Genomic DNA, 72089 nt, shown 5'->3' on the forward strand with positions numbered 1-72089 from the left:
AGTGTAATGTCTTGTTTATTTAGCATGTTTTTAACACAATGTCCAACAGATTTCTTTCCGGTGATTAGCTAGTTATACTATGTTGCCATTATGACAGCGTATCTGTGACGAAGAGTCACTTACCCTTCCAGTGATGACGACACTGTTTTTAGCCGACGATCTCCAAAGCTGGATGTGCGTCACGAAGTGAGCCTCCATTTGTACCCCTCCACGCTCTTGTATGCTTTCAGTAATTCTCCGGAGTAGAACGAAGGAAAGTTAATGAGGTAGTTATACCCGGATACTGCAGGCCAGGAACACTGTCCGCAACGGCTGTTTCAGTGCTCGAAGAAATGACACCTGGGGCATGAAAAGGGTCCGTTGTATCAAATCTGTCGAGTTTTGCCTCGAACTGGTCAATTTCTATCTCTTTAAAGCGCGCAGTAAACTCTGACGGCCTGAGGTGAGCGCTGACTCCATTCGTTTAAACTCAAGAGTGTTCCTGCCAATATGGCGGCGTCAACAAAAAAAGTGACGTGACGTCCGGAGCGCTGGACCGTACGTCAACGTCGCCGCCATATTGGAGGAGGAAGCTCTGTCCCGCGAACCAATACGAGTCAATGGAGTGAACTTTATTAAGCGTCTTCTACAAAGTGCTATAAGTTAAAGCCTCTCATTTACACTTTTACACACGAACATATATATTCAGGAAACAAAAAACAACGTCTGTAACATTAACTACTCAGAATGTTACACTTGGGAGATTTTGTGACACTCATGATTACTGGTGGTAACAGAACTATGGGAGCAGCAAAGCAAACTATAGTTGTTTTAATAAGGACATCAGACAATAATTGGGCTTTTTTTGTCCACTAACAGCAGGGCACTCTCTTCATCTAACAGCTAACTGTGGCTGTTTGTACTGGTTCCATCACACCTTGCAATATGTCAAACTGGGCCATGGGTGAAATAGCTGCCACTGTCTTGTTTCGGATTTTGAATGAACAACAGGTACAAGTAGCTACTGAGCTCACTTACAGACCACACTGCATTTCCTGTGACTACTTCACAAGACAATGAATTAATTTTGTAAATTAATTTGAAGCTGCGGCAAAATAGATTGTAGCAGCAGTAATGTAACACAAAATGTTTTCCAGAAATTGTCGCCACAGACACCCAGTTATCGATAATGCAAAACTAATATAATACTTTAATCAGTGGGCCATGGGCTCAGGCAAGATTGTGTTACCTCGTGCAGAGATGAAAATACTCATTGCCTCTTTAAATATGTTTATTTCCAGTATGCTAAATTTATGATGATGATAAAAGTCTGATAGCATCTGGCGCTTTTCAGTGTTTTGTCAAATTCCATGCACTCATCTCATGTTTTTTTTCATGTTACAGTAATATAAGAGCTACTGTATACAAATGACTTATCTTATCAGCCCAAAACTAACATTCAAAGCATCCCTGTCATGTGAACATGTTGTACACGTCACTTTGCAAAATTCACTCTGACATGAAGCTTCAACTCTTGCTCTTCACATCAGGTGGCGCGTATGTGCCTATGGAAATTTCCCATGTCAGAATAGTTCTCTCTCTCTCTGTGGCAGGTGTAAATGGTGCAAGTTTCTGTCTTGTTCGACACCCATGCTATTTTGATGTGTTGGCAATTCCTTTGCCAGACCAATAACTCCCTCACACCAACACTACTCTTTCATGCTGCCTGCTTTATTCTCATTCTTGGGGGAATCCTCCCGAGATACATAGTGCGCCTGTTAATTTCCCCAGGGATGCATGCAGGAAACATACACTAGTGATTTTCCAGGGTTGAAACACAGGGAAAACATTAGACCACGATATATCATGACATCTGCAGCTGCCGGGTCAGATAACCAGTTAAATGGGCTCCATAACTTGTCACAAGTCCGTGTTTTGCATTTCTCTTATTTGATTGTCTCTCCCCGTTTTTTTTTTTTTATTTGTTCGCTCTTTTGTTTTGCAGGCTGAGGGTGGAATTATTCTGAGCAGCGTAACATGGAGCAACATGCAGCCAGTCGGCGCAGAGCATAGTAAGAGAGAATCCCAGGAGGCGGCGTGGCCCGGTGGGTTTGGTTTGTACACCCGTCACACACTTCTGAAGGGGTGACGTGCATCACTGCTCCACTGAGGGAGAGCCTCTGCCATGTTTACTGTCATGTTCCAAGGTATGCTACGTGGCTTCAAACACATCAAACACATCTACAGGAATACTGATATTGGGAATGCCATGGGGAGCCACACGAAAGGTACAGACATACTCCTGAAAACACACATGCCCACAACTCACAAACCACGCAAAAATAAATACACTTTTTTTTTTTTTTTTTTTTTAACATTGATAGGGTGTCGAATGAAATTACAATATCTCTAAAAGACCACGCTGCATTGGATAGTATCTAAATTTCCCAATATGCCGTTTTGTCTGTACATTTTTTTCTGTGCAGTTGTTTCCATAGTAACAACGCCAACAGTAGGAAAAAGAAGATATGAAGATGGATTCTTTGTTCATATGATGAGAGCAGGAAACAAAAATAATCCACAGGTCTTTAGTGTTTTCTGCTCAAAGTCAACAATAGTTTCTTTTCAAATTAATTCAAGTGACACGCTGTACGGCACGACAGCAGCCGACACAATGTCAAAAACCTGTTGTATTTCCTGCACGCTAAAGAGGCTTTCGGAGTGCGCCGTCACACAGTTGTGCTTGATTTATGAAGAATAGTCGGGACTGATTTGACTAGCAAAGTGCTCCCCTCCTGGCCTGCTGCGCGTAGTGTTGAAGAAGGCTGAGTTGTTTGCTGTGCCTCTAGGCGTGAGGATGAGGGGGAGCAGCCTGGAGTTCCTGCCTGGCTCAGGGGGAGGTTGGACTGGATTAGACGGCTGACAGCTGGGCCACATCTCTGGAGGCGCAGGGCGGAGAGGCCCCCTGTCTGCCTGCCTCTGCACCAAGTGTCAATTTGAGCATGAAGGAAGGATGGAGCGAGCCAAAGAGTAAGTAAGTGAGCAAAGTGGGGCCACTGGTAGTCCTGGGTGGATTGACATCAGCTGTGCATGGGCCGTGCACACCGTTAGGCATCAAGAAACACACTGTTTATTTAGTGGGTTTGACTTGGGGGCACAAACGTGCGCACACTCGGACAGACACACCGACACAAGACAAAGTACTCTGACGAGGTTGCGGATCTTGACCTCCCTAGTTTGGGCAGTGATGCTCGAAGTCCTATCACTAGCGCTATCATCATATCAGGAGAAGCATATTAAACACGTTTAGCTGTTTGACTTCAAAATTAAAGCTTTGCTATTAGCCGCGTTCGTCTCATAATCAAAGCGCAATCTTTTTCTTCACGAAATCAAAGCATTTCAATAATGCAGAAATGGCAGTGAAACTAGCTCGCCTCAGGTGGTATCCCGTACAATTATGCGCAATCAAGATTACAAACTACTTCAAAATCAAATGCACTCCTATTTTATTTCTATTTTCAGTGATGGGATATGTAATTAAAGCTGACTTCTCTAAGTGGCTGCATTAGTTTGATAGGCTGACTTTCAACGTTGGCTCCAACTTCCAGAGGAGATTCGTGATAGATTGTTTGATTGTATCATGCACAACAACTGGCATAATTTACTTGAGCGGCGCAGTGTTAATATGAAGAATGTTCCAGTGCCATATGAGAATTTTCTATAATGGGTTTTCTCTAATCCTGAGAGACTGCTTTGTGTATTTCCTGCACTGAGACTTGGCTATCACTGGGACGTGGGATGTGGGCCGGAGTCGACTTTATTAGCCGGTGATGTTCTAATGTGATTTATTTTTATAAATGAGAGTGGGGTGGGAATGCAAGTGGGGGTGGAGGCCAGTATGCAAATGCGGACCCTCATTAAACACCACCACCACACAACATTATCTGCTGCTCCTCGGATTGTTTGCGCGCATTAACGAGGTGCAACCGAGTCTGCCAGCTAATGACAACGTAATGATCAGAGCATTTATGATAAAGCCATCAGAAGGCATGACACTTACACATTTGATGTATTAGGCGGGTCTCTACCACCCATACACTCAGGTGAAGGGTCCTCCTCGCCGTTTTACCCATTTGAGAAACTCAGAGGTGATTACAAATTTGAAATTATAACAGTGACCCTTAGTGGCAGATAAACAACTTATTTTCACTTCGCGGCCAAAAACTTTTTACCTTCAGTTTTAATGAGATTATAAAGCCCCCATTAGCTAATTTACTAAATTTACTAAAATATAATTTAATCTCACTTATAAAGGCAGCTCTGTTGAAATAAAAGGCCATTTCTACTGTGTATTGTAGATTAAATGCTTTTAAATGTGCCTAATTTATTATTTTCATGCTCTATTTTAACTCTGTTTGACAGATATTCAGAGCGTTTCCAATGATTTCAAATTGCACGCTGTGAATTTATTATTTTATGCATTATTTTGTGGCACACGTAGCACACAAAGCGATGCACAAAGCAATCCACAAAGAATGCAATACTCAGCGCAGTTATTTATTTTACTAATACTGTTTAAACTGCTTCGCTCTGTTTCAGGATTCTGCAAAAAAAAATGACCGCGCAAGTCCTCCCAGCAGTTTTATTTTTGGTCCTTCAAACTTTTCTATGAAGTTGGTATCCGGGCTCTCTGGGGATCGCCACGAGCCCATTTCTGCGTAAAGATGTTTATCTTTATGGCTTTTCGCGAGAATGAGGAGATTAACCCCATAACTAGCAGACATCTCATAGTTGATCTGAGCATCATTAGTCCACATTAATAACCCATGGAAGTGCAAATGGGCTTTTTTTTTTCTTTTTTTTTTTTTAATCATCTTAATTACATGACATCTGAGCTCTCTATCTAAAGATGACTCTCTTTAGAGATGAGACGGGCTCTGCGACTTCGAGGTGCTTGTTTTTGTCTGCACGTCTGACAAAAAAAAATAATAAAGTGTCGCTAAAGAATGTGCACGTATGCGTGTGCACACACATGCACACAAGCGCCAGCCATCGAAACTAAAAAGGATGCCATTGCCCATTAGAGAGATGGATTGACAGGAGTTGCAGAATAAATCTTAGTGGCAGTGAGTCAGAAACATAAATAGAGCACCTAAGATAGATTTGTCTCTGGTGTTGATGAAGTTACCTTTGGGGGTAGAGCTCTACCTTTTTAGTAATGAGGACAACCGCAAACAGTTTGGTCTCCTAATGAGAAATGATGTTTTTGGAGGTGCCATACAAAAAAAAAAAAAACGCCATAGAATAACGCCTCACTTAAGCATTTTCCACTGTGATCCTCAACAGAAACACCTAAAGTGGGATTCACTAGCGAATGAATCAGCCCCACCTGGTGGCTTTCATGTACATTCCTATAAGGTGGAGGAGCAAAGTGCTGTACATTAACTTCACATGGCACTTGTGCAGTATTGCAGTCTCTTCAGTGCAATGTTTTTTTTTTTGAGCCGTCTTGGGTGGGTGGAATACATGGGATCGGCTACGGAGCGACTTTAGAAAATATCTATTTTTAGCTTAAAGTCTCCATATTTAAACAGATGACAGGTGCAGAAATGTGCCTTTAAATTAAAAAAGGTCTGCTGAGCGCGCACATCATCGTCAAAAATCAAACCCCCCGTTCTGTAACAGCGGCAACGGCTTAAAAAAATAAATAAAATACACAATTAACAGCTGAATTATTCTAATTGGATCAATAAATGATGGTAAAAATCACGGAGGCAGGGGAGGGAAGGAATGCTCCATTACTCATTTTATCATCAAAGTGAGTGCTGTGCTAATTATGCTAGTAGCACCCAGTCAGAGCCCACAAGAGACTGATAACGGAGCACTGCCCAGGGTTACGGTGATTGCACACAGCTACTCCCTCTTTGCCATCTCATTGGACAGGTTGAGCCGCTGGTATTCATGCAGTAATAGGATGCATAATGATGAAGGTGGGGTGTGCAGTGATTTTTTTTCTTATTTTTTTTTTGTTTTGTTTTGTTCTCTTCTTAACCTGAGTTTGAGAGCTGGCATCCCATTAGAGCCCTATTGCTAATCAATGTGAGGCATTATAGGTTGTATAAATCACACTCTGACACCTGCTGTATGGGTCGTTAACAGAGAACTCACCAGGGAGGAATAGACAGAACAAACATGCAGACACACCGGACAGAAATGTCTGAAGCTCGGGCTGAGGCGCTGATACCAGAACGTTGTTATCATGGAGACCAAAAGAGCTCATCGGCTGAAATATTTTGTGCAAAAATGGAGGTTAGGTTTTTTTTGTTTCACATTTAGTAAAGCAAATATTGAGTTAGTTTTCTTACGAAGATAGAGTCTCGCTGCTCTCTAATAATGCTCTGTAATCTAGGCTCAAACGATTATTTGCAATCTGCGGTTACCAAAACAACCGCACACCACCGGAGGTATTTCTCAAATATTAGGAGGCGAGAAGAGAGAGGTTCCTGTGCACATTTTTAATTGAGGATGTAGTTATTTGGCCCGAAAAGGCATGCAGGAAAGTGCACACGCAGGCATTTGTAACCTGAGTGTGGTACAGAGGGGGACCATCTGAAGACTCGCAGGCCCTTTGATGTCTTCTGAATACGGGCATAATGCATGTGTAATTAATAAGCCATTTGCATATGATGAACTAGGGCACTTAGTCAATGTTCTCGGGATACAAATACCTGAGGAAAACAATAACAACGGAGAACATTAAAAAAAGGGAGTCTACGCAAAAAAAGACAAATCTATGGCCCGCTTCGGATTAGAAATACATTAGCAGCTAATTATGTCCTAATTGCCAATATTTTAGCAGGTGTTTGTACTTAACCAGTGGTAATGCCCTCCTGGAACAAGCTCATCAGGGTTATTCTCAGGTGAATCTCCGCAGTCCTGAGCGATTACGGTACGACAAGACGGACTCTCGGTCAAAAACATGGATGATAATGACGCTCCTGTATAGGACAAAAACACGTCCAGAATAATATTAGTAAGAATGTCAATAATAAAAACTGAATCATAAGAAGAAACTGAGGATGAAGGAAACCAGTCGTTCCGCACCATGTAACCGTGACAATTATACACAGTCACCAGTGCTGGGATGTTGGTGCTGAGAGCAGCTCAAAAAGGAGTATTAATTTTTTCGGCCAAATATTTTCAAAGCAATCAAAGACTCCGGGAGGTGGAATTCTCTTACCTAATCAAACAGCAAATGTAACCCAGCGCTTGATTAAATATTGAGCTTAGGAGTTTCACATATCTTTTTTCATCGGCCTGCTGGCATTTGGCAGCGAGGGAGCATCAAACTCCTATAAGTCCCTGGAGTTGGTCCACTCTGGAAAAGTGCTGAGGCAGCGGATCAAACTGCAGAAACGCCATCGAGGGAAAGGAAGTAAACCGCGAGCATTAATCAGCGGAGAGCCGTCCTCACAACTGACGTTGCGGGCCTTGATGGCATCCAGATGAGTGATGCTGCGGAAAGGGAAGAGGAGTCTGCTGAGTCACAGAATTACCGTGTTATTAGTGTTGCATGATGGGTTATCTGGAAAAGGACACTTTTAGGACTTGTTGCAATTCTCGCTGGAGATAATTAAAATGTGACAGAAAAACACAACTATGAATAATAACATTGGTTATGGCTGAGTTCCACTTAGCTACTCCAGTTTCAGGGTCTTGGTATTTTTGCTCACTGTTGCTCTGTCATGGCGTACTGGGGCACCTGAGCATTTTAATAATATTTACAGACATTCTGTAGTTGGCCCCCACATCAAGGAGTGTCATTGCTATGGGGTGGGGGCACCTGGTCTGGTGTAGGTGGGTGGTACATGTCTAAGTAACATCCACACGAACGCCAGGTCCAAACATTTCAAAGCATATTTTGACCCTCGTCCAGATTTCAAACATTGAAGGCACAACGTAATATTCCACCTCTATTCTGGTTGTGACCGTAGTCCTAAATTAAACCAGGTCATGTAAAGAGCAACTTCTGTAGATATATAAAGACACGTGGGATATGCTTCTATTACGCTGCTGTCTTTAGTGCATTTGGAATACATGTCTTACTTTCTTTATGGCAGTTTGCAGCACAAGCCAACTAGTCAACAGCTTGCAAGACATGCATGGACAAATGATAAAAAAGCAACACTTTTATGGTTACAAGGAGAAACATGTCTACTTTAAAGCGCTGTAAAACTTGGCTATCAACAAGTGTTTGGATATGTGCAAATATCATGAGCTATATATCATAAACTGGCTGCAGAAATATTAGTGGAATATGCATTCATATTAGATATTGTCTTTTTAGCAATAAGGGCAAAAACTGGAAGATATAAACTCACAATGAGCTGCAGAGACAGGATCTCCACCTTCTCAGAGAGGTAAGCAACACTGTGGCATATCTGTAAAATAACTGCCCTGTAGGGTTTTTGCTGTGGTATTGACCTGCACTTGCTGTTACCACCAACGACCACAGGTGTCGCCAAATCAACCAACACTGAAATCTTAAGGGTCATAATGTCATCAGTAAGGAGTTTTTCCAAATATGACAAGTTCAGTTGCCTGCTGTGCAAATGTCGTGTGTTGTGTTTGTGTGTTTGATCACACAGATTCGCCCTGCACACTATTTGTTCAACTTGCTCCTCGTGATAATACAGATTTAAGCTAAAGATTCAAGCTAATGATCATACATTATAGGTCACGTACCTCTTGCTTTCACGCGTCTGAAATTCCATTGAATTTTGACAGTCCCTGACTCGCTACCCAGTTTTACATCAAATGTCTGCTCAACTTTTCCCTCCGTATTATTTTGTCCTGCTCCTCACACTTACCATTGTATTGTTCGACCTTGAGTGAGATGCTGTCAGGCGCTTTTTAGAACATAAGCGTTGCAGTTTCCCATAATCCACTGGGAGTGTTGAGGTGAGAGCTGTGGCCCAGTAGCACTCTGAGTGGCTGGCAGCGGATCAAAAGCAAACGAGGTTCCTGAGCTCATTCCAATTATAACAGCACACACTATCAACTACAAATACAAACAGCACATAAGTGATAGCGCTGGTGGCCTGGAGGACTGCTGCCAGAGAGCAGGCAGCATGCTAATCAGGATACCTCTTGCCATGGGCTATTTAGGGAATAGCCTCTCATCCCACCAATTCCCCATGCCTTAGCCAGGGAAACGAAAGAGAAGAAGGGGAGTGAATTCCCCGAGTGCACAATCCAAGGACAAAATATTAGAAAATGGATCTTTATCTTTGCTCTTGGCCAATATCCATATTAATTACTAAAAAAGGAAAAACAATGCATATGTACTGAATAAAATATAAAGAGATTTGTCAAATACATGCAGCTACAAATTATGACCCACCTTCTATAATTTCCTTTTTCATATTATGTTAATTCATTCAATTGGCAAAAGAAAGCAAATCCTGAAAAATATACCGTGAAAATTTCACATATCACACAAAGTCACTGGTTTGCGTGGAAGTTGGTATCACGCAGCCTGCCCTATGGTTTAACCTTTGCAAACAGAGAACGTGGCAAAACAAGATCCTCAGTCATTTACACATGACTTCACACTGTTAATCGCAATTAGTCTGATTATTCATAACAACATCTTCCCGAGCATCGCATTGTAGCCGGCCAATCCTGGAAAGTGATTTATATCCGGTCGACTGTCATGGGGGAAGGAAGTGAGATGTTTCGGAGTGGTTCTGCGGTAACGCGCGCACACGCACGCCCCCACCGCTCGCACGGACAACCCCTCAGAGCTTGGCAACTCTCCAGAGCCATGCAGGGGCGGCGGAGTACAGCGGGAGCCTGAGTGAGAAGCACACATTGTGCACTGCGGGACCCCACCAGCCCCGGCCCGAAGGCACAACTCTCAAGGACATGGAGAACTGGGGCAGAGAACTTCTAAGCTTCCCACTGTTAGGGCAGGCTGAGAGAAAAGGGAAAGTTTCCAAAGAGTGTCTGTCTGTGAGAAAATAGCTGGTGAAATGTGTTGTTAAGGGAGATACGTTGATTTGTCTTGTAATCATGCAAATATTTCTCGGGCAAGAATGGTTCTAGTCAGTGTGTGACATTTGAGTGTGGTCTGGAGGTGAAATAAAACTGCAGAATTTGCACTTGAATCAAATTATGTGTTAAAAACAGGGTCAAGGAGGATGGTGTCCGGAGCGAGTCAGGTTGCAGTTAAGGAAATATTGTTAAACTGACAGTCGGTGGAAGCAGCCTTTATTAATGCTACTGTATGTATGTGCACGTAGATGCACATGACCGTGTTTGCGTTTCTATATCTGCGTATCCTGGCTCTGATCTCCAAGTCAAATATAATTACTGGCTTGTGTGAAACCCCAGCAAGTGATACATTTGAATCAATGGCTCATACAGTATAGCCTCATGGTGCCCATGGAGTGGAGGGAATTGTAATTCTAGGTTTAGCATGCAAATAATAATCTAATCTGAAAATGGGCATTGCAGCCGACTGTTGGACTTAATCAATGTTGTTGGTGTGTATTTCAAATAAAGTGACAAATCAGTTGATGTTTATTCTTTGCTTTAAACTATATAGTAGACAGAGAAATGGTGTATATTCTGTTTTTGTTTAAAATTTGTAGAAAAAAAAAAAAGTCAAAGTCTTCTACACCGCTGGAAGAAGCAGTGGTAGCAACAGCCCTTTCCTTCATTGTCCTTCCAGTCAGGAGCTCAGGTTTACAGTGGGTCAGCCCACCCCCCTCTCTCTACATCAGTGGGAAGGAACCACACTGATCTGAGATGGAGTACCCCCAACCAAACCTTACCACATCGACCCATGCCACCATCCTGGGCCTCTAATGGAAGTCCTGGGCATCCAGACGCCTCCCCCGCTCCAACATGGGCGTCAAGTAGCGCTCTTCTCATCACTGGAAGCAGCAGGCCTCACAGCCCTCCTTTTCTCTCCCTGGGACCGGCTTTTTTGGAACATTGCAGGCAGATGTGTCCAGATGAGCACGTTCTAATTTGCGGGCCCAGGTTAATGCTCCGCCAGAAGCCCCGGAGGATCAATAGCTTTATTTCCCTAAAATGCCGACATGGCGAGAACCAGCTCACGGGGTGCTTTTAATACCGCCACAGTTCCAGTGATGACTGGGTTGTATTGATTGTGCCCATGTGGAACTACGTGCGCCTTCTGGGGAAGGATCTATTTGTGTCACCCTGGGCTGGGATGGGGGCTCCACTGGAGGAGTAGAGAGCTCAGCCAATGGAGGATGCCAAAAACATCAAAACAGCCATGTTTACAGATTACCCAAAGGGAAAGCAAATTACAGCAATTATGCAGGCTGTGGGAATACTGATATCAGCATACCTGCTATTTTACCCAGAGACTACTTTTTTTTTTTTTTTTTGAGGCTACAACACATACAAAACAGCACACTCAATTTGATTTGATGGCTAAACCCTTCAACGAATGATGGGATTTAAACGAAGCATCAAATGCATGCAAAACAATCTCCTTCCAGGGGATCACCCTGTTTGTGGAAGTCAGGTCCAAAAAATCTCTTCACTTGTTTGGAAACTAGATATAAAAGCAAATATCTGTGAAGCGACTATGTATCAGGCGGGAACATGCAATACTGAACACTGCATTTTTTTATTTATTTTTTTTTAACCCAAACAATAGCAATTAATCAGCCTCTGCAAACAGTCTGTAAACAGCGCAAATTGCTTTACAGAAAACTAATTTACCCTCGCAGCATTTATCTCATATATCAGCGTGGAGACAACATACAGTCTTATCCAAATCGCGGGCCTTTGTTTGCAGCTGTCGTGACATATTCATGACTGGGGCCATAATAGTCAGATTCCTGTTATATCCCCCAGGGAGAGCAGAGAGAATGGTGTCACATCCAATTACTGCGGCACACTGTAGAGGTAAATCAAAACTCGTGCCATGAACTCTAACGCGCGCACGCACACACAGACAATCACGCGTTGCATGAGCAAAGCGAGACAACAGTTATATCAACATTGATAGAATATTGGAAAACACATTCTCCCGGTAACTCGGAGGTCATGTATGGATTACACGGGGAAGCGGGATTGGCTGCAGGCTGCGGGCTGCCGGCTGCCGGCTGCCCTCTCCTCAAAACATAAACTGACATACGTTAGATGTCGGGGCGAGCGAGGAACACGTCGCTAACTCGAAGATTTTACAATTATGGATTTGCTCGCCCGCCTCGTGCGGAAATTGAAATTGCAGATGAGGCCCGTGGTGTGGCCCCCCTCCCGACCGGACGAGAAAGCGGCCGGGTCACAGCCAGGTTCACCCCGCGCCGAAGAGATGCTTCTCTGCAGAGCCGGGGAGAATGAGTGCCTTTGTCTTTTCCTTCCACAGTAGTCTTTTGGAGGGCCTGGTGGTTTGGTGGTTGGAGGGTATCTCAGCAGTGCATAGCCCCGTTTCACCCTGGAGCGGTGCAAAGCTCCTGCCCAATAAAACAGGCTGCATCCCCAGGGCCCCTCCCTCAAGCCTCCAGTCAGCGCTTGTTTTTGCACCATTTATTTAGTGTGACACATCTCCAATTAAACTGTGGAGGCTGCTGCATTCCCCCCATAACTACCTCTTATACCTCCCCATAGACTTTCTGTCACACTGAGAGTGCGGGTATGAGAGAGTGAAAAGGAGAGTTAGTGAGAGAGAGAGAGAGAGAGAGAGAAAGAGAGAGAGAGAGAGAGAGATCACATCTTGCCTGCCAGCTATGATCACAATGTCATTTTCTCCTCAGTGGTTAGGAGCCTCCTATGAAAGGTGCCCTGAATTATAATTATCAAAATATTGAACAAGATAATCATCCTCTTAAATGATGCTGCCACTTCACTATTTGCTTTAGCATCACAGAACATGCATGGAGTAATACCGTCCTGTGAGCTTTCCTGATATCTCATTTAGCATTGCACAGCCCAACACTTGGAATTAAGAAGGAATTGCCATGCGGAGTTGGCCGCTGATGGACGGCCACAGATAAATGCCTCCTATCAGAGTTCCTCCACTGCCTTGCTTTAGTTCGTGCATCCATCAATTAAAATTTATGAGGATTAAAAACAGATCTTTCAGAGGAGGTAAGAGTCTCCTTGCCACCTCTTCATCCTCCCACAACGGCCCCAGACACAGTCACAGGAGGAGTGACTTTGTCCGACCCCAGCACCGTCTGCGAGAGCGCAGCTGAGGGCAGCAGCTGCCAGGGAGGACTGGTGGGGGAGCGCCCAAAACGCCAGCTCTGCCAAGCGCAGGGGCCAGGGGGAGCCCCAGTGGCAGCTGGGAAGGGTGGGGCAGCCAGCTGTGGAGCAGCAGGGTGGTGGGGTGACTAGGCGACGCCACCGAAAACCCGAGCGGGGGCATATACGCAAAATGTGCGCGCGTTAAACTTTAAACATAGGCAAAAAGTTGACACTCGCTCCTCTTCTCGGGAGCACTTTCGGCCGCTCGCGTTCGCACGCAAACGCAGCACTCGTCGTGTGCGCCGAGGCAGCCCGAGCAGTCTGCGCCGCGGACCTCTTAACACCAACACCACTCTCCCCGTCACATGGCTCGGCCACACATCTGGTGCGCCATCTGTATCACTCCCCCCCAACGTGACAGGTAGTCCCTCTCCCTCTCTGGAGGAAGCTGAGGGGGAAAGAGGGACACGGAAGGTAATTTTGGGTGTAAATGTGCTCTGGACCTCTCTGGATGCATCTGGACAAAGCAGACATGCTGGTGAGCAGGGCAGGGTCATTATCAGTTGGAAACTAACCACCAGATAGCAGATGAAGACACAACAATTAAATCACACCGTCACATTATGACAGCGACCAATAGTGCTCATCTTGGGTTTATTATGATCGCAGGGATAAATGCACTTTTTTTTTTTTATCATTAATATCCTCTCAGCAGAAGGTCAGACGCCATAAAGCACGCTCACAAATACTTAAAGATTCTTCCAATTTATTATAATGTACAGTTATACATTGCCATGACACAAAAGTGAACACCACTTGAATGGGGTGCAGAATGAAAAATATTAAAACAGCCATATAAACAATACCAGAGGACGCCGGGGCCCTCTTTCTTTATGCCGCTGTACACGTGGGATCAATAAAATATGCACCATAATACAGATATCAAGCCAGTGATATAAAACTGCACAACCAGTCTTTACTGTGAAGTTTAAGGAACCCATTTCAGAACATTATTTTCACATCTTATGTTACATTATTTGACAGTAACAATCTTTTGTTAGTCACACGCACGCACGCACACACAAAACACTATTTGAATGACATCAACTTAGACGTTTATTCAAAGGGGGAGAAGGGTTTCCAGCATCGTCAGCTAACCAACTAACATAGTCGACGAACAAAACAAAGAACTTGTCTGAACTACTTATACCAGCTTTAATCTTTACCGTTCACCCCAATTTGCAGTCAATGGACAAGACTGAGGTTCTTGTAGAGATATATATTTAAAACAGGCTCCAGAGAGCGTTCCCTTACAATGTGCAGCAGCATCTGCTACATATTACCTCATGGCCAATTGCCATTATTCTGTAAGGTATTGTAATGAAAAAAAAAAAATAAAAATCTATTTATGATGCAAATTAGGTATTTTTTCCCCCACCGCCTTAAAAACACAACACAGAACTCACAATCGTTATGTGTTTTCAGACGCTGAACGTTTTCTAATTTCAGATATGCCTTTCGTATTTGTTCGTGCGTGTCAAAACTATTTTCTATTTTTTATTTTTTTTTCTCCATGAAGTATTCACACAGTGTTCATGTCACCGATGTAACAGATCTGATTTAATAGTTACACAATTCAACAACAAAGAAAATGTGCTGGATGAGAGAGTCATTAAAGAGCATTGAAAAAAAAAATAATAACATTGACACATACACATCATGAAATAAACAACACAGCTTTAGTACTAGTTTCCAATGTCTTATACAAAGTTAGCTCGATCTAAAAAGCATAAAATATATTTTTACATCATCACATACATCAAGACATGTACCATGGCCTAGCTGGAAGTTCACCTGGTGCATTATTTCAACTTTGAGTCCACAAACAAATCCCCCCCACTGCTGGCATTATTGCTTCTTATGATCAGGGAGCTGAAGGATACAGAAACAATGCACCGTAGCAGATGGAAACTGTACATTTAAATCATCGGTCATCCAAAATTTTTTTTTTGTTAGCCCGTTTCACAATCCGCAATGCTGAAGGATAAGGCAGTTCCATTTTTAAGGCATTGCTGCTTTGAGACATACTGGACCAGAGGGCGAGTCATGGACTTTGACATCATCATGCCAATGTACATGATAAACTTGAATACATTTTATAGGCATTGACAAAAGCCCAAACAGAGGGGAAAATGTGTCTTTGAATTGTTTTTTTTTTTTGTGTGTGTGTTTTGTGGCCAAGAGAATCTCAGTGAGCTGAAACCATCGTTAAAGTCTGCTTAGCAGTTGACCAGAGGTCAAAGCTCAGACAGATCAGAGCAGAGCTGTGGAGATTGCCGTGACCATCTCTCATTGCTGGTAATTTCCATACTGGCCCTGTGGAGAAAAGAAAGTGACAGACTCGTGTTACCGACCATCGCAGCAACACAAAGTAAAAGCTTAAATCTCAATAAGGTGCAAACAAACATTTGTGGTTTCAACCATATCGTACTGCAAACCATGATTGTATGCCTGCACTGGCTGGTATTGACCAGCAGGTGGCAGCATGGCCTCACAACTTGTGAGCTCTAAATTCTGATACCTCAGGTTTCAGCAGCAGCATGGCTGAGGACGACTACTAAACAGTGGACACTAGTTTCAAGTGAGACAAATTCAGTGTAACAGTAGTGTTTAATGCATTCCTAAACAGGGGTCGAAGTATGTGCTCGGCATCAATGACAAATGCAATTTGGAAGCAATTTGAATTCCAACACATTTACATCTTAAGCATAATGCTCATTACAACCTGTGTTGTAAATTGTAGAGATTAACACCACAGTCAAAGCATATGAGCTTTAGGCTGTCTCACTGCAGACTAAGCATGCTGTGTTTCTGGACCTCGTTACTTACAATTCGACCCCTGGTTAATAACAAAATAAGAGTAAAAATAAAAATAAGAAGAAAAGGAAAAAAAGATGGAAAATATAAAAGACATAAGGGAGACAGAAATAAACAAACAAAAAATAACATAAATGCAAATTAAGGCTAGGTGGTCAAGCGTCTAGATTGGACGTTGAGGTCTTCACAGCAACCATTACCTTTGCGTCTTACAGAGCTAGTCAGGGGTTCAAATCCCTGGGTCTTTATTTCCTCATGTGCCCCTGAATATTCAAAGATAAAAATATCAAAGTGTAGCTGTGGTCCCCACATAAGACCACAGGAAATACAGGGCAACAAATAGATCTCCCTTTAAACACTAGAGCAGTCTGCATCACGTTTAAGGAAGAGTCCTCTTTAAAGCCCTCATATTTCACTGGAATGGCATTCCACATTAGCCAGAATATATAACCACGACTCAGGTTAACAGGTAAAAGACAGTAGTAACACAGATTTAGCCGCCCAATATGATGACAACATGCATAACATACTACCGTTCAGTGTTTACCTTCTAACTTCACGTCACAAAATACACAAATTAGTCTAGTTATAAATGACAATTATGGTTAAACTAGGTCCCATGTATAGACAAGACTGTGTCACTGTTAACTGTTGTGGCTATACTCACCTGGTCATAACCGTAAGGGCGCTGCTGCTGGGCCTGTGGGGGTCCCGGCTGAGGAGGGCGATAGGCCCCATACTGCTGTCCCTGCCCCTGAGGATAGTTTGGATACTGTCCCGGGGCGCTTTGAGAGGGGCCTACAACAAAGAGAGAGAATTTGTTTAAAATGATCTACGTTTGACAGGCTTGATTGAAACTAAGAAGCTTTTGAAAATTATGTTGGACCCTGAATTCAGGTTTACACTCAAACGAAGAAACCCCCGTGTGAAGAAGCCCAAGTTTTGCTCATTATCTGTGCTTCAGACTTGTTTTTCGCGAGAACTTTGGGGAATCCCCGTTAGCTTACCATCACTAGGTGGGCTGCAATAAAAAGCTGATGGATGACAAAAAGAGGATAGCGGATATGTCAGACCCATTTGTTTAGGCTGCCTCCACAACGCCTGACTCGTAATGAATGAGTGAGTGAGGCTGTAGCGGGGCAGCGGTTCCCTAACGCAAGGAGACATCAAGGAGATTCTGTTGGTCTTCATTAGAGGAGCAGGTGTCATTAAAAAAAAAAAAAAAACAAGAAAAAAAAAAAAAATACACACACAAGAGCACAGAAATCACTTCATCAGCCCCCGTACGCTGCTGCTATCTTTGCAGATGCTGTGAAGGACCGAGCAAAGCCTGACTGGGGTTGGAGTCAAATGAGGCCCACGCAGCATCGTTAGGCGCTCATAATGCCTTATGCTGTTGAGCATAACCTTGTGGGGGCCTGAGAGAGCAGGCATGTGTACGTGCCAGATGGATCTCACCTCACAGCCTCTGCCTCTCAGATAGCTCATTACTAACATGAGCTTTGGCTCCGACAGAGGGTGAGAGATGGAAAGTTCCAATGAAAAATGGGATGAGGAAAAAGCCTCGAGAGCTTTAAGAACTATACTTAAACTGCAAACATTTTTAGACGTTCTACACGTTATTAACTCTGGCTAAGTGGTTAAATCTCAAAGCATCCATTTTGATCCAAGTACCCTGATGTTAGAATATAAAGGTCTTTAATAGCCAGTTAATTAAGAAATATTTAGTATTTTCAGTTTATCATGTCTAGTTTTTTCTCTCATGAGCTGCAAACACTGACATGTTTCGATGCATTGCATTAGTTTCAAGCGTTTATTAACGCACTGCTGAAGTATTTATCCAAACTGCGATTATGCGAGAGTTCAAAATTCTTGGCTGGCAGTCTAGACACACAGACTTTCTGCCCAATTTCTGTACACATCAGCCAGAGCCGCACTCCCAGTCCCTCAGATCAGTGTCGTGTCGAACCGAAGCACCGGGAGAGATGTTAATGTGATGCCAGACGCCCACCGCTGATTAAGCGTCTCTTCCACCTAGCTCCAATCCCCTAACCGTTCATTAAGGTGGTCCTCTAATTCCTCGCTCTGGATGACGCCTTGACATGCGCTTGACGGAGTTAAGAGTAGCCACCAAACCCGCGCGGGAGGACTTATTATTCAGCAGTTGGAGAGGAGAGCTGATGGTGCCTCCTACAGGACAAGTAACTCACCGTAACCCTGCTGCTGTGGTGGGTAACCTTGTTGACCTGGGTACTGCTGTTGAGGAGGGTAGCCCTGCTGCTGGGGAGGGCCTTGCTGGTAGGCTTCCTGCTGTTGGCCATACTGGGCATTACCTTCAGGGGATAACAGCAGGGTATGTGAGCAACATGTTGACAACTACAGCAGACACTAACACAATGACTAAAGATCCTTACTAGGCTACTATTTAAGATATCAAGTTGATTAAAGTATAATAGTGTCTGATACTACTTTACTACTGCAGTAAAGCAGTGATAGTTTAGCCTAGTACGGCCGAGTAGTGTCTACATTAGATAAGGTACTCAACTGTTAGTGCAACATCACGATCTACATAAATTAATACATAAATAAACTAATGCCCAAGTTATCACAAGCAACTTGGGCATATAGATTAAAAGGTATTAATATCACTTCTCGGCACAGAAAATGTTCTCAACTTTATAAAACCTAGATAAAATCCTAATTATTTATTCAGGTAATATCTGGCATTTGGAGCCGTGAAGATAATCTCAGCGGGATAACATGAAACAGATATTATAAACAAGGAGTTCAGAGATGCACAGCGCAGGGTCTCGGTGGCAGCAGGTTTTCAACAGGCATGTTTTAAGAATTTGATTTTTTTCGTGTGTTTGAAAGGTCAAAGGAGGTAGTGTCAGTAGAGGGAAAAACATAAAACAAAAAACAAACAAAAAGGTAAATGTTAATTGGACAAAGAAAGAGAAGGGGGTTTTGCATGGTAAACCTGGAGTTAATAATACCATCCACAGCAACATTAAGAAAATCTGGACTGTATCAGCTGTTATATTGAGAGGAGAATGCAACGGTGCCACCTTTCTCAAAAACTTTTATTTTGTTTGTTTGTAAGTTACTAGTGCTGCCGATAGATTATTTACCGTGGGTGCGGAAAATGTGAATATTTACAAATAGCACTCGAAGGGGTTGAGTGGGTGGGTCGCGTTTACAAGGTTGGCTTGGTCCTGACTTCTTGACGGCACCTTTAGGAGCAGGGTGCACCTCTGGCATGCGAAAGTTTCCTCAAAATTCTCCTGCATATCTCGTCTTTGTCAGAGCCCAATTTCAGTTTGATTTACCCAGAAAATAATGAAGAAACTGACATTTTGGGCCTTGTCACAGTCTCTTTACATCATTTGTGTCTTAACACAACTCCTGGGTTCATTGGTTGATGGGTTTTCTCCAAGCGACTGGAGGGTTCGCCTACCTTCTGAGGCTCCCTGTCCTGCGTGACTGTACTGGTCCCCATAGTAGTCTTCCTGCCCTGGGTACTGCTGAGGGGGTCCTACATACACATACACACAACATACACACAAGTAGATTCAAGGTGTTGTTGGATTGGTTGTGTGAGGGGAAGAGTAGAGAGGATGGATCCCTTGCCGCTAGTCCTTGATAGAAAGCTTTCTTTTGCTACCTTGACTAATTTTTATAGAGGCTGGAGGCTTTAGGTTACATCTTTAGTCTTCCAGATGTATGTGAGCTACAGAGGTGGAAATAGAGGAAACTGAGAGGAACAAGAGTGAGAAATGTGGGAGGGTGGGTTACGGAGAAGAAAGACCAACACGCACAACTTGCACACGTTAAGAGACACACTCTGAGGGGTGTACCTTGCTGTGGGGGTCTGTAGGGCGGCATTGGCCTCTGTCCCATGACATGATTGCCTTGGTTGACCTGGCCCATCATTCCCATTGGGGTCTGTTGTCCTTGGTAGTGCTGTGCAGCACCACCAGGAGGCATATTATACTGCTGCGAGGGAGGCTGCTGGTGCATCATTGGGCCTGTGGTACACAGACAAGGAGCTCTCAAACTTGTCCAGAAAAGATAAGCTGTACTGAGCAGTATGTGGCTTTTCACATAAAACAGTAAGATTCAATTCAACCTAACTTAAAAAAACACAAGTAAATAGAATAGAGTTGTTTTACCTTGGGTGGGCTGCATGTTCATGTTTGGACGAGGCCCATAGTTTCCCATGGGCTGGCCCTGGGTCATATTCATTTGGCTCTGAGCTGGCATGCCCTGGGAGGAAGGGACGGTGTGATTGTAACCACCCATGGAGCCATGGCTGCTGGGGGGCATATTCATGGAGCCACTGGGCATGTTTGGGGGCTGGTTGGGGCCTGGACCTGGTCCTTGCATGGGCATATGATTAGGCCCTGGAAAACAGCAGCAGAGAATATTCATGATTATTTGAGAAAAATAAGCACAGTAGGTACATATTAGCAAATCTGAATATCCACCTTGTCCTGTCAGGCATGGATATATGCAATGTACTGCTCTATGAAAAACTACAATATGAGGCTTGATTAAACTCAATGCTTGGGGTATAAAGAGACTTTGGGTTAGTGTAATTAAAAGCTGGAATAACATTAAATCTATTTCCTACTTTTTTGAAGAAGAGAAAATAAATGGACGTAAAACAAGTTGGTATTTGAATGTGATCAGGTCTGGCGTTTGCACTGGGATTAGATCTCCGTCTTTAAAACATAACCTCATTCTGAAGAAAAACATTTCAGCCAGCAAGTAGAAAGGTAACTAACTTTGGTCCCATTTGCCAGCTAAAGTAAGTCAGGTGGTCACACGGTACAATAAGGTCTCTTGATCTGAGATGAGCCCATTTGTCAAATTGTGTCCATAAAGCATTTTCATACCAGATGTTACTGCAAAAACCCATTAATAAGATGAAAGTAAATCACATGTTTAGGCCAGACGTAAACAGGGCATCTGTCTAACAAATTAACTAGTGTTTATTTCGATTTTATTTTTTTATAAATTAAGGATAAACTTCAAAGTCTGGCAACTCTTTTGCAGGGCTGGAACCAGAGAGGTCCTCTAAACGGGCCTCGATCTTACATATGGCAGCCACACTCTAGTTCTGGCAAGGAGCTTTAAAAACTGAAAGAAAAAAAATAAATATGGACCTGCTTCAAAGCAGAGACATATTATTGCAGGTCAGAATGTATACACTCAGTTGAAAGCTCATCAGGTACATGAGTGAAAACACATTCAAATGTAACAGTCCTGCACTAAATTCCCCCTACATGAATGTTATAATGTTCTGTTTATGTTGAAACAGCATCACAATGATCATTTTGGAGCATGACTACACATAGAAGTGTTTCTGTTATTAAGCCCAGTGATTAAACTGGGGGATAGTCAGATTAGAAACACATGTCCATACAACACAGTTCAATAGGACTACAAAGTTGAATCAGCAGCTCTCTCGGTTATTTTAAACAAATACTGAACACTATAACCTTTATGAAGACAATGTCTCTAACATGAGAATACCTTTGTTTTCACTAGTGTAGCTAATGAAGTGTAAAGTTAATGTATATTCCCTATTGTGACAACTGTGGTTGGTACAGCTGAAGTACTGCATGCATCTCAGTGGTTTTCAGACTGAATTTAGAATAGCACACAGGTTAGTTGCTTATCTGATAAAAAATACCACAAAGCACAACTGAGTAGATCAAACAAAAAGAAAACGTAATGCACAAGTAATCTGCCTTATTTTCAGTTGGAGATGATAACCACAATCAAATGCAGAGCCAGTCCAAGACCACCACAGCTGGCAAATAGGTGACATCATCCTTCAGCACAGCGACCTCCCTCACAGTTCTTGTGGTGTTGCTAGGCAACCCAAGTGAGACAGGAACTGAGAGAGAAGGAGAAAATAGAGAAAGACAAGTTGAGGTGTGTGTGTGTGCGTGTGTGTAGGGGATTACTTACCAGGCATCTGTCCATTCATCTGGTTCTGCATATGCGGAGCTGGGGGGCCGCCGCTGACCATACCCTCTGAGGGCATGTTGTGACCATGAGGTGGCTGAGGAGGGGGCCCACTCTGGTTCATTCCACCAGGGCCCATGGGCATGTTTTGAGTGGGTGGCTGTAGGCACACAACACAGACATTTTTTAACAAACCAAAAAAACCCACATCAGTTGTCTTGAAACACATCTGAGCCTGAAACTAACGACAGAAATAAATCAAGGAAAAAGCAGATTTATTATATCAAGCATAACTTTGATGTGACAAAATCAATCAACGATACAGTGCAGTCAATTTGCAGAACGGGCCACGTGATAAAAAACACATAGTCCCATAATGAAGGCACAGAATAAATGGCCCTCACTAAAGAAAATGTTAAAAATATCAGTGATTAAAAAGGAATTTAAGTACTGCATTTAAAACTGACAATATAATACTTAATTTACAATAACTTCAATCAGATCTACACAGTGCTTTTATGTGATATGAATGTGTGACACTTCTCAAAAAAATCAGCGTCAAAGAAATCGAAACATGTAGCCTTCACAAAGTTCAAGAGGACAAAACACAGTCATAGTCCATAAATAGCAACGACAGTAGATCCAAATATAACACTAAGACTTTAAAGGTTAGTTAAGTTTATCTGAACTTAAATTTAGGTACTTGCAAAAGACTGATTAACTTAAAATAAAAATAAAAAATAGTTACATTGTTGAGTAGCTTGGGTGATTTAAGTGACACAAATGTGGACGTACACTTTCCATAACCTTGTTGATATCAATGTTTTTTTTTTTTTTCCAGACTTCAACAATTTCAGTTGAGGACCAAAACATCTGAACACATCTGTGACACATGAATGTAAATAAAATCACATAGGTGTTATGTTGTCCTGATGTTTATGTTCAGAATCCGTAACCAACTTAACCAACTAAAAAAAAAATAAAGTTTCTTTCAGCTGTTTCTGGTGATATACCTAAACCATTTCCAGTCCCTAGTGGCTTGAATTGGACATAATCTAACACAAGAGCTGAACACTAATAGATGAAATGAACATCACCATTGAAAACAATCAGAGAAAGTCATACTCACAGCAGGGAGGAGGGACTGCATGTTCTGGTTGGAGTCTGCTATCGTGGCCAGGTACACTAAATTTCTGTGCAGCATCTGTTGATACCTGCGAGAGGTGGAGAGTCTTCAATACAGGCCCGATGTGAACTTAAAATGATTGTGCTGTCCATAAATGAGGAGACTTCCACAACTTACTGTGAGCACTCTGCCGTTTTGCCTTTACTCTGGAAGTCCATTATACACTGGATCAGCTGGTTGTTTTCATCAAGCAACTGCAAGAGCAAATGCAGATATTTACACCACACGTGTGCTATTTTATTTGTGAAGAAGAGCACACAATTCAAAAATTAGAGACACTGAATCGTTTGGGATGGCTGGTGCTTTGATTGCTGGCAGTTATTCTTTGCTGAAAACAAGGGGGGCGTTTTGTCAAATGCGGGATTCTAGCTAACAAAAGACGCGTCTTGCTAGCTAGCCGTCCTCAGCTAACAAAACCACCAGGCCTCCATTCATCTAAAATACAATTGTACGCTGGTCCGGTAAATCGACTCAAGACTCGCCGCATACACATGGCGTCCTGATTCCAGTGAGGTTCATATTCACCGCGCTCTGACCCTGTAACTCTGTTCCCGATCTACTCACTGTCGGACTTGGTTGGGCACCGCTACATTGATTTTCTCTACGGCTAGCATCGTTAGGTACCATAGCCTCCATTCTGCGACGCGCTCAAAAAGATGAATTACCTTTTGTATTCCAGCGGGTGTTATATCACCCTTCCCTCGCTGCCTGTGAGGTGCAAACGCCACCGACATGGTGATACAATGTAAAATAAAAATGAACTACAGCATAAAAGCCCAAAGTAGCTAACACATTGAACGAATCGGGAGAACTCGGATCAAACAGTTCAGAATACGATGCGATTTCATAATGCTGTGGTCCGTTTTGGGGGGGAGAAGTAGCGCATATAAAGGCACAGTTGAAAGTTATCCTTTATTTTCTAGAGTAGATCAATCGAATATGTTAAAATAAAGGGTATATAAATCTTAATATTTAAACACATGTACGAATATACCGTTAAAAACACCCACATTTGATCAGTTGAATTACAGTTTCACCTATTTTTTCATATAGTGGAACAGTCCAAAGCTAGACCAAAAGGCCATGGGATATGGACCGCTCAACAACAACAAAAAAGGAAATACAGTCGAAGCTTAAATGTATATCTACAAAATTAGCATTTAATAATCTTTAGGCAATACAGCTGGTACATTAATATTTATTTGTCCAAGATGTTTGGGTAAAGTTCGCCTTTATTGTGTCCTTATTTTACAATTGTTTAATATTCGGGTTAATTAAACTTGGCATTGAAATATATATTTTTTATATGGTAGTATTCGAATAAAAAATACAAGCTTAAAGGATAAACTTTCACCGATCTATTGTGTTTTAATAATAACTTTCCTCTTGATGAAGTTACATTTGGTATGACCCAGGTCAGAGGTTATGCGCAGGCGCTGTTTTCAACACACGGAGTAAGCTGCTTGTTGCTAACTAGCTGAATCATCTGTCAGCGGTGTTCTATTTTTCTCCAGATAGTACGTGTCTTGCAGTGCAATGGCGGCAAGATATGATAGAGCCATCACCGTCTTCTCCCCTGATGGTCATCTTTTTCAAGTAGAGTATGCACAAGAAGCTGTAAAGAAAGGTTCCACGGCGGTAAGTCATTAAATGAAACTAATGCTAACGTTAGCAACATGGTTGTGGCTAGGTTGCCAGCATCAGTTAGCTAACTAGCGGCTAGCAGTCCCCGTTATTACCTCTGTGTTTGGCTAATTGTCATTATTTACCACAATTTCTACACTCAAAATTGTGTTGTGATCTTGCGAACTAGTTGCAGTGTTAATGTATAGTCCCAGCTTGTAGTGCAGAAAATGTTAACTTGATATAGACGAAAGGAAGGTAGCATTAGCAAGCATTTTGTCGCTGTGTCACTCTCACAGTACTTTCTGTTTCGATGTGAAACAAATCAGTTAATTCTAGTTTAGAAAATCGATATTGGATTTCTTTTCCCGATTTTAACCCGTAGTGCAAAGTTGATTAATGCTTCGCAAATGCTAACTTAAGTCATTGTAAAGACGTGGAGTAATGTCTATATATAATAATCCACGTTTACTATCCAGCATCACAAGTGTCCTAAACACCACTTCCATTGACTTATTTTAAATTAGTCATATACTCAGTAAACCCACAGCAATTGCAACTGACTTGAGCACAGGTAACTTTTACTGTAGTGGTGTAATTTAGTAGGTGGAGTATGAAGCACATGAAGAGTTTAGGTTCATCGAAACCTTGGTTATCAAGTGAATGAATATGTATAGCCAAGCAGTGGTTATTTGGCTATATACTGTGCAGGATTAATCAGATTGAATTGCCAATTTGTAAACTTGCTGTCTTATCCATACCACAGATTTTGAGATATTTGGGAAATTTTGACCCAGACACTTCTCAGTTAACAAACACAACAAAGTACATGTGCGTTACTTGGTAGTAAGAGTCACACTTATTCAACAGACCCGTAGTCTGTTCAGTCAGTTGATCGAAAATATGTTAAGATAGTTGCTGTTTACTAGTCCGTGCCAAATGCAACTGGAAGTGACATATTCTGTGTTGCCAGTATTCAGAAATTAACTTGAATGTTTTTTACCTGTGCAGGTGGGAATCAGAGGTAAAGACATCGTTGTCCTTGGTGTGGAGAAGAAGTCTGTCGCAAAGCTGCAGGAGGAAAGGACTGTCCGCAAGATCTGTGCTCTGGATGAGCATGTCTGCATGGCATTTGCAGGTACCTCAAATTAAAAACTGTTTTACGTATGTGTTTAGAATGGAATAGCATATCATCTATGTCAGATTTTTAAAGTTGACAATCTCCTGTCACATTTCCGTTGTATAGCCATTTAATGTTTTTCACTCTTTTCAAGGTCTGACAGCAGATGCCCGTATTGTGATAAACAGAGCTCGGGTTGAGTGCCAGAGCCATAGGCTAACAGTTGAGGACCCAGTCACAGTGGAATACATTACACGCTACATAGCTACACTGAAACAGGTATGTAACCTCATTACCAGTCATTTATAGTCGACTAATAATTCACTAAAAGACATATATAAATTGTCACATTCAGTAGGCAGGGGCATTTCCTGCTTTTGGGGCCTATAGTCTGATTACAGGCCATTTAATGTTCAATAGAGATGTAAGATTGCCAAGTCAAAGGTGTATGTTGGTCATATTTGTAGCGCTACACTCAAAGCAATGGGCGCAGACCATTTGGCATTTCTGCGTTAATTGTTGGCTTCGACTACGATGGAACTCCCAGGCTGTATCAGACGGACCCATCAGGAACCTACCACGCCTGGAAGGTCAGTTAGCTTTCTCTTTGTACATTACATGTATACACAATTACCATATCAGTATATAAATGAGTAATAACTGTTTTTTTGAAAATATCAGGCAAACGCAATCGGGCGCAGCGCAAAAACTGTGAGGGAGTTCTTGGAGAAGAATTACACGGATGAAGCCATTGCTGGGGACAATGAGGCGATCAAGCTGGCCATCAAAGCTTTGCTTGAGGTGAGGACACATCAGTCTTTGCAATGACATATTTGACGTTGGACACTTTTTTCCATGAGCTACATATATTAAAACTGAATAATTATGAAAGGTTTTATTTATTTATTTTTTTGCACACATGATTTCAGAAACAGGCCTTGTATTTACATCAGCCAGATAGACCAGTTAATCTTCCATAATGTTTTCATCTGGGTCTAGCTGTGACCGGCTGAACCTTGGATTTGTGCTATTTTTCAAAGAGTCCTTGTGTGAACTACATTTTTATTTTAATTTTTGGGGATAATGAAGGAGTTTAAAAACACCTTGACCTACTTATGGACGTATTCTTACATCCAGCAATATGTGTATGTAATGGCATGCAAATGAATACCTATTAAACTTGCATTCTGTGTAAAGGGTTTGAATCAGACAATCAAATTAATTAAATGTTTCCTTATTTGGTCGAAGCATTTAATGACTTTCTTTGTTTTTTTGCTGTTCACAGGTTGTCCAGTCAGGAGGAAAAAATATTGAACTTGCTGTTATCAGACGAAATCAGCCACTGAAGGTAATTTGTGAGGAAAACGTTGCTTTTGTGTTGTTTTTCAAACATTAGCTAATAGTTGTGTATCTTTTATTTGTTTCTTCAGATTTTGGAATCCAAGGAAATCGAGACCCTGGTGGCTGAGATCGAGAAGGAAAAAGAGGAAGAGGCAGAGAAGAAGAAGCAGAAAAAATCCACTTGAAGCAGTTAACTAAATTTTGTCGTCATTGCACTTGCCTGACCATTGCATATTTGGGTTTAGAGGTGTTGCTTGCTCATTTATTCCACTGTAAAGAGCTGAATTGTAACTTGAGATTGGCTGATGTCGCTCATGCACTGGAGTGATGCTGTACTTCCAGTTATTGAGCTGACTGATGCGTAAACACACTCGTATTGATCTCAAGTTAAGGTTTAGATCTGAGCTTAAATTTTTTTCCCATGGCCCACCACACAGCTCTGATGGCGGTCATTTTCAAATGTTCAATTCAACTGTATGTGACATTCAGAACCATAATGAAACTAGATACTCAATAAAAGTGGATTTGTTCGTATGTTTTCTATAAAACTAGTTTCAACCTTTTTTTTTTATATAGCAAATGGCACTCCTAGATGGGATTTATGTAGAACACTATGACTGCAAGTGGTAGCAGTGACGCTACTATAAACTCTTGACAGGTTTCTTCAGGATGAGTTTATAGGGACTTTAAAGCCGATAAAAGAATGCTCCCTCCCTTATTGATTATTCTACTGCAAAGCAAGTGCTACGATTAAGATAACACGGTTTAAAGCATGACTAGCGGCAGTCAAGTGTGTGTCCATGCAGCGCAGTGTTTTTCATTTATCAGCGTTCCGTCGCCCCGACCTGGAAATGGGGACATAAAAAGGAAGCTGGGATTGCTTTATAAAGTTCTCACCTTTCCCTCAGTCATTTAAAACAAATTAGTGATGAGCGAATGAAGTGTCTAATGGCGGCCCAACGAGACCCTTTTTTATTTTTTTTTATTTTCTGCCTCTGCTATTTCACCCTAAATTCGCTTATCAAGCAACCGCTGCTCTGAATTCTCAACGACACAATTATGGCCGGCGGTGTGGTAGGGCTGCTTAATGGGATCCTGGCCTCAGACCCCAGTGGGAACTTTCAGTGACTTTAATCTGGAGCCCTTTGAAAAGTTGTGCCGTGCTGTGCTGAAGAGCCCCGGGGGTTCCCTCTGACTCTCACCAAAGACATAATGGTGAATGGTAAAGTCCTTCATTTAGAGTCATCTCCCCAAGCCAGGATTTCCTGAGCGGGTGCCCTGGATGCTTTGACTATAGCAATTGCACTTTGTCTTGTTTGTGAGTCTTCACAGGTTGGTGTTTGGGCTCATGTCAGGATCAATAAAGCCTCTGATATTAGTCATTGTACATGATTAAATCCTAGGACTACAGTAATAAGAGCTTTGCATAAGTCTTTCTCAGCCACTTCCATCCAAACGCTAATTGGCTTACGTGTTACAAGTTGGAATTTGATATTACTATGAAACCAAAGGTGAAACCAATCTACTGGGTGACAAAACAAGCTCTAGGTAAACTTCTTTTTTTTTTAAAGTTCATTCCGGGTAATCCTTGAGCTACAGAGGTTATCTGATCCATCTTGTCAATAAAGCAAGAGCAGCTTATTCCGCGTTGCTGTTAAGACTCGTAGTCTTCTGAACTGCTTGTGGGAAGACTTTTCCTTTCTTTTCTTGCCTTTTTTTTTTTTTTTTCTTTTTTCGCTGGCATTGTTGTTGCCCATAATCAGTGGTACGGTGCCTCAGGACAAAGTCCATCTCTCTCATCGCTTGCTGCTGCTCATCATTAATGCAGAAAATAATGGCTTCACCAGAGGTCATTGATGGAGGAAGGAGGCCCGAGGACATGTACTCTCCGAGCAAGAATGCACACTGCTGCGGGGCTGTCGGCAGTGCGCATTGTTTGTATGCACACACACACACACACGAACCTCACAGGCCAGCTGCACATACACATAGCAAACTATATTAATGTGAACAGATATTTATGTATATTTATATATAAAAACATCTCTTTATCTGGCATGCGCATGCTCTTTAGGCGAAGTGTGTCGGAGGTAATATAAAAGCCGGGAAAAAACACTGGATCTTATTTAAGTATTTGGTTGCAGCCAGCATCAGTAGTCTGACCCTTTTCCAGTGATACGCGGTACCATTCTCTCTCTCGCATGATTTCCCAGTCACAGGCAGATTTCCCTTAGAGGATCTATATTTTTGTCATTCTAATGTGCCACCCCCGTGGCTGTATTTCAAAGTATGCCCCTCCTGGGATGTTTAAAATTTGCCAGTGCAAAATGTCCTTAGGTCCAAATAAGGCAACTGCTTCAAGGGTAGAAGCACACAGACATTTGCATCCCTGGAGAACTAAGGTTAGTCCTCTGTAAAGACCGTCTCTCTCTCTTTCCCTCTGCTTCACAACTCACTGTGCCATCGCCTCCTCCGCCAGCAGAGCGCAGTGTTGCATAGAAGCATTTCACATCATATCGCTTACACTTTCCTCTCACTTTTTGTCCTACAGATTGACAGTATGGCTCCTCTAGCTAACATCGAGCAGAATCTACTGGCCGCTGACATGTTTTTTTTTTGTTTTTTTGTCTCTGTACTTTAGCGCACAGCCACAAAGGCTCTCTCTGAACAAGCCGATCCATCGAGGGAGAGTTGTTTTTGCTTAAAATTGTCAGATGAAAAAGCCACATTGCTTGTGTCCTCAAGCGATGGCCAAGCTGTCAAAGTGTGTTGGGTCATAAAAGGCTACGCTCTCAACACTGTCCCTTTTCTACTTGTCACATGTCGACAGTTACACACATACACTATTTGTGTATAGCGGATTAGCCTGCCTCCACTTATGCCCTTTAGTGCTTTGCATCAGTATGAAGTAAAGTTTAGGCACATTGATGCACTGGCTTACATATCCATAAGTAATCCAAATATGTTTTCTTTTAATGTTCTCTTTTAACTTCTAGCTCCAGGGTTATATTTTGAATATCATTGTATTATCTCATATCACACATCTTATCTCCTCTGTCCTTAAATCTCTTTCCTCTCCCTCTCTCCCTCTCTCTCTTTTGCATACATGCACAGCCCACATTGATTTTCAGCTGTTCTTGAATGCACCCTGCGCTCTTATCAGCATCACGCGGGGCAACGCACACAGCTGAGTAACAGATACCGCCATCCTCCTCGTTACCTTTGTGTCCCCTGAAAAGTGGCGTAATACTAACAGTTTGTGTGGAGATACTAAAGGCGCGGTTTCGAGTTACCCCTCAAGAGTCACCTGTCAGTGGTTTTGTCTCGCCGAAGAATACAAGTGCGTCCCCCTCTAATTGAAAGTAGACACCACTGGGCGAGACGGGGGAGAAAGGGGAAGCAGAGAAAGCAGGAGAGACGAGGAGAGCAAAATGAGAGGGGAACGGAGGAGAAAAAAAAGGAGCAGACAGAGCTAAAATAAACAATTCCCGGGATGCTGCGGGCCAAAAGCAAATGGCCCCCGGGCTCCGTGGCCTCTCAGGGCCGTGGCAGAAGCCAGTCACACACATCACATAGCATTACTCGGGATGGGGTTACAGGAAAATGTCAGCCGACGCATAAGGAGGAACCATCGGCCCATAGGATAATTCGATTGCCTGAGGGAGGTGCAATCTTGCATTCCCACGATTCCACTCTTTCCACCCACACCCTCTTTTCATTGTATTTTTGAATCCATTTTTCTCTCTCGGTTACTTAATGTTTTCAATTCTTGTCGTTTCCTCTGGTAGCCACACACGTTTACAAATGTCCTGGGTTATTGTAAATGGAGGCTGCCACTGGGCTCCTGCAGTGGGTTGCAGTTTTCCGTGAAGCCTCCTCCTCCTCTCGCCTCATGGGAATTTTATGGCCCATTGGTTTGTAGTGTGGCCTCTGATATCTTAAATTAACAGCCCGATCTTGGCTGGTCAAAATATTCCCCACCCTTGTCTTCGTGCACGTTGTATCACCGGCATATGTACGAATCACGTCCCTTCCGGTCTTGTTCCTTTGGCAGATGCGGTCCAGACGGAGTAATGTGGAAATACAGACTGACTCACTGCATATTGTGTATATAAAGCAGATGTTCGTCATTTAAAACTCGTATGTTTGACACGGTCTCTGGTTTACAAAACTGTTGTTCCACCTTGTTACTGTACGCCTCTTGGAGAACAGAATTGCCGTGCGTCGGGGAAAGAACGTGCAGCTGCATATTTGCGCGTGCTTCGGATAAAGACAGAGGGAAGGATGGAGAGAGCAAAAGAAAGAGACAGCGAGAGAGTTCAGCGCAGATATCTGAGTGCGTCTGACAGAGAGGACAGCCCTGGAGGCAGGTCCCAGCCCTTCAGCACCGAAAATGACACATGACTGCTTTGACTTTTGTCATCCCCTGTCTCCCTATGCCCCCGAACCCAAGCCTCCAACAAACACAGAGGCTAGCGCAGATACACACACTCAAAGACACACAGTCACACACTGTATACTGCTTAGATTACATTATCTTTATCCCCAGGACATGAGCCCTCCTTGTTGGATGACATTTGGGCTTGTGCAGCACTAAGGTTACCTTTCTTTGCCCCTGAGTTAAAGATGCCTGTCTGCAGCATGCATTTGAAATGAAGGACGGGGAAAAAATCAGATGAGAAAGATTTCCAAAAGCACTTTGATCAGAGGCATCAACAGTCACGCACAAACTTGTTAAGCAGTATGTAAATTTGGGCTGATACTGAATAAAGTTGCCAGAATGGCATGAATCCATTGTGCTGCGATGATCAAAATAAAAGAGGGCTTCATGCGCTGGAGGGCAAGAAAGTCACAGACATGAAGGTTTTTTTTTTTTTCCTTCCTCTTTTTTTTTTCTACAAAGGGGCTGATGGGATGCAGAGAGGAGAGAAGAAGGGGAGGGAAATGAAAGATAGGGGAAAGCCTGGAAGGATCTCAATCTAAATTAGCCGAGTAGAAGGAAGACTGTGCTGAGTGAGACATATAATTAAAACCAACGCGATGAAAACATCAGCACTCGTTCGGTCGCTCGCCAGATGGGTTTCTAAAATTGCTACCAGGGTGATCTAAAGATGATTCAAAGGTAAATCTCACCTATTGTTAAAGCACACCAACCTCCCATTTGTGGGCTTTCTCTCGCCGTGTCTCTTCACGCGCCTGCTCTCTCCCCGTGTCTTCATCCCTCCCTCGTTCCCTTTATTTTTTTTTCTTCTCTCCAACTGACACCCTGAGATGAATAGATGCTGTCACTGAGACTCTTGTAGCCTGTCAGTTTTTAAACAAACAGTTAGCAAAAGGATCACTTTCACAGGAAACCTCCCAGTCTGAGATGAGGTTATCAGCTTTAGGTTGTTGTGTCCTGACTGTATGGGAAGACAAGACACCCCCCGTTGAGTGAAGTAGAGAGTATGACCTCACATGGGGACTGGTTTCATACCTCATCCTACCCTGCATTCAAACTAAGGGCAGCTTCGTGTAATTAAACTCCCAAGATTGTTTAAGCAGCAGCCATAGCACAGGCCAGCATTGTGTCCTCAAAGTTAGATTTATTCTGGCAGCCTGCATCTGCAACCAAATATCTCTGGCAATCAGAGAGGAAGCCTTCTAACTGAGAGCCCCTTTCTCTCTCCCTCCAGTAAATAAGTCCTCCCGACGACAAATGTCCCTGCACTAAAAAGGTCCCTCAAAAAACAAGCCTGACTTTTGTGAGGAAAAAAAAAAAAACCAACAACACACACAAAAAAAAAAAAAAAACCCAGCCCCCTCAGGTGTGTTCCCTCTCACTCCTCTTCTCTGCACCTGCACCGAGTCTCTCAATGCCTCGGTGTGTCTCTCCACACAATGGAGACAGTGCATAGCCTCTGGCGCCTCTCTCCAGCTGAGAGCCACCTCTCTCCAGAGGACAGGAGAGGAAAACTGCCAGCACTAACAACTGATCCTGGCAGATAAAGGAGCAGATAGGCGAACAGAGAGTGCCTTGGACAATACTCGCCTCGCCCTGGTCGTCAGTGCTGCTTCCTTTAGTTCTGAGATAACAACTGTTTCGGAAAAAAACAAAATAAATGCTGCTAACGATCATGAGAATACAAAAATCTGAGTCCTAACCAAACAAAATCTCCGCTCACATCGAGCGTTCATTTGACACAGATGAGGCAAAAAAACCCTCCCTCGTATTGAGTCCATTTCTGACCTAAAATGTATCCGTCACCATCAATTGCATCAGGTCTGCCACGAACACGGGGCTGTTTAGGCCTTTTGTTAATGCGCTGTAATGTAGTAGCGCCAGGCCAGATGACCCAGCACCAGATCAGTGTACCACTCACACTCCTGGGGGCAGCTCACTGGAACAGCAGTTAGGCGAGACAGCCATCGCAGGTCGCCCGGGCCACAGCTGGGGAAGCCCTGGGCCGCGACGTGTTGACCTGATGTGATTAAGTGTACATCCAGCTGCACGGTCGGATAGCACACTGAAATAGCGCTACACCTGAAGATCTGCATACTCCCTTTCTCGCTGCTAATTCCTCCCCCGGTCCTGTGCGTGCGTGTGGTCTATCAGAGCCAAACTCCTGGTATTTGTCCTGAGAAAGACCTTGATAGGAATAGGGTCTGAGCGAGAGTGCTTATTTTATTCTCCTCCATGCTGCTGCAGGCTATGGCTGTATTAATGCAATGGCAGGGATCTTTGAAGTTGTGACTTTATGAGACAAAAGCTAATTTCCTTTCCTTTGTTCATTATCGAGAGAGACTTCCAGCCGGGCGGAAAGCATGCTGTGCTAATTATTCCATTCATGAGTCGTCTCTAAAGTATGTAATGGATTTCACTGGGCTTTTCACAGGTAAGCAGGGCGATGTGGCGCACGCACTTCTGTCAACATGCTGTTTTTGGAGTGATTATACCTTTTACATTTATTTAATCCTCACTGGATAGAGACGAGCAAAATCCTCAAGTACAGCACCTACTGTAGGACTTAGAACAGAATAGACCTGCAACTTTACGTCGCGAGTCGGCTGCGAGTGAACTTTAAATCGGGGCTGAAGCATAGCCACGCGTTCTGCGGTGTCTCAACAAATATATTCTCCGCAGACGTACGAGACCAAAACCACTCTGCAACTCATTAAGACCTGAACCCAATTTCACAAATGAGTTTCAGAGTTTGTGGGGCCAAGTTAAGCATGTGACATAATGGGATTTCCATCTTTCCCTGAAACACAAGTTGGCAGAGCATGAAGGGAAGATGCGGCATTTCACATCCCGTCTTCGCCGTGTGTACCCAGGATGCCGCCCACAACACCTGAGAACTCCCAATCAGCTAGATGCGTGTGTCCCGTCTTGGATGTGGGATGTGTATCCTGCCACTCAGTGTCAGATCAGACGGCGGGAGAGAGAAAAAAAAAAAAAAAAGAAGGTGTAGCGGTGATACAAGTGAAGCCATATACCTCCTCCACTGCTGACTGCCTGACACCCCTCCTCTTCCTCCTCCTCCTCCTCCTCCTCGCTTCCCCCGCTTTGTTTGTGCTCATTTCATTCCGTGTGCAGCCTCCTGGCAGGCAGGTCAAGGTTTACCCTCGCACCACACACCATTTCCCTCGCACGGCGCCTCGGGGAGGAACACTAGAGGCCCGAGGCAAGGGCAAGCCCAAACAGCTCGCACAACATTGCCGCCACCACCACCTCTAACCATACGGATAGGAGGACAGAAATACTACGCTTAAAATCCCACCGTTGGATCTTTGTCTTCCCTTTCTTTCTTTCTTTTTCTTTGATTCTTTCTTTCTTTCCCCAGTTATGCCTTTTATTCCTCACTCCTTCCCTGCCCTTTATCTCATTGTACAGTATTGATTTCTGTCAGCAGTAAGGTATATGTCTATTAACCGACAGATTTAATAGAGCGACAATAGAAAGCTACTCATTTGTTCCCCCCGTAGTGTAAGTGTTCATTTTGAGAGTCTGATACTAACCCTGGCTAGAAGCTAGTGCTGGATTTTTAGCTGTAAATGGAAAACGCCTGTGGGCTTTTCATTTTCTGGGCCCAGACGTTCCCTTCATGGTGTCGGAGCCCTTGTGTTCACAGAGTTCATGTTTTGCTGCGGGGCTTTTTTTTTTTTTTTTTTTTTTTATTTTGTTTTATCTCATAGCTTAGACTAGCAGGGCTTTAACTCCCAGAGGACTCCTGCGTAGCAACAGCAGAGATCAACAAAGTAAGTTTGTTTATGTTGGCTGTGTCCGCATGTTGTCGACTTATACATTTCTCAGTCTCCATTTCCTGCCTCTCCTTGCCCCAGGGGAAAGGAGCCCTCTAATTGGATCTTGTTCTAATTGAGCCTAATACTGGAGCTAACCGGAGTCGGGCCCTGTGGCTAATGAAGAGCTGAATCAAAACTAAAGCACTAAAACTTTGACTGTGTGTGTGTGTGTGTGTGTGTGTGTGTGTGTGGGTGGATGTGTGCGTGTGTGTGTGGATGTATGCTTGCATGTTTTTGGTCTACAGTCTATCATGTATGCACCATTTGGCCTCTATTCTTTTTGAATATTTTCTGTGCAACACATCTGTATATTTAGAAAGGGAAAGTTGCTTGTGAGTACCAGAAACAGGGCAATAATGTTTTTTTCTTAGTTACACACATAACGGCATGTAATTCACTCAGATTCTCCAATGTAGGTGTTGGCCATTGACACTGACGTTGCTGTTCTCTTTGTTTTCCTACTTCAATAAAATAACTGTCACTCTAATGTTCTCTCTTTACCCGTAGGGAAACCTTTTTCACGGAGACATTTTCGCCGCCTACAAATGGAGCCGGTGAGCTCGCCGTGAGGACATGGGAAGTTGTGTGCACAAAATGATTCGGCGTTTAAGTTGTAACGTCAGCTGTGAGTTGTGAGGACATCGCTGCTCGGGAAGTCTGGAAGCCACTGCCGAAAAATCGATTAGCTAGCAACCTGGCGACTTAAAGCACAGAAAGCAAAGGCTTAATGAACGGGTGAGGCCGCTGGGGATATCGACCTTTCGTTCAGATGAATAATAAAACTCTGAACGACTAAAATTAGTACTGTAACATACCATTCACTTCCACCATTTTTGGAAACATCAACAAACATGTCACAACCTTAGCAAAATCATCCACTTATTAGGTCGTTAAAGCCACAAGAGAATGCTGTTTAGATAAGGAAATTAATGATGGCTGAATGCAATTTAACTTCTGCTTGTACATGGTGGCCAGCTGGCTCGCTGTAATGATTTACAGGGAAACTTATGATGTGTCCCATTAACCTCCAGAGTCAGAGCTCTGAATTAAGTCCTATCTAAGTTGACACTGTTTCATTACCAAATGTTGGAAAACCTAGGTAGACTACACTGGCTTTTTCTCCCTTGGTGAGTTAGCCATTGTGAACATTACCAGTACATAAGGCATTATGTGTTATCTTGCGCATACGAACACGGTAGCAATATTCATTCATTCATCTTCTGTAACCGCTTGTCCTGTGAAAGGTCACGGGGGGTGCTGGAGCCTTTCCCAGCTGTCACTGGGTGACAGAGCGGGGTACACCCTGGACAGGTCGCCAGTCTACTGCAGGGCTAACACGGTAGCAATAGTGTTACAGATTAAAATAGGATGGGTTACAATGGATTTAATGGCACACAAATAAACAGAATTGTTGAAAAAACAATATATTGCTATAGCTTTACTGATGATGCATGGAGCAGACATCTTTGATTTTGCTTTTGGGGATGTTAAGATTCACTTGACTTTCCAATCTGGTAACTTTAGGAAGTGTTCTAGTTTAAATGTCCCACTAGTAGCTTGGAAAAATGGAACTAATATTGCATAGAACAGTGTCATTTTACTTGTCAAAGGCCTATTATGGATGTTATCTACGTCTGCAGGTTAAGAGTTGATCTTTTTGTGCTGAGGCAGAGGTTGGACTGGCATCGCTGACCTGAAACCATTGTCACTGCAGCTCCGACTGTAGTTTTCTGATCATAGAGTCTTCGCATCAGTGGCACAGTGCCAGCATGTGCTGTTGTTCTTTGACACAGAGCAACATCAAACATTGTGTAGCTCTGATGAAAACCCATTTTCAAAGAATTGATTTTTTTTCTTTAACTTATTCCTTTTTCCTCTGTCACGGCAAGTGTCAGTCCATTGAAAATAAAATGAAGCCAAGAATGAAGCCAAGCATGTGCTGCTGTTTGAACAATTGCGTAGGCAACGCAGAAATGGAACTGAATGATGCCAGGTTTGCAGCTAGAGGGCTAGGAAAGAAATGACTTCTCTCTTGCCTCTAACTTAGAGAGTGTATTTTAATGCATATATTTACCTTTTCTCTATCTAAAAATCATTCTCCCTCTCTACGTAACACTGTGTGTAAATATCATCTTACACCTTTGTATACATTACAATGTGTTATTTTAATCCCATTGTTCCTTCTAGGAGCATTCTGGCGGTTTTGGATTTTGCTTGCATCCTTTTGTTACAATTGAAATGTTACCTGAGGACAAAACAGTCGGCCTGCCCTTGGCAGCTTTGGAACCACCACAGGTCCTAAACCCTGTAACAGGCTCCATATGTACGTCTACACACTCAACAACAGCCATTTTTGTGAGGCAAAAGCTGAATACATCCTCTTATTTATACATATAGTGAGAAATATATGTTAAAGCATAGGTAGAAACAATGTAGGTTTTTACTGAATTTCTTATCCAGCAAGCAGTTTTTAGCCTGTGCTAAATCTTCCGAATTTGGCACTCGCAGGCAGCCTAACCACATGTGGCTCAACTTAAATCTTATTTTTTAATTAGGAAGCTACTTAGCTGTCTTAGTTATTATGATTACAAGTCCATTTTACGCCTTCTTTGCATGGTTTGTAAAGGTTATTTTAAGGCATATTAGCTGGCGAGAGCTATTAGCTCCAGGTGTCGCTGCAGTGACGCTAACTCTTAGCTGGTACCAGAAATAAACATGGCATGTGTACAGTGTGCACTTGCAGCATACACTTCAACTTTCAGCAACTTATTCCTGCTTTTGAAAAAAATAATAAAAATCTAACTTGTAAATGGTGTTGGGCACTGTGGCCTCGCTTTCAATTGGCTCCATATGCCTTGAATCCACCCCCTCTGCTTAGTAAAGACAAAGGGGTGTTCAGAAGCTGAAATTATTCACTATTGGTCTCCAGATTGGGATGTCTTTCCAAGCAGTCATTGTAGTTGGAGGCCTTTGAGGCACAAACTAATGCTGCAGTGTTGGTGACTACCACCAGATGGGGGTTGGGTGGAGACACAGCACTCCAGGTAGGCTGTGTTGCACCCGCCTCAGGCACTCTGCCATTCCTTGAAAAGGAGGAGGGCACAGTAAATGGTTCCAGAACAAATATAGCCTTGCAAACCTCTTGCCTCAAGGATATAGCCCAAAGGCCAGTAAGAAGATTGGAAACAGATGAAAGAAAGAAACTTGGGTGGGGCTCTTGGTTGCTTTTATAAAACCCAGGGAATGAAAGGATTTCTTTATAATATAATACATACTGTATTTAACACTCAAAAGGCAAAGCTTTCTTTTTTGGCTATGAACACTTGGACATGTACAGACTTGAGAGGATACATGTCGTTCTTGTGCTCATGCTCAATCAAGAGTGCAACTGCATTGCCTGAGTAGCCCTCCAGCTCTTTTCTTGTTTGTTGACCGTATTAAACAAATGGTCAAAAAGCCCATTACTCAGGGGAGAATGAAAAGAAACTGTGTACGTGTGTGTGTGTGTGTGTGTGTGTGTGTGTCTGTCTGTCTGTGTATGTGTGTGTATGTGTTTGTTCTGGTGTGCGTGGCCCCGCCCTGGCCCTGCAGGTTTCTCTGGGGTTTTTGTCACCCGATGTCTTGGAGGTGAGAGGGCGGGTGATAATTGAACACTCTCTGGCACTTTTAACAAATGTATTGAAAGGAGGAATCGAAAAACCTGTTAATGAGATTTCCCTCCGCAGGCGGTGCTCAGGGTTATTATTCTTATAATTTTCTTAATCTAATGAGTTGCTCAAAGTTTATTTTCAAATGTATTTCTCCCACTTACCCAATAGGGCTCCTGTTTTATTAGCCTCTGCTCTGGAGCAGCACATAAACTTTATTAATAAATCAATTTACAATGCTTTGGAGGAAGCTCCTTTCGAGACTTGCGCAGTCAAGGTCTTTGAAACCAAACAAACCGTAAGACTTGGGTAGAGCGATGTATGAATGATGGAAACACTGGCCTCATACTAAGGTAAACATCTTTGTACTTGGGTTTGTTTACCTCACAAGATGGCTCCTGGCTTAGGGAATGGACCATGAAAATGGCTGCTCTCTTGTGCCTGCAGCACTCAATATAGATTGGAGTTTTTCATGTGGCAGTTAGGCTGCTGGGATATGCACCTCAGGGGATGTGCTCTCATTAAGAGCAGTAGCTCAGGGCACTTTTACACCGCTTCCTGTGGCCACTGACCTCTTTTTCACCCGTGGGCTTGCAGCTACACCACAGCTCTGCTTCTTGGTCTCCCTGTCCCCCCACAACAATGCCCTCGGGTCGTCACGAGACTTGAGTGACTCCTGACCTGCCTGGCCTCTTGCAGCCCCCTCCCCTCCCGTCGACGAGTCAGTTAGAATGATCGCAAACAGCGCAAGGGTCACATGTGCCCCCCCAAAATGGCGGCTATGTCCCTGGGCTTTTGAAGGAAGAATTTTCCAAGTTGACAGTGTCAAAACATCATGTCAGAAATGGCCAAGTTTATGTGTCATCTTAAAGCAGTACAGCTGCAGTATTATTCAAGTGGAAAAAGTTAGAGCTCTACAGTAAAAGTAAGCAAGCGATCCATCACGTCTAGCGATGGCAGTCACTGAGAGCAAATTAGTGATTGAAAGCACCTGTCCTGTCAGACCTTTACCTTGAGTTCAAGCACATACTCAGTTGTGCTTGAATGGACACGAGCACGATAATGACGTTGCCTCGTCAGCATCCTCCCTGAGCAATTTCTGCAGTCAGTTCCTTCATGTTGTGGCTCATTTTAGCCACAAGACACACAAGGGTGTGTCGAGCACCTGGAGGCGATCTAACAGTAGTTAATCACTGATCAGAAAAAACATTTCTTTGAACTTGGGGCATAATAGCACTGTGGCTGAAGTGTGCAGAAAAATATCAATAAAAGTCCCCTTGATCTTTATTTTTTTAATTGAATGCTAAAAGCCCGATGCTCCCTGTTGCTGCCGCCTGGAGACTTTAAACCATACTCTTGTTTATTGTATGTTTTAAGGAAAGATCTGGAACAAATAAGAACATTTTATGAGCAGCAATGGTATGTTCATGCATACAGTGTCAGTACATGAAGGATTTTAGGAGGTAAGCTGTGGGGTGGCCCAGCATAGCTGATTGGCGGATTGAGATATCAGACCGGTTCTCATCAGCACCACCCATACTTATACCTGCAGGCAAAACAATTTTGTCCTCCACTAGTAAGCAATTAGATTATATTCAAACACACATACACACACAGAGCCTCCACAAACTGTATTCCCCCTATGTAGCATTCTCCCTTCCTCAGTATGACACTTGCTTCCTCCATATGTGTGAGTTTGTGTTAACACGAGGACGCGAGCAGACACACACACACACACATACAGACACACACCCTGTAGGTATAAGGTTCCAGTTGGTATATCTCTGTCTCTAAGCCCCAGTTTGATGCCCTAGTCTCATGGTATCCAACCCCCACTCTTTCTGCATCCCCTCAGGCTTCTTCATGTGTGTGTGTGTAAGATGGCTACTGAACCAAGAGGGCATTGTTTCTCTCCAACGGGGTTTCATAATTGAACGTTCACATTTATGCACACATTCAAATGGATACTAAAAGTAGAAGTGAAACACGATGAATTATGCACGGTGCAGCAGAAAACTCGAGATTAAACTCGAGATTATTGCCGTGCAACGCTGCAAACATTTTTGGTGCATGCACATGCGGCAGATAATTGCACATGCACTGATTTGGGAGCTTTCCACGGGAGGTGCAAACTCCAGTCAGCCTGCATCAGGTTGTGTGTTTCTTAGGCACATGTGTGAGCAAAGCAGGGAAGTGAAAAGACAGCGGGCAGCAGGGACAAACCCGTCAGCCACTCAGATCACATCAGGTCTGTCGGGACACATTGGAGCACAGCAAGCCTGATGGGATATGCCCTCCAGGGGTGCGAAGCAGGCCAGATGACATACAGACACAGGAGCAGGAAAAGAAGGAAGGAAGAATAGAGGAAGGCACATCCTGCCTCTAATGCACAATATGTTCTGGTAACATGCATGCAATTATGAATGGTAACCCTTGACTATATTATGCACTAATTATACAGTAACACCATGCCGTCGTAGCTGTACACTTTCAGACATTCTGAGGCATGCAAGCACACACACACTCACTTGTACTGCCAGCAGACGCTCCCACACGTACGTACATGCATGCTCACTGATATCGCCATAAACACGTAGCCTGGATCTCACATCAGATAACCTACATCTTAAACAACACCGTGCATATGCTAATGCGAAACGCGAAGCCATCATGTTTATGAGCGCCACACGATGCATATGCTTCCCGCGTGTGGGTAAATGCACAGACACGCTCGGGTACATGTGTCTGCAGGGGCGAAAATGGGAAATAGACACTTCTCTTCATGCCTGTTCTTTAATTGGGGCATTTATTGTTTTGTGGTGGTGTTTACTTCATTAAATTAAGGCACATTTTGGAAATGCAGCATGTTTCAAGGTTTATATAAGCAAAATGACGCTTTCAGCCATTAAGTTGCAAATTAACATATCTTTATGACTGTGGGATATGCCAGTTGAAGATGCTTTTACATTTTCACACTAATCAACTTGACTTTAACATGTTGGATTTCAGTTTGATTTGCTTTCATCACAAATATTGTTTCTCCCTTCGGCTGTGTGCGCCTGAGTGTGTACTTGTGGGGAGCCGTGCTGGTGTGTGCGTACACTTGTGCGGTTCTGTTTCGTTGTCAATGGCACCTTCATGTCAGCCCAACTGTTCTCTTTCTTAAGAAATCAGAAGACGCGTGTGTGTCTCTCTGTGTGTGTGTGTGTGTGTGTGTGTGTGTGTGAAGAGGGGGGGTGTTACAAGGACAAAATGAACTAATGTTGAATATTCCGTATTGGTTTTACTGTAATTCTTTTCTAATTCTTAGTTTATTCAATTTCATCTCCTTGAGGCTGGTAGGTATGGAAATGAGGTCTCTTCTTTTTTTCTTTCTTTTTCTTTTTTTTTTTTTTTTTTTTTGCCTGTGTAAATTGCAGCTATCACCTCGAGCCTTTTGAACAAGATTACCCAGATGGCCTTGCGTGGTGTGCCTGAAGTTTTATTTTCCTTCTTTGCCTGCTTTTCCTTCTTGGCTGCAGGGGAAAGGAGAGGGAGCTGGGAAGCCTCCTGAAGGCTCTGGGTGAGGCCAGGAGGCAGCAGCTGTGGCAAAGAGAGATCTCGGGGAAGAAGAAGAAGAAGAAGAAGAGTGAGTTGCGGAGGGAGTGCTCGAGGGTGGATGAGGCTGGTGCAGGGGGCCTTGTTGTGTTCATGTGTGTGTGTGTTAAGGACAGAGGGGGCTACAAAAATCTAAAGCTGAGAACACCAGCCATTATACACACTACCCTCTACCTGGCTTGGGTGTCAAGGGGACTGGAATAACCCTTGGAGAAGTCAAAGAGGGGGCTTGTGGAGTGCTCTGGATATGGGAACAGGAAAAACTTGGGGGGGGGGTCGCGCACGCGAACATGTGTTTGGAGAAGGGTGTTATTTGCAGATACAGTGAAGTGTGTCCCAGTGTAAACATGGCATTACCGCACCACCAGACACTTTTAGTAATACTCACAATTTAAACAGCTCGAATCACATCTTTAAATGCCAAGATTTGGTGAAAAGCATGATAAATAGCAGCCTCCTTCCCAGGTGATCATTGTTGTGAGAGTGGTGGGATTTGTCATTGGGTTTCCACTCACCGTGCCCTGGACATAATCTGCTGCTGGTTTTCTGCCCCGAGGAAGAATATGATTTTAATACATTAAGGTGGCGCCGAGATAGAGAATTATGCAGAGTTAAAATGTTCACCTGTTTATTATTCTAACATGCAACAGCCTCCATCCTCACTAATCTCCAAAAGAACACACCCAACTCCCAGATTGCTGATCTTGGCTCGGAGGCAACAGTGAAAAAAAAGAAAGATTCTCACCTGAGATAAGATGAGGAGCAGGAGGAGGAGGAGGAGCTGCATATATCACTTAAAATATACGTACAGATCATAATTTTGGAGGAAGAGCTGAAGGCAGACAGTGATGTTCCACTTCTGCCTCTAAGTGACACATATCCATCTGACACTTCTTTTATCACTGCACGCACTTGCAAGTGCGGTGTTTGTTTTTAATATACCACAGCGGCGATTTAATAAAGCGAGTGTCCCAACATGTAACCCTCATGGTCAGTTTATTCCTCATATTTGTTGTTGGATCAAACTCCCCCTGTATTTGTATCAGCAACAGCTTTCCAGATGCAGCTGCTGCCAAAGAGTCAATAATAGGCTATCGCTGTTTATTTTCACTCCCCCGATTTGTTTGTTTTGTTAAGGTTTTGCTCTCCATCACAATGAATCACTTTTTTTTTTCATCTTGTTCTTATTTATTCTCGTGGCTGGAGGTAGAATGTGGTGGTTGATGAGGGGCTGAAATGAACTGAGCCTTAGCCTTAGCCCCGGGGCCCGGCGCATATCTTAGCATAAGTGATGGCCGACCGGAGGGCTAGAGCCTGGCTGAGAGCGCCCCGAGGACAGCAACTCTGACAGATCATGTATTTATAGGTCTGTTGAAAGACCTCTATTGTGTCCCACATAGCCTCGGAGCATGTCTGTCCTCTGTATTATAATAAAGCCGCTGGCCTTACCACTATGATGGATGGGTGGCCCTCGAATGGCAAGCTCCAGAATCATTAGAGCACTTCTAACATGCAGGTCCACCCATGTGAAAGGCTAGTGCAGGGGAGGTGTGCTACCACGGAGCAACACAGTATAGCTGAGACCTTTTAATCAAGGCCAGCTATCCTTTATTAATTCGCAACTGTGGGAGAGAGGGAGAAAAAAGTAAAGGCGTGTGGGAGGGGGGAAAGTTAGCTGATGTTTTTGCCAAAGAATACATTTGCAATTAACTCGGTGCCTTAAAATGCCCTGAAGGCTTTTCCATTGCAGGTTGAAATGCAGCACCTTTAGCATTTATCGTGTAGCTTAATTTCAGATTTTATGGCTCATGAAAATGACACCGATCCCAGCATTCCATCACACCTCCGCCGAGCCATACATCATCAGCCTGAAAACCACGAAGACACACGTTAACACGGCACATGTTACACGAAGTGTTAGTCGGAAGTACCAAAAAAAAAGAATAATAATAATAAAGAAAAACAGAAAAGAAAAACAGAACTTGCTTGAATGTGCTTTGCACCACACCAGGAAAAAAAAAAAAAAAAACAGCTTGACTTTTTTCTCTGCCTTAAGCCTCACAAGCAGAGTGGTGTTTGAGCTGTTTCCCAATCTCATGTTCTTCTGTTACCTCTGGAGTAGAATATAAATGATTCCCTCTCAGTGTACAGTGTATGCCAAGGGGCCTGCAGCGACCGTAGTCCAGTCTAAAATTCCTCACTGCTAGCACACCATAATTCAAGGCCTGACTGATAAATAAACAATGGAGAGCACAGCAAGTTTTGGAGCGCTGCCTCAAATTGTCCACTTGGAGCACTGTCGCGCATTACGGCCCAATCAACTCACTATGGAGTCACTGGAGTTGTGATATTGGTTGGTGCAGAAAATCTTGTGTGTAGTAGTGATTCAGTATAACATGGTGTAACCTACTGCGCTGATTTTCCATTTACTATCTGTTCAGGACCACTCCAAAAATGTTGCATGTCTCAGTTACATCCTGTCTACTGTGGGTCTGGGCTAGCATTGCCAAGTTGGGCTAAATGACGTGTAGTTTAGGATGGACGATAAATTCTTGTTAACTTCGAGGGATGGCAATGTCAGCCGGTCCCATGAGTTGGTCAGTCTGCCACTTTGGTTCACACACTGAATCATCTCTTTTAAAGTTATCTTGGCTCCAAGAGGGCACGACCCGCTGAGGACAATGCCCTGATTGTTCCTCTTTGGCTAGCAGCAAGTTGATGTTTTTGGTCCCTTAGAGAAATATTTCTGCAACCACTGCATGGATTGCTATGCCATTTCCCTATGTTGCCCAGTGTTACCCATTCATCTTGTGAAATATATCAACAGGTATTGGTGGATCGCTATAAAGTTAGGATCAGTTGTTGTCTCTTCTCCCATTATCAGGTCAAAAATGTTACTTTGCCCAAAACTTCCAATCCTGACTAAAATGAACATCCCATCATCTGTAGCTTGCGCAAATTAGCTTGCAAACATTCAAAACTTAGCTGAGAGTTGTACCACGTAGTGATGTGCCGATCTGCACTGAGGCCATCCGAAATCCATGCGTGCATGCATTACTCATCCACCCACCCAAACAAATTATTTTCTCCAAATTAGAAACTCACACCCAGTTACACATGATCATTATTTCTCAGCAGGACGTAGTCCACGCAAGCTTCATGATGTGATAACACTAACACTCTTGAGTAGGTTGGTTGTAAGCACATGAACATTCATTCAAAGTTTCTCTTTTTGGTAAAATAGCCTGAACAGGTGACACGTTAAATCCATTCAGATTAAATACATTTCTGCTGAAAAAAATCTAACAGTAGAGAATGTACAGCTGATACTTTACACATAAATCATGTACTCGCTACTTAGCTCAGACTACACCCTCCCGGATCTTCTGACATAGCCATAGCGTTGTTTCGGTTGTCTCTTATTTTGTCTAAGTAAATTACCACAAAGCTTTCCTCAAATTTCCACCACCTGGTGCCTTTTATGTAGCTCAGCGCGCAGCGCCAGGTGAAATGACAGATTCCATTCACAGTGAATAATGCTGTCACAGCTTTTAAAATGTGTGTACGTGTCCCAAAATGTTATAGGAATAGAATAGTTAAAATTATTTTTGGGAAGTCACGGGAACTATGTTAAAACCTGCGTGTTTACTTTAGTCACCAGACGTCTGCATCCATTGCTGCTATATCCAACAAAAAAAATAAAAAATACTGCTGCCGGACGATTTTTCCGCGACTGAGCTGACGAAACCACCGTGTTTATCAAAGCTTACTGGGTTAAAAATTAGCTCTTGTGGATGTTTTTTGTGGATTATTACATGTTGCCTTGGGTTTGTACAAAAAGCAAACTTGGGGACATTAAGGATTATGTGTTAATATGGTACCACTGAAACACACATGAACCCATCGGTGCAGATACCAAGTTGTACTCTTTTTTTTTATATATATGTTTAGACTGGCTCCATTTTAAGACTTGATATCCTGAAACTCGAGCAAAGCTACTGTGACACATTATTCTACTAGCGAGTGTCCATTTGAGATATCATTGTCCATCCAAGAACATTTAAAGCCCCAAAGACTGCGAAGGCATTCATCACACAGATGAACTAATTTCTCCACTAGAAATAATGGGCAGAAATATGTGACCATTATATTATAATAAAGGTATTTATGAGCCTTCAATCTCACAGCCTCTCTATGAGATATCTTTGAAAATTTGAAATCAGCTCCTGAGGCTGAGGGTGGGTGAGGAGGGGAGGGTGAGAGAGAAAGAGACAGAGAGAGAGAGACAGAGAGAGAGAGAGAGAGAGAGAGAGAGAGAGAGAAATGGCAAGGGAGAGATGTGGGAGTTGTTTTGCTTTTTTGCCACAGGTTACATTTATAATTATCTTGCTGGCATAAAATGGCCCAGAGGCTTTTTCAATAAAGGTAGGAGGCACCTACTACAAAATATTACCTACAGATCAACACAGAACAAGAGAGAGGACTGCAGACAGAGTACGACTAAATCTAGTGTATCATATAATAAGTCTATTTAGTTAGGATATTCATTAGGAACTGTAGCTTGCACTGGCTGCACAACTAAACACTGAGAGGGCTCATGATCTGAAGACGAGGTGAACGAGTCCATCCACTGACCTTCACTAGTGGTGAGTAAGCAGAGCCCGGGGAGCAATGGAAAGATGGCCACAGCCACTTTCTCCAGGCCCTACTCTGCCTTTTGATGACTGGAAATAATCACTAGAGAAAAAGGCAAGTGAAAGAGACATGATCACAGACTCGCCACAGAAGAGAGGAGGATCTCCGTTTGCTTTATTCTCCTCTAAAACCCCTGTCCTCTAAAGCACTGGAAGTCAGTCTCTTAATGCCATTCATCTTTTTCTCCAACAGACTGTGTTCTGCGAGGGTGATATTTCTAATTCCTTTTCAAGTTAGTCTGAATCCAGGAAGTGAGAAGCGATAGGGCTGGACAAGGTCTCATTATACTCTGGCTGCCCCACAGGTAACAAACTTAAGAAATCACAAGGTGCACAAAAGTAGTTACAACTGACTTTCAAGCTAAATACATGGCCTGCCCGCCTATAACAACATCTTGTATTAAGTAATTACTCATTTAGAAACCGAAAAGATTTATAATTTAGTTGAAGCGGCAATCTGGAAGATTTTTAGTTTCATTTTTTGATCATAGAGCCCAATATTTTCAAGATTCATACATTGGCACAGTTGGGTGTCTGTGGTGACACACCCTGAGAAAAATGCTGCATCAAGTTACTGCTCATATAATTTCTGTAAACAGACCTGGTTGTGAATACAGGACATTAAATCACTGTCAAGTGAGGATTGCAGAAATGCAAACCAACGTATCTGCCTGCTGCAGATTCACACGAAAAATTTCATTCATATAAGTGACTTCTTTATTAAAACAACAGCAGTTTGTTTTGTTGACCCCAGATTTCTGTGACATATAGGAATAAACAACATTTTCTGTTACGACCGACAAGACCGACGCTTTTAAGTTATAATGGTGATTCGCATGTAGCTAACCCAGTTTGTTACCCAGATTTACTGCATGCCATTCATTTCCTTGTACAGAAATGTTGGTATTCATACCTAAACATTTCGTCAAATATCCCACAAGAATTAGATGAGAAAATGGACCCCACTTTCATGTCTGTGTGATGAATATGTAGCTATAGCTAGCTGCTGGTTAGCTTAGCTTAGTACAAAGGCAGGAAACAAGGGAAACAGCTAGCTAGGCTCTGCACTAAAAGTAACAACGTCCGACCAGTAACTATAAAGCTCACTAATTAACATGCCAATGATTTTTACAGCTTATCTTGGTCTGTTCAAAACAGAGTAGAGGAAAAAAACAACAGGATCTGGTTTTTCAATCTCTTTCCTTTAAATCTCAACAAGGAAGCAAATAATCACTTTTAAAAATGATTGCTCATCTGAAATAATGAGAACCTTTTTATAATGGCTTTTAGTAAGGGCTTTGTTAAAAAATAATCCTCCAGTGAAATATAAGACTGTTTAGCTGTAAGCTCAAATGATCTTAGCTTAAAGTTGACATGCTTGTGACCCGGATCATAAATGCTTAACTAGGCACAGCCATCAAACAAATTTTTATTTTTGTGATTGAAAAACAAAAGCGGCGCGGTGTACCACTCACAGCTGCACCTCTAGCCCATGAGAATAACAGTCAGTCAAAAGGGAATCTGGGGCAAAGAGGCCTGAAAGGGAGACATATAGCATAAACCGTAGATAGCCAAAGAAAGTGGAGATTCTGCCAAAAGGGACGGAGACAAGACGACAGGGCTCCGTGTGGGATTTCACTTTGGATTTTGGCCCTGCAGGAATATGTGGAAGCACAACTGACGGGACTTGCGTGGAGAAGTCGGCTCTATTCAATATAACTAAGTAAAGAATGCCCTGTGTAGTCACTGATGCACCAGTATTAATCCTCCAAGGTACAATATTGCCTTGGTCTTCACCCCTCTGGAAAGCAAAAACACACCATATTGTAAGAGATTTTGGCCTTGTTTGCTACTAACTGCAATTAGTGTGCTAGAAAATATCTTGACAGACACAGGAAATTCTGATTTGAGGACTCACTAACTAAGCACCTCAAATGCAACGCCGTGCAGATATGTGAAAGCAGATCCCTGCAGTAGAAGTAGAAACAGCAAACAGGCACCACGACAAGTTTAGCTGAGATTTATTTCACTTTTTTTTTTGCTACATTCCTCTTTACTCAAATCTCGGGAGCGTAGGTGGGTCAGTCATCTTAGAAATACTTTATATCCAACTTCATATCAATATCTGCTACAAATAAAAGTGATCTTGGAGTGGGTGGTACAGTAAGCTTTTAATCTGTTCAGTCATGTCTGAGGCAACAAATTTGCTTTAAAAAGATTCAATGTAAAAAAACACAAACACATATACGATGATAATTTACAGGTCATGACTCGGAGGAATATTATGATCCAATTAAATAATTCCCAAGGTAGCACACAGGGGTTTGTGGTTCATACTCCCCGATGAGGCAAATGGTGTGACTTAATAATTTACAAAATTATTATTTTTTATTTTACTGTGTATAGAAGGTTAAATTTTTGATGAACTATTTAATGTCATGTGCCCCAAAAAAAAAAAGAAAAGAAAAAATGAAAACACTTCATTGGTATCACAATATTAAACATCATGTTCATTGTGAAAAAAGATGGTGTTGTTGAAACAGTTTTTGACAACTGAGACATTCTGTACTGTAAGCAACACATCAGTGACCTTTTCAGAATGAGGGATAAAAACAGACTCGGCCAATATGCCAGTGAGACAACAAAACCAAGTCACTGGTGACAAGCTATGCAACACACTACATCAGCAATAAAAACCTTATTTTTTTAATTTATGTGGGTAAATTAGAAATCATATTGAACCTAATGTAGGCTCCAAGTTTTAAAACAAACTTTGTTTGGGGATCCAGCGTATATAAATCCTTTTTAAATTGCTTTTATGGGGGCTAGACAATCACAAATGTCCTCGCAATCTCAAACTTATCAAATGTCTTGTATCTTCTTATGGCAAAAAAATCTCCTGTTGCACTTCATTTTTATTCTATAGATGGTTCTCAAGTTTAAGAAAACAAAAACATCAACAAGGAAATGAAGAAAAACAGAGTCCACAGAGCTCTGCAGCGTCAAGCTTTTGGCTGCCACAGAAAAGTCTAGCGCCTCCTACTGCTCGGGAGGCCTCTAGTCCAGCTGCTCTTGCTTTATCCTGTTTGAATTGGGTCCTCGCTGACTTGTCCTCCTCAGTTCCCTCCTCAGGACGTACTCGCTGAATTGGGATGAGTCCACGCCTCCACCGCAGGAGCCGGCAATCTCGAAGCCGCGCTGTTGGAGACGCTCTAGAACCTGGGAAAGGTGGGAAAAAGATAGATGGAGGAAGATGTCAGGGGCATTTAAGGAGAAAACCACTATTTACATTCGTTATCCAGTGAAACGCAGTGCTTACTTGTTTATCCTTCATACTGATCGTGACAAACCATTCGTGGAGTCACTATAAACTGTGATGCTAAAGCTTTAATGTGACCTCTAACCTTTTGTTTACTAGCTGCAAAGCTGGAAAGCATAGCACGACTAGTACGACTAGCTCTGAAAACAGCTTTGGGAGTGAGCTGCAGCAACATACGGCTTGTGACGGGAATTTGGATGAGACTTTCACGAGACTTTCCCAAAACCAAGAGGCTCTCATATTGCCTCGCGCCTCATTTTCATTGTTTTCTGGCGTGTTGTTATGTGCGTTTGCCTCTGCGTGTGTGTAGCTGTTTCTGATCTCGCAGCCTTGCAGACATCTACAGACGTGTCCAGGGGGGCCATAGGATCACATTCCATCGAAGAGGCCCCAGGGAGCAGTGAGGCTTTCTCTCTGCCACTTGGCTCAGTGTGGGCTGCTCAGCAAAAACCCCCTCTCTCCAATTCTGCCCCGGGCCCAAGCCCCCGCCAAAACTACAAAGGTCCCCCTACTGCTGGCAGCTCTCTCTGCCCCCCTTCCTTCTCTCAAACCCCAACCCCCCCCTCCTCCCGCCCTGCCTCCATTAGCCGCAGATACAGCATTCACCGCCGGCGTGCTTTAATAACCAAACAGGATTATGGGCCCTGCCTGGGGACAACCTGCCAGGGAGCATGCTCACTCTCTTGCTTGCTCTCCACGACTCACACACTTCAGAGACGGGTTTGTTTGTGTGTTTTTGGGAAGGAGGTGGAGATTTGACTTCCTCAGATGAAGACACAGTCCAAATGATGGTGAAATCTTTTCAAATATGCCTCTCCTTCATCACTTATTGACGCATATCGGAGGACTTTTACCATCAATGAATTAGTGGAACATCAATATATAATCAGTGAAACGCAGTATGGCCAAATACGTACTGATTACAACAGTGGAGTCTGACACAGTTAAAGATGTTTTTTTTTGTTGTTTTTGTGTTTTGCTGAGCTTCTATTTCTCGATGTAAAGTATGAGTTTGCCTTGAGACCATTACATCAAGGAAAGAACACTGGCCTTTAGCTCTCAGAATAAACATCCTGAAAGATTCATCTTTATGATTATGATTAACAAAGATAAACTTATATAATTGAACTACACAACCTCAGATCTTTGCTCATGTTCATTCAGAACCGGACTGGATTAACATCTTGGATATAAACAGAAATGATAAAAGGTGAATGGAAGCCACTGAAAGGCTTAATTCACTTCTAAATAAAGCCCCGATCCTTCAACTCGATAAGACACTCAGGGGCGTCATTCTATGCCTACATAACTGTTTTCACTCTATCCTCAATTGCAGTTGATTCTTCTGTCAGTCACTTTTCCTTCTCTGCTTGCACTTTCACGTCCGCCGTGATTGAAGGTGTCAGCCATTCCAGTGTGTTAAAAACCAACTCCTAAACCCTTTTACCTTCCCCATCCATCAGGTCAGCGCTGATTCTCACTTAAAAAGCTAACGTTGCAACAGATGGACAAAACAAATCTATTGAAGCTGACCCGTCCACCAGCTCTGCAGCCAAAGCCAAGATTATTATTATTCCGGTCAGATCGCAGGAAAAGTAAAGATGGAGGTAGACTTGTGTAATGATGGCTTGCTGAACTAATGCTTTGATGATGAACTCATCAAAGAACTCCTTTTTTTTCCTGCGAGGCTGTTCTTGCGATTTGATTAGATTAAAAAAGATAAGAGTTTGCAATCAGACATCAGTGAAAATTTTCAAAGCCGACACTGTAACAGCAGATGAAAAAAAAGAAAAAAAACCTGAATGATCACATCATCACCTCAGTCAATTCCTTTGACGGGAATTTAAAACATTTCTTCATCGAATTCTGAGTAAGACGGTCAACATTAAAGACGCTAAAGCGGGGATAAGTTTCCTTTACCTGGACAGAGTTGAGGTGACAGTACCCGTTGAGTGGGAAGCGGATGACATGAGTGGAGTCGTGGTTCCAGCCGGCGTTGACGGAGTTGCACATGACGTCGCCGATCTCTGGAAACACGTCTTCAATCAGGGCCTTGTCACCGCTGAGCGTGATTCTCTCACCCAGGTCGGGCGCCACGCGCACCACCAAGCACTCGCAGGGGCGAGACACCCGACTGAGCTCCTGGTCCTGGCGCCAGCGCTCCAGCTCAGCAAGCATGGGCTGCAGCTGGAAGTACCGTGCCTCCTCATACAGCAGACTGTAGTCCTGTAGGAAACACATACACATCTTAGGACCCAGTATAAATAATTATTCAGTTTTAAGGGCTGCTGTCTCCAAAACATTTTATCATACCAAGATACTTTCCCTTGTAGTTTAATATAGACTCAAATACATGGTAGTCTAAATGCTGACTACAGCACATATTGCTGTACAAGTGAAGGAAAACATAATGAGCAAAGCAGTATAAAATTCTGATTTCTTTTCTAATTCAGAGCTAAAGCAAAACCCGAAACCGCAAAGCAATTTGAAATGCACTGTTCTACTTGAACGAGCAATAAACTCTAGTCGAGACACCATTCAGCGAAAATTACAAATGATCCAAAGCAGAGGAGATGCAGTGCGACGTGTAGCACAGGGTTGCGTGGGGTAGGGGAGCTGATCCTTTACCCGCAGGACTGCAGGGCCTAACTTTCCCCCACATTCCCGTTTTCTCATGCTCCTCTCTAAATCCGCCCAACGTGAACGTGGCCTTAGACTGAACTTGAGCCTGCCTTTTGTCTTTGCTTATTTTAACTGACATACTTTCCACTGATTGAGTCTCGCTGTGGACAGTCCATCAGATAATGTGGTTATTTGTTTTCTCCCGGGGCAAGTTAAGTAATTACTGACTAAATGACACATACGAGCAAAAAGAAGGAATGTGTCACATACAGTGAGAGTCACTCTGGATGGACACTTGGCACGAGAGAATAGAGAGCCACAGAAAGAGCATGTCGCGTGACCGAGGCTGTCGGCGCATTTATTTGTACCGATGCAAGCTTACCGCTTTCCTTGTGTATCTCAAATAAATCTGCTTACAGCTGAAGGGAACCAAATCGCTAGCCTTGATGAGGAAACTGTTTGTGATGGCGCTTTGTTTGATGGAGCCCTGATATTTCCTCTTTAGCATGGGAACCGTTTGCAGCAACAGACGGCCTGGTGACCAAAGGCACTCCATGGCCTTAGCATGTGTGTGTGTGTGTGTGTGTAAGGACTGCTGACTGGCTGATGGGACGTTACAGTGTCTAGGATGGACATCCACTCACTTTGAAGTCGTCTGGGATGAGGAGCTTGGACGTCCTGAGGAAGTTGAGGATGTAGCGGAACATGTGTCCATCCCTGTCAATGAAGTAGTGCTGCTTCAGGCTGTCCAGGACTATAGGCTCTGTGCCATCAAAGAGGCGACCAATTCTGACCACAGAGAGGGAGAGAGAGAGAGAGAGGAGGGGTGGTGGGTTAGGGAGAAAAGGGAGGGAAGGAAGGAGGAAGGAGAACAACATATCAAGATTATCAAACTTAGTATTATTATTATTAGTTTTACTTATGCAAGCAGCAATTGAACGACTTTATTTAAAGCATACGTTTCAGTGTTTGATCATGTATCCTGGTTCATGTTTAGAGAATAAGGAGGTATAAGATGAGTAACGAGAGATGTGGGTCAAATTTCCAAAGAAATGTTTATCACACATGCATACACATCAGAAAGAAAGAAAGAAAGAAAGAACAGAGGTGGTCTGGAGAGGTCAGGGCCAGCTGGTGCTTGGTTGCCTGAGGCAGGGTGCCAGTCACCCTCAGGCCTGGGCTCGGAGCGACAGTGCGGCCTCCCAGCCTCCAGATGGCTCCATGCCCTTTGGCACTTTACTGCTGCTGTGACATCTGTCAGAATAACCAAGTTGCTTTTGTCTCTGCTCTGCATTCGGCACTTGAAGCTCCTACAAATTGTTTACACCTTAAAATAAGCGTGAGCTTCACAAGGAGACGTTATTTGGTACCACCTGACCAAACCAAAACCTACAAAACCTACTATTTTATTATTACTGTTATTATTTGAGCATCTCCTCCAAGTGCATTCATGGGATATCTCCGTGATTTGAAGAGATGTGACATTTGGCTGTCACATAATGACATTAAACATTACACAAGATGACATTAAACTGTGCGGAAATTCAGACAAACACGTCAGGCATGAGCGGACTGAACCCTCTATAAAGGATCAAATCTTCCGCAGGAATCTGGGTACAAACGTTCAACGCTGGCCTCTGGCAAGAACTTTATCTCCGTCCCACACTTAAAACACACACACACGCATGCACGGTCGGGCAGACTCACCGGGATTCTGGAAATTTTGTTAAGGTGGCCAGACTGCTGGTGTACATGTGTCCGCCCACGTCAATGTGCACAGGGGCGTTGGACTTGGTGAGCTGCGCAGGTGTTGGGATGCCCTGGTTGCTCAAGGGGGACACTGGCGACCGTGTGATCATGGGCCTGGACATGCTGGAGCGGTTATCCTGCAGGAGCACAGAGGGTGAAAACATGACCACACAGGTTGACTGACAGGCAGATGCGTTCAGTTCCGAGGTTTCTGCTCCAAAGAATAAAAAATAAAAAGACAACAACTCCAAGGACTATTTTATTACTCACAGCAGTCTGCATATATTTCTGAACACACTCCAGATTCAGGAGTAGGAAAAGGAAGGTTTTTGTCTCTGCAAGCTAGAGCAGCCTGACCTTGACCTGAATGTTGCCACAAGCATCCATTCCTGAGGGCCATAATCTCCAAAACCAAATTAATTTGGAGCATCAATCTCAGTCTTGGAAATGAGCAATAATGACTCTTGATTTGAACACTGTAATAGGATTTGGAGTTTCGTGTTAACCTACAAACACGATTTCCTAAGGAAAATTACTTTACCCCCAAAAGTTTCAGACCCTGAGTGGAGATTCGACAAAATGCTGTAGCATTCAGTCACAGAGGATTATTTAGATAATACAAATATTTTTTGGAAAGGGTGAAATTGGTCTAACTGTAAATTACAGCAAGCAGCAAGCAGGGGTTTGTGTGTGTGCCAGATATTAAAATCGAACAATCTGTGCGCAGTCTATATTTAAAGACAGCCAGGAGATAAAAAAAAGTGTGAGTCTCTTGCGCTCCTCTCTGGCAAAAGTGACAAATCGATACCACTCACAAGTTATTTCTCTCCTTTCCCCCCTCCAAGAACGCATCGGACTTTACGCGTTTACCTGCGCCGGCATCACTGTGGTTGGAGAGGAATTCACCGAGTGATCATTTTGCTTGAGAGATGCTGCGGGAACAGGCTCTCCTCTGACAGCGAACATCAGCGAGGTCTCCCTGCACTCCGCCGCTCGGATCGGGAGCCGTTTGAGGGAAGCGTGCACGGACTCGTCCACGGAACTGATTGGACGCGGTCGCTTCCTCGCTTTCTGGTGCGTCAAGTCCATGATATCCGTTTCGTCCATTACCGCGCAGACTTTAAGGTGAAGCGATAGGACGCGGTGGCTTTTTTCCCAACGCACAGGTGCCAGGCGTGAAGAGGCGTGAAAGGCGGGATGGCGAGCACCGGGGGAAGAGCGGCGCCGTGGCTGTCACACGGAGCAGCTTCGTTGCAGTGGCTGGGAGAAGTCAAAGCCCCCGACAACATTAGCATTGTAGCGCCCGCGGCTCTTTTGGGCTGTCGCTGTGTCAGTGGCAGGTATGCGCGTCGCATTTCCACAATAAAACAAATCATGCCGTACAAAATGTGATCGTTTGGTCATGCGAGTCGGGTTAACACGCACATCTGGACCTTCCACAGCTGGCCTTTGCCCATTTGGATCAGTGTTTTCTGCGCACCTCCCCCCTGATGCTGCTGCCTATTGTTCAGGAGCAGTTGTGTTCAGCAGATTGAACCCTCCTCAAACACAACAGCCACGCAAAGTTCAATCAGTGACAAACTAGAAGCTGTGGCAACCTACTCAACCGGCTGGACCTGGCTGGTCATCTTTCCAGCCACACTAAAGCTCTTTCAGTTGCCCACTTGTATTGTTAAAATGTTTAAGGCAATTACTATAATATATCTCCTCAAAAATATAATAAGTGTCCCTGATGTCCACAAAAAAGCATCTGAAGTACCAGATCACACACTTCCAAAACAACATGTCCGTCAAAGAAGACAGAGGCACTTAAAACTTCTTCTTGATCTGTTTCTAGTGACAAACATTACTGCACGAAGGCTGCAAACACCACTTCCAATGACCACACCACAGTGCTGCAACACTACACTCACAATATCACGAGTATAAAACCACACTACAACATGTCCAATTGCAGCTAAAAGTACTGCCACAGCACTCTCCTGGCTGTTTTTCATAGAAAATGCAGGGAATCCACAATTTTTAATAACATTCAGATTAAAATTAATTAGTTCAACCACTGGCCTTAAAACATCCACATTCCTGCTTCTCATTGGCAGTGTGAGTTTCACACCTAGATACCCAATTAGCAATTAAGCTTGCCTTTGAGTGTAGGCCTCCAATGCGGTGTGTGATCCTGGTCTGATTTGCATGCCACTTGTGCACGCGCTGATAAGCCCAGGCAGCAGCCATACATAGTTTTAAAATTCAACTCCAGAATCCCTCGCAGAAGGCAAAGGGGCCTGCAGGGCAAAAGAGAGAGAAATCACATGGCTGCTCTTCAAAAGGGGACCTGTGTAAGGCAGCCGGCAAAGTGCGTGGGATCACACTCAGAATGCAGGTAATTTGTTCCCTGACTAATTTGTGGAGATGGTGGTGTGTGTGTGTGTGTGTGTGTGAGAGAGAGAGAGAGGGGGAGAGAGTGCGAGAGCGAGTGTGTGTGCCTTTGGAGAGTAAGTTCTGAAAACAGCTTGGTGGAATTGGATTTCCTCAAAGCCTTGTCATCGCAAAGGTGGATTGAGTGTAAAATCTGTAAGGCATTATGGAAAATTGCAGGGGAGAAAGAAGAGTGAGTGAAAGAGAACGGGTGGGAGGTGGAGGGAAGCTTGGGGGGGAGTGGGGTGAGGGAATAAGCTCTTATATCACAACATCATTTTGAGTAGGCAGAAATAAAGACATGTTGCGGACCCGTTCTCGGAAACATGTTCAGCTCAAGAACAGTTCAAAGGTCACAACTCCATCAGAACCCACAGCAATTGTGGTGATGGGACGGCTGATCTTCGATACATGAGGTGGGACGGATCTGCGGCACAGTGTAGCTTTCCCTACCTGTTGCAATTCGGGAGTTCACAGCACAGTTCTACCGAAGGCTCCCATGTGAGGCCGCTTGTCAAAGAATTCAAAGCGTATGTGTTTAGACAACGTGTTCTTTTACCCCGCTTGTGTAATTTTGTTGTACCACGGTATGCACAAACAAATCAGAAACAGTCACAGGGCATCAGAGTCTGGAGCACATGAGCCGCTCCTGTTACTCCTGTTGTTTTCCACCAGTGCCCTTTCAGTGGCAGACCTTAAATCATCCAACATCTTCTCTTAAACCTCAATGAACAAACCCCCGCAGCTGTGGTTAAATGTTTAGGAAGATAATACACCCAAGAACTTGGCGTAATTAAATGGCCTTTTGGGATCAGCATAGGCAACAAACTAACTCTCATTTGTCCGTCCCACGACGAGGCTCCTCGCCGTTTTCGACATATCGCGCAAGACACAATTAGCATTTCAGATCAGAGCATTAACATTCAGTTGGAGGCAGGCAGACTGGTATTTACATAATCTGGATGGGTTGTCTCTGCTTTCTTGCCCGCGGCCATTTGTTTCAAATGTCCACGCTCAGACAGCTACAGAGTCTGGGTTAACTTCACTCACGGCCGCATGTAAAGGCAAAAAACTAAAAATATAGCAAGTAGTGGAGTGTCGTGGAAGTACGGCCTGGGTTTGTAGGCTGGTTCGCTGGTCAGGTTGGTATCACCTGACTTTTTAAAATGGGCTTGAGGCATTAGAAGGTAACTACGCCCCGCTGCAAAGCAAGGATGCGACATCCTCACTAGGTCAGTAAGCTGTTAAGCATTCAAAAAACTTTAAAACTTAATCTTCAGCGCTTCTGTTGTCTCATTTTGCCCCTTTGTAACAGCTGACATGAATAACGTTGCTCTGTTTGTGTTTCAAAATGATTGTTTTGGGGAAAAATATTATAATATCTGATAAGTACAGGCACATTGTCTCATTTGTAATACGTCAGCCTCACTAGTTGCAACGTCAAACAGACCTTATTCTCTATATTTTTCAGTAAAAGCACTAACTAACTTTGTGGTGACAAATGCTGAACTTGTAAAAATAATACTAATTTTGCATTTGGGGAAAGAGGTTGCTATGCTAACCTGTCCCTGCATAAACCACTGCTTTAAATCTGTGTATTTCACATATAAAGCAAATGATCATTGTTTCTAGATCACGGTGTTCCAGGTGTTTGAGGAGCCTCCCTATCAAGAACTGTTAACTGTGACCAAAAGGCAATTTGGACTCATACAAAGTTTCAGAATCCCACATCCAAATATAACAGCTGTGCCCTGATATCCATCAAAGAGAACCACGCCATTCTTTGCTGAGTTTTATTACAACTACAGGCCTACTAATCTACTTCCAAATGATTCTTTGGTGAGTTGCTGCAGCTGTACATCAGCGTGACATCACAGACAAGGAAGTGTGATCCGCCGCCGCGGTGCTGCAGGCTGTTGGAGACAGTGGTGAATGTTCACTGGCACAGACAAAATGTCCCAAGGCACAGGAGTGGCAGACATGAAATACAATAGGAGCATTTCTCTCCCAGGCTTTCCAATCCAGCAAGTAAGGCAAAACTTCCAACTGATGTAGTTTCACACATGTAAAGTGGATTATTATTTTTTTTTTCTTTGGGTCTCTTTCTGACTCAGAGGTCTGTTTGTTAAGTGTAATTTCTCTGGGAAACAGATGTACAGATGTTGCACACACAGTAGCCTAACACAGGATGGTTTTGTTACAGCGCCATCAGGTGATCGGTCCTGACAACCCAACATTACGTTCTGTTTATTCACTCACTCCCTGGAACTAGTGAAACTAGCTGTTGGCTTTTATTACTAGTAGTGGCCAAAACTTAGAGGATTTTATTCATAATGTAATTTTAAGGCTCGTCCTCTCCTCAAAAGTGACAAAAGTAACAAAACACGCAGCGATGTTTTTATTTAAAATGCGTTATAAGACATTATATAAAGTATACACTTTATGAACACAAGCTTTTGTTAATCTACTATGGTCCTATAGATGAAATGATGCCTTAGTGTTACTTAGCACTACTTAGTAACTATATGTGTGCCGATTCTCGTCCGGACCGTGGAGTTGATTACGCACGGCGCGATCAGAAAGAGAAGAGAAGAGACGACATTTCTCCTATTTCGTCCTCTTTTACGTACATGTGATTCTCTCCGTACACGGCCCCGACTTGCATTAAAAGATGATTCATAGATTCTGCATTGACGTGTGTGAAAGGTACATCCTGTCACACAGAATAAGAAATACGCCTGCGGCAAAATTACTCCACAATGGCGTCTTTCATTAGAGGATCTGGGGCAGCCAGGAAATGGAACTGTTTCGCGACGAAACTGACATCGAAAAAAAACCTTTAAAGCAACGACAAACGCGGGTTTAAGTAAGTTTACGGGCAAGTTGTGCGGCAACGGAGACGCGGAGACGGCGACGTTTTCGGCGCTGAAACGCGCCAGGAGCGAATTCACACGGTGGATAAGTGGAGTGTTTGCTCGACAAGATCGCAGTCTAATCCGCCGCTCGTTTCGACTCAATCTACAAAAGCGTCCTACATTGCAGTCACGCGTACACATTTGTACAGTAACCACGGAACAATAGCCAGGAAGTGGTTAAATATTTTTTAAGAAGTGTACCGCTCGAATCGCTTGGCACATGCGTAAAAGCTGCTGCGCCTCCATGTCCCAGTCCATCCAACCACGGAAATAATAGCAAACCAAATAAATCTTCGCTTACCTGAAACATAGAGAGGCACAAAGTATCTTTTTGTGCACCTTTTCCTTCCGATTTGGCCCACGACCTGCCTCTCTTCCTACACCAGTGAGAAATGCAATAGCTTGGCTAAGGTAGACAGAACAAAATACAGAGAATACTTGCTCCAGGGCTCCGAAACCCCTCAAGGCAAAGATCAGGATACAATTAGCTCATGTCTCTGCCCCAGTCTAAACCAATCTGCAGAATAAAACTGCGAGCAAAGGGAGAGATCACAGCGGCAGTGCCTCAGTCTTTGTTGAGTTTATGTTTTTATAAAATCAAATAAATAATTTTTTTTTTTTTTTTGTCTGCATTTACAACACCCTCACCCCTCCTGCCTCCAACTTGCCTATTGCCTCCCTCTCGCAGAGAAGCTGATTTTAATCGTTATGATTAGTTTTGATGTAACGTTCCCCCGGGCGATTTCTACAAATGGATGGAGTGTTTCTTTGCCAGAGAGGAAAAGCAGCAGATGATGATAATTATATAGATTGTTGGTGGAGTCCTTTGATTTTTTTCCCCCCCTCTTCTACTTCTCAAACATCTAACCTGCCTGGCTTTTAACGCGTACCGTACACGCTGCATGAGCCCAGGACAACTTGTTGATTAGCCTTGAATCAACTTATTAAATTAATGGAATGTGGTTAATGCAATTCCCACTCTCTAGTTTTTTCCTTTGTGATCTTTTCAGTCTCTTTCCTCCCTTTGGACAACCTCCAAATGACGTAGTTGTATAAATAAGCACTTGCAGCTTGCCTTGCCTCAATCAAGTCTGAATCAGTGCCCGGGGCTGATGTGCGAGCTCATTTCAAATGTTCAACCATGCATGATTTCAGGAAGATTGAGGCACTTCTGAGGCTTTTTAGAATTACTTGGGGGATGTGCGCAGTAAAGGAAATCTGCCTTTAAAGTTATTCACAAGTTACCATGCAAAGAAGATACTTGATCCACATCTGAACATGGAACTGACAGTTCCTCCTCTTCACTCCTAACAGTTATCTTCATGCAATGCACAAATGGATTAAGGCTAAAAAATACCTCTTGCGCCCCCTACTGTTAAGAACATCAACCTTCTCTTTTTATTTATTTTTATTTTTTTAACAGCAGCTATGAAATACAATCAATTTAGTTTTTGTAACAGTACCCAACCCAAGGAATAGAGACATACGCAGGAAAGCATGCATGTGAAACAAATGTTCACAGACCGTTTTGTGGCTGTTTATTTCAGTGTTCATCCAGGGGGGAAACCAAATCTGAGTTTGTTTGGAAGTTCAAGCAACAGTGGAATGAGAGCGCCACGTCAAGGGACCGACGATGGACGCAGGCATACAAAAGGCAGTTTCCAGTTCTCTTCATCAAAAGAGCTCCCTTCTCTTTTGTAGATCACAAACAAAGTTGCTTTTGAGGACCGGGCCAGTTGGACCATCCGATCCAGCCGTTGCACTTTCCAATTTTTGGCCAGTGTATCATACCCACAGGAAAACAAACACATGATTAAAGTGTTAAGATGAAGTTATTTGCCCCGAGGGTTCACTGGCTGGTGCACTGCACACCAACCCTCAGCTACCAAGGATGCGTGCACGTTTCTGTGCCATTAGTCTGAAAAGAAAAAAAAAAAACTGCAGTTAATGGACAACGCCCGAGGCCTTAAAATCCCACACGTTATCCATTTCCTTTACAAATGGAAGCCATTTCTAATGTAGTCCTCTCACCAAAGTATCCAAAATATGCATCAGATGTTGTTGAAAGTAACCAGTGGAGTTTGTACATGTGTTCTTGGATGCAACATTTTTCTAATGTTGCTGTAGAAAGCAAGTAGTATTTTCTTTGGACTTAACTTAAGGCTGCAACAGCAGGCAAGCGCTAGCTGGCTGGCTGGTTTGTATTTTGGGGGACAAATTATCCAGATTGGTTGCAGATGTAAGTTCGGGCCAAACAGAAACGGCCTAACCTGAATGACATCATACGGTTATAAACGCACAGAGTGTGGAAAGAAAAGAGGAAGGCTGGAAAATTCATTCTGCCGGCCGGAATTCTGAAAGGCCGACTGCTGTAATGTCGACATAAGGGCTGTAAATTCTCTTTGTAACTTCTTAAACATTGAGAGCGGGACCACGCTTTGAGAGAGGAGGCAACACGCTCCTGTTCTTAAAAATGAAAAAATTGAAATGAGTAATCAATCACGCCCTTTCTCAAGGGTTTTCCGTCAGCAGCTTTACTTACTCTGACATTACCAGTGGCTTTTGGTGGCCGATGTTGGCAAACTTTAAGTAAATACTGGTGGCGTGTAATGTCGACATCACTGAGTAGCTTTGCTGAGTTTAGAACTTTTCTTTACTTGTGGCATTGCTGAAATGTACTTCACATTACACTACATTCACAGTTACCACGTACGTGTCACTTTTGTGGCCCAGTAACACGTTAGACCTTTTGGCATCTGAATACCTATATTTAGCATTGCACCTCTTCACCTTGCACTTCTTGCAAATCGGCGTGGACTAAGAGAAACGTTGGTTTAGCCTCAGACCGTGTTAATAGCCGCTGCTGTACTCGCCACACCCCTCCGATGGCCTCCGGTTATGCAAGGGAGTGGCATGGATAAGGGAAAGTGCTGAAGCCGCTCCAGATCCTGACTCAGTCTGCCTTGCAGGGTTGCCCCGTTTCAGGCCGGGACCGTTGATCAAATGTTATCTCTGGCACAGAGAAATCTAGCTTTGGAGAATGTCACCATTGCACCACGGCAGTGCAAGGGATACGATCAGTTATAGACTTGGAGGACTAAACATTAATGATGGTGTCTATATGAGAGGGGACTCTTATTTTATCCGGTCAGAATAGAAAGTAGTGAAGACAGGAAACAAGTGTCTTTGTTGACGCGCTTCTCCAGGAGCTTCCAATATGCAAACGCTTTTGAGTTTGCATATTGTCTCTGCCTCGCTCTTACAGTTAGGTTGTTACAGCTAACAAAACACATGACAGAGTCTGTTCTGGACATAAAAGGCTCTCAGCTTGCCATTTGATCAAATATAGAGATTTCAAATTGTCACTTTTTTCAGTAATTGAGCAACGATGATGCTCACCGGTGTCTGTGATCACTCGTTTCCCCACTTGTTGGCCCCAAATGCACCAATCCCACCTGCAGTGGACAGAGGAGTCGGTGACACCACGATGAGGGGAAGAGAGACAAGAGGAGGGGGCTGCTTGGGTAATGCTGGGAGGCTCTAATAAAATGTAATCCTATTATATGGTTCCCACTAGAGGGCAACAATAATAAAGGTTTCCCTAATAACATGAGCAGACCAAACCCAAATGGAAAACAGGTCCTCCGGTCAAGTCCCACACTTGTACATATATCCTCTCATTAACCCAATCGCTGTTGGGCCACATTACACCGACAGGCCTCCGAGATTTAGCCATGATGGCGAGGCAAGAGTTAAGTCAAACAAATGTGTTTCATCAAACTGCAGTTTGGGCTGCTCTGCATAAAGGAATTGAAGGGGGAGGACGAGGAGGAGTGAGGGAATGTGTGCGGGTGGGAAGTTGGAAGCCGAGCCCCGAGGAAACCAATCAGAACTTCTCCACCCTCCCTTCCTGTGTCAAAGCCACCGGGGTCTCAGGTGTGTGTTACATGAGCTAATACCTCCCAAACTTGATTGTTTGTGTTAGAGTAATCAGAGTTTTCTAAATTATCATTTTGGAAATGATAGTCCTATCATTGGTAAACAAAATCACAATATAGTAGAGGAAGACCACAAACTAGAAATCACATGATAGGACTTGATAGCTCAGTGAAAACCCCAAATGATTACGGAGTTTAATTCTTCCTCGTGGGCCAAATGAAATCAAATATTTCATAGTAGTAAAGTTACAGAGAAGAATTTGGAATATCCTCAGAAACAAACTCTTGACTTTCTTTTTACTAACACCAGCGAGAAATGAAAATTTCTCAGCTGGAAAAGGACGCAAACACAAACTCTCATATTCCTGTGATTTGATAATGTAATGAATGAGTTATTTTGCTTCCTTGCTATCTCAGATAAAACGCAGTAAAATATTCATCATAAGTGACAAGGTGAGTGAGAATATCAATCATATTCTCAAGACAGCTTGAGTTATTAAGTGAGCCAATGTAACAGTATTACAAAACCAAGAATAACAAAGTTATTTATCTCCCTCTCTCTCTGTGTGTGTGTGCATGTGTACGTGGCCCGTGTGTGTGTGTGTGTGTGTATTTATGTGTCTGACAGCATCAGACGGAGAGAGTGTCGCATGCCTTCCTGTTCCTGTACCACCCTCCAACCCCAGAGCCGCAGACTCAAGGCAGTTTCCAGAATCAAACAATTTCACGCAGCTACTGGAGGAGGAAATGAACTGAGCCCAGAGCAATAATAAAATTATACAAATGTTATTACAGACTCGCCTGCTACTGTCCTACTTTAATTCAAATTTGGGCACTCCAGGCAGTGCTGGTGGCAGAGACCTTCCTGAATAAATCAACATTAGCTTACGTCTAAATTATTAAGGAAGTGGGAGACTTTCTTGTTTATAGTATGAATTATTAAACAAGTGTTTAACGCTGTTTTTCCTTCATGAATCCCCAAATATTAATTGCTAATGATCTTTAAGGTGTGGGTTTTATCTTTTGCCCTTTCTGATGCATTCTGGGAATTGGCAATGTTTTCAAGTTGCAAGAAATCTGCGTGTTCCCAATTAGATAAGCATGAGATGCACTTTGAGATATACTTTGTTGGCATCTGTATGAAGTGCAAATGAATCTCTGGCTTCAGCAGTATTCTCATCATATAGATATTGCCGGTATTTGCGACGAATGGGAATGTAAATTAATGAATTATGGAGAGCAGCCACCATCCATGCATTATATGATTTCTGTTCAATTTGCCGATAAGCCATCTGGGGCGTTGACAAACAGGACGCTGAAATATCGTCGGCCTATTATTTGCCGCCACTTTATATTTGCTTTTTCTGATTGAGGTGTCTGCAGCAAACCTTTTTGGAGATTCGTCACGGCCGAGACGTTTGTTTAATGCCGTCTCACAGCGTGATTGGCACTCAACAACGTTTTCTCATTTATGTGGAGTTTGAAAAGTGTGAAAATAAATGCCGGCCTTCCTCCGCATGCAAACAGAAGCTACAAACGGGATGTAGTTGTTCAACAGTCTACTCTCCAGCAATATAAAACTCGCAAGGACATCTAATTTCCAATCCTACAGAGGCTGCTGTCCTCTGTTGGCTCATCAGACGAGCCGGAGCTGAAAAATCAAAACACATTCCCTACTGTCTGTTCCGAGATGAAATAGTCAATGCACGAAACATCCGATTTATGTGCTCATTTATTTGGGCTATAAAGATGATTAAGTGGAGCTGAGGGGGCGCCGGCCTCGAGCCACTGAAGCCTTAAGGGACACAGGCAGCATACCGGGAGGTAAAAGATGTTGCTGCTGAGAAACTCACCTGTGTCCATTTTAAACTTCAGTTGGCATCAAAGAGCAGCATCTTTCACAGCAACAGTTTAACACGGAAAAGTATTGGGAACGCAGATCAGTTAAGGCGGTTTGAGAGAAAATTTGCATCCTGACAAAAACTACTTTCACAAAAAGTGCTAAGAATACAAAGATGGTATTTGACAGCTCGGTCTCCTGATACGATGGTATGCAGCACTGTTTCCCCATGTGTAGTTCTGAATTAATGCCTTGGAACCATGTCAAATGAAATGCAGCTTAGACTTGTGAATAAAACTGACTTCTATGTTCCCAGGCCTGCAGTGTGACCTGAACGTTCAAGGCTCATGGCTGCCCTCCCCTGGAGAAAAAAAAACAACTATCACACAGTGGGCGATTCACACTGTGGCCAGTGGGTGGTGCTGTTGCCACATATAAAAGCTGCACCGAGGACTGTGGGGAGGGGGAGTTGCTCCACGTGGGAGTAAAAACAATTTTGATTCGGTTTCTGAATTCCACTTGTTTTCTACCCTTGCAAATGCAATATAGCTGCATCTTGTGGACAACTTCAGTGGATGATGCAGGAGTATCAGTGGGAACTGATTGTTTCCTCCACATTACAAAAAAAAAAAAAAAAAGAAGAAGAAGGAAAGGATTGAACAGCGCCAGTTCTTTTAACACAGGGAATAAAAGTGTAGACATAACAGATCACCGCTATTTCCTATCACAAAGTGGTATCATTTCCCGTGCTCTCTGTTGATGGAATGAGATTGCATGGAGCTATTCTCAGCGACTTAACTCACAGGGAGCACACACAGTGGACATTTATCTGGCCACTGGGAGACATAATCCAAAAGCAGATGAGCTGATCCATCACCGATCTGAACCTCTCCTCTCCCCGGTGCCTTGCACCCACTGCCAGACACAAATGGCACAAGTGACAAACCATATGGTGCCTAGACCTGTAATAAATAGGCGGAAATTGCGGTGGTCTTGGGCAGCTTTTCTGAGCCGCGGAGAGAAAAAATAATAATGATCTGGGACAATTAATGTTAATTAATAAAAAAAAAACTTTATTGTAAGAACTTAATATCCTTTACATTGTGTCTCACTTACAATTTTAATGTTTCGAACTTAAAAATCTTCCATGCAGATTACAGAAACATCATTAATTTATCAATAAATTAATAATTAACATCAAAAAAGAAGGAAAAGAAGACATGTTATAATAATCTAGGTCTATCAAATAAAACAACCAACAAAGTATAATAATGATATATATATGAAAAAGGATCACGCAGTAACAGAAACAATTAACATCGAAATGTAACAATGAATCACTTGTTTCCCTGACTGATGCACTGAAAATAGAGAGCACTGTAACACAGCTCTGATAATCAGGCTTGTCAGAGCTGTCTCACAGTGCCAGGGATCTGTAATGTGCTTACTGATCACAAGGAAATTCTCCCCTTTTTACTACATATGCAGTACATGGACCAAATGTGACACTAATCCAAAAATAACAAGGCTGCATATTCTTCTTCACTTCTCCAATTTGGCGCGATGACCCCGCATAATAGGTTGACCCTGCACATACTTCCCTATTGCAACGCATCGAGGGCTGTCATTCTGCAGTGCGCTGTGTGCGATGTGCGCCGCATGCCAACACTGCTGCAAAAATCATTCAGGGAGGGCCTCGGGAAGAGTATTGAACAGGCTGCAGATGTTTGTTAGATTGAGCCATAACATCATATTAGTTTTATGACAATGAAAGGAATACAGCCCCACTATGTCATGGACAGAAATTGTATTCTGTGTTGAAGACAAAGTCTTTGCCAGGCGACAGGCTCAAGATGGATCCTCCTCCAAACTCTGAGGGTCTACAAATTGGTCTCCATTTCCAGTGCACGTGATAGTCATACAGAGGACAGCACTTCTCCCATTGACTCTTGGAAAGACTCTTTTTTCTCAGCTTTCTCCAAATCAATGGGGTTTATGGAGCCCGACTTAATGACAATGTCCTCACTCTCCACATCCCTGTATTTCCCCGATGAATCCTTCTTAAAAACTTTCAGCCTGTTCTTTATCTCAGGGTCAGGACAGTACAGGTACTCGTACAGGCCGCCGGCTAAGATGCCTCCCAGAACGGGTCCCACCCAGTACACCTATCATAAACAGGAAGACAAACACATTAATGAGTCAGCTGGTTAATCAGTGCCTCATTAGAGGCAGGGACGCTCAGTGTCTCTCACTATCAAGCATTTACTACCAAGGGAAGACGCTTGAATATGATGTCGGACACAGTGACAGAGTTACACTGTAAAACATCCAACGGGAATTTTGTTAAATCACCGTTGTATTTGTCAATGAACAAGTAACTGCTAAAAAAAAGATGATGATGATTGATTTTGACACACATTCTGAATCCTTGAATTGAATGGATGTACTGCTAAAAGTTCCCTCAGTTAATTAAATTAAAACCTGTTTGCGACATTCCCCAGTGAGACTGAACAGCTGCTAATTTGGCTTAAAGGTGTAATGTGTAAGATTGAGTGGCCTCTAGTGGTGAGATTGCAGATTGCAACCATCTTAATATCCCTCCCTCGCGTGACTATACACGAATGTGTATAGAAATTATTACATTTCTTCCAATAGATTCTGCCACCTGAACTGCACACTATGCCTTTGACATACTGAGAAGTTTCAGAACTTAAAAAACAAATTTGGAGTTTAGTTCATATGTTTAAGACAGTAGGAGAATATACATCTTCAAGTTGAACCAGCATAAAGTGGTTTACAGTGTGTTATCAGTGGCCACCCAGCACATACTCCCATATTGCTCACACACTTAATATGACACCATGCTGTCAGCAAATAGCACTCTGGAAATAATTGCCTGGATGCAAAACTTCACAGCTAATGTTACTTTACACCTTGTTCAGTGACATCTCATTATGTAGCTCGAGATGAACATTCGGTAAATTTGTCGTTCCTTGGCGCTTGATTTGTTGGATGAATTCATAAATGCAAAGGTCATATACCGTTTCAAATTAGCATTTAACCTGCCTCAAGTTTTTGGATTTGATTGCCCATGTGAAAGATTATTTCTTTTTATTCTGTTTTATTTAGTTCTCACAGGATTCTGCTGTTAGAGGCGCTGAAAATGTGATACTTTGGATGTTAAACTGCAAATTATGTCAGTGCATAGTAACATGAATTCATGACATAACATTTGAACCAGTGAGCTCTTCTATTACTGGAGTTCAAATACTCAGAAATGGCACAGGCGCTCTCCGGAGTAAGTGGGTTACACCTCGCCCATACAAAGTAAGTGAGGCATCTCTTACCCAGTGGCTCTCGAAGTTAAGTGTGACCATTGCAGGCCCGAAGGAACGAGCAGGGTTCATGCTGGCTCCTGTATAAGGAATCTAAAAGACAAGTTATAGCGTTATTTTAGTCCAAAGGATGCAGCGTGCTAATATACACATCAAGGTTTGGTATAATGCTGTCTTATGACTTACAGAATACTGTGTTGTAATATACGGATATATGCATTTGTTAAATAGACCAGGGTAGAAATCGGCTGAGCCGTGCATGAGATAACATTGTCCTCCCCGTGCATTCATTTGCTCTGCAGGGTTTAGAGAGCCCCCGGAGATTGGTTGCCATGCGATGGCAGTCTCCAATAAAGATGTGCACGTGGGTGTGAATTTCCGAGAAAAGCACAGTGTCACATATCAAGGAATAGATGCCGAATGCACCTGCTCTTTCTCAGCTCAACACACTCTCCCAATCAGAATCAGCCTTGTTTTACAAGTTTTTAATGCGGGATGCAAATTTAATCTTCAGATCAGTGTTTAAACATATGTTTCGCTGCTGGAGGAGTTGAGCCGATATGTACATCGAGACAGTTCTTCTACTGTAGCTGAATTTGTTTATGCAATCAAAGATACTCACTGCAAATAAGTGACCTATGACAACAGCGAGGCCGATGGCCAGGCTTGCAGAGCCGTCTAGGTCGGTGCGTTTAGGATCACAGGTGGCAAAGACGGCGAAGACCAGCTCGAACGTGATGAGGAGCTCAACAAGGAGGCCGTGTCCTAATGAGATGTCGGAGTTCACCTTGAAAACAGAAGATATTTCTTATACATAAAAGGAAAAACTATTTTATATTTTTCACACACACACCATCGTAAATGAACAAGTCCTTACAGTGGTCACACCGAGGGACCCTCTGACAGCAGCAGGTGTGACGAGGTAGAGAATCCCAGCTCCTGTAATAGCTCCCAGGCACTGAGCCACCACATAGAAGACAGCCTTTGCCAGGCTCAGCTTTCTAGTCACAACCATAGCTGCAGTGACGGCGGGGTTGATGTGTCCGCCGCTGATGTGTCCAAAACACTGCACCATAGTGGCAATGCTGAGGCCGAAGCACAGAGAGATAAGGACTAGGTCGGCCGGGGGAGGCTTCTCCTCCCCTGCAGCCCAGTTGATGGTGGAGCCCAGGCCGAGAAGGACAAAGATGAGAGTGGCCAGGTATTCTCCAGACACAGCCCTCCAGAAGTCCTTGGTCCAGATCCCTTTAAATGCCACCATTATGCTCCGACAGTTACACCGGGACAGGAACCTCCTGGCAAAAAGAATAATGAGAAAAATGATTAGCCTACTTACGTATTCCTGGTGTGTGCATGTGGCTGGAAAAGTACTGAACCCTATCTGAAGAGCTGCCTCTGGGCAAAACATTTATAACTCCACTAGGGATTTAAGCCAGTGACTTTCCATGACAAAATGCCACACAGAGCATTCTTTAAACACTGTGCATGAAGGCAAATGATCACACTGACAGCCAAAGAATACAGCTTTTAATTGCTGCAGCTCAATTAACTTGATCAGGAAGAATGCAAATCTTTTGACAATGAATGATGAAGAGAACAAGGTTTGCAAGAACACAATAACAAGCTCAGTCCGTCCACACGAGATCAAAACCTAAAACTTACCGAAAGTGATCACGTGCTCTCTCTGTCCCCGCTGTGTGTGATGTGCTTTCTTTCATAGGTCCTTGTGACTTGTTCAACCCTTTATCACAGTGCAAGTTGCTGTGGCTGTGACCTGCAGCACTCACAGAAGAGCAGCAGGTTGTTTTAGCGCAGGAGCTGGGCACAGAGCGGATCTGTCAGATGAATGTGATCCACACGTTGTGCCCTAGGATTGCATCCAGCAGCTTTATTAGGTTACTACCCAAGCATCCCCTCGCAGGAATTAAACAGCCTGCTCTGGGAGGGGAGGAGTCAGGAGATCTGCTAGCTGTGCAAACAGTGGCTCTGCTGCACAGAGTGCGAGCACACTGTGACTCGGGCAGCCTCAGCATCTTAGTTATAGCAGAGCTTTTGGAAACATGCCAGAGAATGTAGAATTTGTATTCTCCCCAGAGAGTCCTGCATTATTATTATTATTATTATTATTATTTTTTTTTTAAATAATAAGAGATTTAACATATGTTGAGTAGCAGTGGATTAAGAATGTGGTTTTTACTATTACTATTACCATTTAATGCTGCATTTACTCACATTTACTACATGTTTTTATAAGCCTCAACCAGCTGTCTGCAACAATAAAGTACCACTTGCACCGTTTGTCACTCTATCACCAGTCACACTGTAAAAATACACACCGATCAGATCAGGCAAAACATTATGACCACCTTCCTAATATTGTGTAGGTCTCCCTTGTGCCTC

At 43.2% G+C, this 72089-nt stretch overlaps 4 protein-coding genes across 4 annotated transcripts; 1 reads left to right on the forward strand and 3 right to left on the reverse strand.

Moving 5' to 3' along the window:
- Nucleotides 1-14812: 14812 nt before the first annotated feature.
- Nucleotides 14813-24129, reverse strand: LOC311489215 (protein SSXT-like). Its single transcript, XM_084546178.1, is given in 11 exon segments — nucleotides 14813-15588; nucleotides 16757-16887; nucleotides 18300-18429; nucleotides 18432-18502; nucleotides 19490-19624; nucleotides 19947-20117; nucleotides 20262-20492; nucleotides 22069-22225; nucleotides 23195-23279; nucleotides 23369-23445; nucleotides 23917-24129. Coding segments are annotated over 11 exon segments (1284 nt in total). The 5' UTR covers nucleotides 23986-24129; the 3' UTR covers nucleotides 14813-15561.
- A 552-nt stretch (nucleotides 24130-24681) lies between these two features.
- Nucleotides 24682-27854, forward strand: psma8 (proteasome 20S subunit alpha 8). Its single transcript, XM_084545716.1, has 7 exons — nucleotides 24682-24889; nucleotides 25886-26012; nucleotides 26149-26273; nucleotides 26462-26584; nucleotides 26676-26795; nucleotides 27280-27342; nucleotides 27425-27854. Exons 1-7 carry the CDS (start codon nucleotides 24788-24790, stop codon nucleotides 27518-27520), a joined length of 756 nt encoding a protein of 251 aa, XP_084401842.1. The 5' UTR covers nucleotides 24682-24787; the 3' UTR covers nucleotides 27521-27854.
- Nucleotides 27855-48266: 20412 nt separating this feature from the next.
- LOC311489582 (BTB/POZ domain-containing protein KCTD1-like) lies at nucleotides 48267-57616 on the reverse strand. The gene is given in 6 exon segments (XM_084546722.1): nucleotides 48267-50775; nucleotides 52796-53101; nucleotides 54142-54286; nucleotides 55205-55383; nucleotides 56117-56436; nucleotides 56439-57616. Coding segments are annotated over 6 exon segments (1296 nt in total). The 5' UTR covers nucleotides 56623-57616; the 3' UTR covers nucleotides 48267-50613.
- A 10654-nt stretch (nucleotides 57617-68270) lies between these two features.
- Nucleotides 68271-71407, reverse strand: LOC311489014 (aquaporin-4-like; the record flags this gene model as incomplete). The annotated part of the gene is made up of 5 exons (XM_084545909.1): nucleotides 68271-68519; nucleotides 69702-69782; nucleotides 70312-70476; nucleotides 70567-70984; nucleotides 71352-71407. The coding sequence occupies 5 exons, from the start codon at nucleotides 71405-71407 to the stop codon at nucleotides 68271-68273; spliced, it is 969 nt and encodes a 322-aa protein (XP_084402035.1).
- Nucleotides 71408-72089: the final 682 nt, after the last annotated feature.

This window comes from Chelon labrosus (assembly GCF_963514085.1).
Source record: "Chelon labrosus genome assembly, chromosome: 6".
NCBI lineage: Eukaryota > Metazoa > Chordata > Actinopteri > Mugiliformes > Mugilidae > Chelon > Chelon labrosus.

Bases quoted from the DNA above. Each gene is read 5' to 3' on its own strand.
- psma8 (XM_084545716.1), top strand. From the start codon at position 24,788: ATGGCGGCAAGATATGATAGAGCCATCACCGTCTTCTCCCCTGATGGT. The intron at 24,890-25,885 runs GTAAGTCATTAA...TTACCTGTGCAG, and splicing joins TAAAGAAAGGTTCCACGGCG to GTGGGAATCAGAGGTAAAGA. The intron at 26,585-26,675 runs GTCAGTTAGCTT...TGAAAATATCAG, and splicing joins GAACCTACCACGCCTGGAAG to GCAAACGCAATCGGGCGCAG.